Source organism: Atractosteus spatula, chromosome 9 (assembly GCF_055471065.1).
Source record: "Atractosteus spatula isolate fAtrSpa1 chromosome 9, fAtrSpa1.hap1, whole genome shotgun sequence".
Classification (NCBI taxonomy): Eukaryota; Metazoa; Chordata; class Actinopteri; order Semionotiformes; family Lepisosteidae; genus Atractosteus; species Atractosteus spatula.
Window position 1 is genome coordinate 20,033,363 of NC_142714.1, and position 55,790 is coordinate 20,089,152.

The 55,790-nt window shown below is 42.8% G+C and overlaps 3 protein-coding genes and 1 pseudogene across 17 annotated transcripts; 3 read left to right on the forward strand and 1 right to left on the reverse strand.

The window, feature by feature from the left end:
* Positions 1-911: 911 nt before the first annotated feature.
* Positions 912-11,232, forward strand: LOC148828379 (uncharacterized; annotated as a pseudogene).
* A 1,247-nt stretch (positions 11,233-12,479) lies between these two features.
* Positions 12,480-18,914, forward strand: cdca4 (cell division cycle associated 4). 11 transcript variants are annotated; one of them, XM_088925026.1, is made up of 4 exons: positions 12,480-14,826; positions 15,253-15,312; positions 16,306-16,442; positions 16,809-18,914. In XM_088925026.1, the coding sequence occupies exons 3-4, from the start codon at positions 16,390-16,392 to the stop codon at positions 17,605-17,607; spliced, it is 852 nt and encodes a 283-aa protein (XP_088781152.1). In that variant the 5' UTR covers positions 12,480-14,826; positions 15,253-15,312; positions 16,306-16,389; the 3' UTR covers positions 17,608-18,914. The 11 variants fall into 11 exon arrangements, with proteins under 11 accessions (XP_088781152.1, XP_088781148.1, XP_088781149.1 ...); XM_088925022.1 differs by having other exon boundaries at positions 15,274-15,344; XM_088925023.1 differs by having other exon boundaries at positions 15,274-15,312.
* Positions 18,915-21,395: 2,481 nt separating this feature from the next.
* LOC148828381 (SERTA domain-containing protein 2) lies at positions 21,396-42,023 on the forward strand. 5 transcript variants are annotated; one of them, XM_088925898.1, is made up of 3 exons: positions 21,396-21,783; positions 32,003-32,120; positions 37,221-42,023. In XM_088925898.1, the coding sequence occupies exon 3, from the start codon at positions 37,225-37,227 to the stop codon at positions 38,008-38,010; it is 786 nt and encodes a 261-aa protein (XP_088782024.1). In that variant the 5' UTR covers positions 21,396-21,783; positions 32,003-32,120; positions 37,221-37,224; the 3' UTR covers positions 38,011-42,023. The 5 variants fall into 5 exon arrangements, with proteins under 5 accessions (XP_088782024.1, XP_088782026.1, XP_088782025.1 ...); XM_088925899.1 differs by having other exon boundaries at positions 21,442-21,787; XM_088925900.1 differs by lacking the exon at positions 32,003-32,120 and having other exon boundaries at positions 21,396-21,787.
* A 1,245-nt stretch (positions 42,024-43,268) lies between these two features.
* LOC148828382 (uncharacterized) lies at positions 43,269-52,227 on the reverse strand. The gene is made up of 6 exons (XM_088925190.1): positions 52,096-52,227; positions 50,757-51,443; positions 50,188-50,315; positions 49,313-49,448; positions 45,479-45,562; positions 43,269-44,916 (listed from the first exon to the last, which is right to left on the reverse strand). Exons 2-6 carry the CDS (start codon positions 51,036-51,038, stop codon positions 44,791-44,793), a joined length of 756 nt encoding a protein of 251 aa, XP_088781316.1. The 5' UTR covers positions 51,039-51,443; positions 52,096-52,227; the 3' UTR covers positions 43,269-44,790.
* Positions 52,228-55,790: the final 3,563 nt, after the last annotated feature.

Consider the following 55,790-nt stretch of genomic DNA (forward strand, 5'->3'; position numbering starts at 1 on the left):
AGTCCCCACCCTTCTCAGCTACTCTATTTTCTGTTCTCGTACGCCTTCATTATTCATTACTGTCCCTCTATTCCTCACACCTGGAGAAGGATGCACAACTGAAACGTATCTCTTTTCTTTTCCTTTCAGCCTGGAATTAACCTTTACCTGTTCCTGTGCAGCCTACGAATGCTGACACAGCTCCCTACACAAATGTCTTACAGTTGCATACAGTGAACAAACAAAAGAGAAATCATAATTAAGCAATGAAAAATTACAACAGAGCAGCAGAATTCTAACACCACTCGGCACCTGCAGTCGCTTTGGCGGAAATGCAGGCCTCTTGTGAAGTCTGAGACAGCAGAGCTACTGTAACTAGTCTTCCTTTGAAAATCCAGGATAGGAAACAATGGAATTGTATCTTTAGCTTCAAAATACTGTTTCTCCACCTGTGGCAGCTAAAAAAGTGTGTTGATCGTGGAGTGAAAACATTGCATATAAAATACATACACCAAACAATGGTCATGGGAGACAGCTTAGAGCACATGTTAAAAAGAAAGCATTTATAAAGTTTTCCTCTTCAAAATGTAAAGGAAACTAACTCACGTGTGTCAGCAATAGACATTTATTTGAAGTTTTTGATGCATCAGATAGATCGGGGATGTGCCTGGTGACTTGGCAGGCATCTCAAAATCAGGAGGCATAGAAGAAGTGTGTAAAGGAAATGTAACAGAGACAGACTCCAGAGCCCTAGCAGGTCAATAACGTGAACATTAAAAGTCAGGGCAGTAGGAGAGAAAGCAACAGGCAGACAAAGAAACCGCATGGGAAACAGACTCAGAAAGTGAGACGTATCGACAAAGGAAAGCCATAGGTCAGTAACTATAGGATGGTTCTTTGATATAAACTCATAATTATAGACAAAGTTTACTATGACTATCAGAAGAGAGAACAGGGTAGACAGCACAAACTTTTCTGCTGTCAACACCACAGGAAGACCTGTACACCTATACACTGAGCACAGGAATGCTGACCACTCTGATCAAGGTAACCCCTGGAGTGAAATTTGATCTACACATGGAGCTGTGTTTGAGTTTCCTCCTTATTAAACATATTTCTATGAAGCCTTAATTTCAAATTAACACTTTTCACATATTTTGGAGAGAGAGATTTTTATGGGCACAATACGAAATGTGTGTGCAACATTGGTCTGCTAAGAAGTGAATATATGTTTAACATAGCACTTATTAAGGGTTTGTGAATACAATCTTATTGAAGGTCAAACTGAAGGGAAGAGCTAAGCTTTCCCTTTACCTGGGGCTTATTAAGATCTGTCCAGGTGAGGGTCTCCTCTGCAATCGTGGTAACAGTTGTTGTTATTTGCAGCTCTGTTGGAATGATCTCTTTAATTAAGTAACCTTTAGTTTATTAGTTTCAAATAAAACAGGTCAGGTAAAGGCAGCAACAAAGAAAAACATGAAAACAAAAAGTATTAAGGTTCCTCTTAAAAAAAAATTCTAATGAAGGATTTGGGAATTCCCATTAGTGATGTAAGGTACAGTTTGAATGGCAGCAGATGCAGTCGGCTGGTATCTTCTTCCACTGTACGCAGCGTAAATTAATAAACACCTCAATGACGATGCACAGCACTCACTGAGCACTAATAAATCATTAAGTACCAGAAGCTCACTGCAGCCTGCCATCCCTGAGGCTGCCTCTCCTCTCTCTCAGGGTTGTAGGGATGCCCATCTGCTTGCTGTGCCAAGCCTTGTCCAGGCTTTGTTTGTCAGAAACCCTTCCCTTCACGGCTTTGATGTATATGTCGCCCCCTCCAGTTTGAAAGATGAATTACACTCTGTGTCTTGACGATTGACGTTGGTGTTGCTAGAACAAATAGCAGACCGTGTCACATGTCTCAAAATGTGGTCAAGGCGGTGCGATCAGTGAGATTACCATCATGATCAACAAGTTGACGTATTAAATTCCCTCCCCACCCAGACGCACAAAAAGACAGGCATATTTGTTGGTTTCTACTATATAAAAATGCACTAAATCAGAGAGAGAAATGCAGTTCTTCAGAAAACACTACCCTTTGCCAGTATCAGGAGGGTAATCATCCATTTTGACATAAGAACTGCCATGCTGTCATGATGTTACTGTCACAGAGGAAAGAGAATGGGTGTAGGTGCAGCAGGTGTTAAGGGCTGGGTGTTGTTAAGTGGCATTTATGGGTTAGTGACACTCTAATTTTGATGCAGAGCTTTATTCTTTGCATTTCCTGTCCTGATCAAAGGCTCTCTTAGCACAGACTCCAGGCAATCATCACATCATTCGGAGGTAATAGTAGTTCAGGTAGTTACTAAACCAGCATTCCGACTCTTCACAGCAATCTGTTCCAAGACCAGGTTTTCTAACCACCTACTATTCCTTTACAGATGTCGTCGTTATAATATAATTCCTAATAGATTTCGCCTGAAATTTTACACTTCTTCTTTTGACTCTGATACCACCCAGAGTAACACTCAGAGACTTCTACAACAATTTTCTAGGAAACTAATGCTTTCTACCATTTTCTCCCTCAAACAACAGATTACCCTTTCTGACAACAACATCAAAGAATTTCCAGGAATTTTTATGGCTAACAGCTCCACATCATCTTCCCTTTATAAATAACCTCATCAGATCCCTCAATTCCCAGCTCTACCAGTTCCTGACTACAGAGAAGGATGAAAAACTCAATCATCTTCTACAGAAAAAAAAACACCAACTCCCCTACCACCTCCACCAATCCTAACCTTGTCATTACTATATCCTCTGACTTTCCCTTTCACAGGATGAGCACTCTTTGCAGCAGAGGCCTCAGTTTTGTACCAGTCCCCAAGAAGCAGGACATCCCCCAAACCCAAGTCGACCTCAACCGCTTTTACCACAGGATAAAACAATAACAAAACAATAACAACCCTGTTATTGATGTCATTTACAATATTTATCCTAAACAGAGCTGTTGGACTCCTCCCTCTGGCCGTTTTCCACCAGTCAATTACTTCAATAACCAATGCATCAATCAAGCTCCCAAGACCCCTTCTATACCCAGTAAACACAGCTCTAACCTAACCCAAGGAGAAATTCAGGCACTCCAGTCTTTCCACAATAGAGATTATATTGTCATCAAACCAGCTTACAAAGGAGGTGCTGTTGTGTTGTGGCGAAAGGACCTATATATTAATGAAGCCTCTAGACAACTAACCAACACTTCTGCCTACCTTCCTCTCCAACAGGCTCCTACCACTGACTACCAAAAGGAAGTGGTATCCAACATCTCCCTTCTTATCAGCAGCAAGGAGCTCCCCCAGGAAGCGAACCGGCTCTTTGTTGAACATCCCCAGGTATCCCAATTTTACCTCCTCCCCACAATCCACAAACCTGACACCACTGGACACCCCATCATCTCAGCATGCAACTGTCCAACCACTCAAATCTCTGCCTTTCTCGACAGGCATAAGTGACTGCTGGTTGAAGGTTTTCCTTCAGGACACCAACCATGCCCTCCAACTTTTTAATGATTTCCATTTTCAGGGCCCAGAATGTTACATTTTCACCATGGACGTCACATCTCTCTACACCATCATTCCCCAGATTGACGGTCTTACAGCCCTCAAGCACACACTGGACAAACGCACAGTGCCAGTGCCTGATCCACCCACCCACACCCTTGTACGCCTTGCAGAACTGGTCCTCACACTTACTGCATTCTCTTCCAATAACCTGCTGATAAAACAGGTGCCATGGGCACCAGAATGGGACCCAGCTATGCGAATATTTTTGTCGGCTGGGTAGAAGAACGCTTCTTCTCTTCCTACACTGGCTTTGTCCCTGACCTCTACAAGCGATACATTGATTGACTGTGTCAGTGTCACCACATGCTCTAATGACCAGCTAGAGCACTTTCTGCATCACTTCACCAACTTCCACCCATCCTTCAAATATACAGTTAACATATCCTCCGCTACTCTTACGTTTCTAGACATAAACCTATCCATTAACCATCCCTGACTCTCTACTTTGGTTTATTACAAACCCACAGATTCACACAGCTATCTTCTGTACAGCACATTTCACCCCAAACACACTAAAAACTCTCTCCCCTTTTCACAGTTCCTTTGGCTACGACGACTCTACAGTGATGAAATTCATTTCGAGAACCAAGCACTCAAAATGCACTTTTAATGACAGGGCTCTTACCAGAGCCAAAAACACCTCTTGGACTATCAACTCGATCAGGAACTCCTGATCTAACAACCGCAGTCCTTTGGTGCTTCCCTGCCACCCTAACACACTCTCTATCCCCAGCACCGTTAACAACAACTTTCCTATCCTACAGGATGATCCCTCCATTGGAGCCCTCTTTCCTGAACGCCCTATCGTGTCATATCACCGACCACCTAATCTGTGTAACCTTCTTGTTCACATCTCCCTTGACCGCCCTCAGCAATCATCAGCACCAGGCACTTTCCCTTGCAACAGAGCTCGCTGCATCACCTGCAATTAAATATCTAACACCACACTCATTCAACGACCCTCAGGACAATTCCAGATCACCCAGATGACCTCCAGCAACCTTATTTACTGTATCTCTTGCAGTAAATGCCCAGCCATCTACTGTACATTGGGGAAACAGGAAGGAGACTCAGAGACCGCTTCAGAGAACATGTTAGGGCTGTGAAGATAAAAGATTTCTTCAAGCCCATAGTTTCTCATTTAACCTCTGACAGCCATGATCACACTGATCTCTCCGTCTCCTTTCTCAAAGTAGGGTTTCTCAACTCCTATAGCAGAAAGACATCAGAAACTAAAATTATCCTGAAACTTGGTTCACACCTTCCCCCTTCTCTCAACGACAGACTCTAATTCTCTCTGTTCATTTGAAGGTTTCGTTTCACACCTCTCCTCACCTCTCTTGACCTCATACCACTTGATGAGCCACTCTGCCTCTCCCCTGCTCCCGCCTCCTCCTCTCTCCTGGCTTTTGTTTTCCCATGCTACAGTATGTTATCTTTGCTGACTGTCCTATCTTTCTTACACCCGAAGAAGGCTCCACAGCCGAAACGTTGTGTTTTCTTTCTTCTCTTTTCAGCATGGAATAAACCTATTACTTGTTCCTTAATATTACATTATTACATAAAGGTTATTTGATTTATTAGGTGTCATACTGTACATAGAAACCTTGTAGTGATTAAGATAGGTTCTGAGGTATATTTTTTATCTAAAAACTAATTAATTACCATTAAAAGGCATCACATTGGCAACTTCAATATTTTCATGATCTGTGGTTTCCTTGTAGAGATGCATAGTGACCACCAGGGGATGTCTTTGTCTAACTTAACAGCCCCACTAAACAGCTTGAAAGTCACAAGGCAAATACCATACAGTCAAGAAAGCAGGACAAGATAATCAATATCTCATTTTACTACCATTTTAACACCCTCTGAAATGTAAACAACAACATCTAACTAAAACCTATGAGATGCTATTTTACAGTTTATAGTGTGAGGAAAAAATGTAGCAGCAGGTCATGATTGTAAATTAATGATGGGATATAATGGGCAATTTTTTTCCAGTTCTGGTCTTTTGCTTCATTTCTTCTACCTCATTTCTTCTTCTTGCACATGTTTACAACATTTGTTCAAGACTCCCTGTCAGTCCACCCAGGCAGCATCTGAGATATTTTTGAGGAGACAGGATTGTAAGTAGAAATTGCCATGAGAGAAAGATTCAACTATTGGAAAATTGAATTTTGGAGCAGGAAAATTGTAACAGAGATCCCTGTTCCACAGTCCATTCTCTCTGTGTATTGAAATAAGATTTCTTGTACAATCCCCTTTCTAAAGCAAGATTTCAGTTCCAATTTCCACCACACAGAGAGTCTCTTCATGTCTAGCTGTCTGAAGAACAGCTCCCTCACTAATTACACAGATGCAGATCAGGTCAGGTCAGATCAGGTGTCTGCCACAGGGAGGTCCGGTCTGGGCCTGAATCAGACCAGGCCTCACCAGGGAGTGAGCACTGATCACTTCACCCGGGCAGCCTGGTCTCTTGTTTTACCATCAGGGCAGAGTCAGCTGGCACACTGGTGGAGAGCAACCCGGTGGCAGACGTGCTGTCAGGCATGGCCCTGGCCAGCTGTACTGGGAGGAGGTGTCTCCCCCTGCATTCAAAGCCAGAGCTCTGTCAAGGCACAGGTCATTGCAGTTAACAGCAGCTCCTTCGCCTGATGGAAGAAACACATCTGAGTTAAACTATACAAGACCTGCAAGACACCAAGGTGAAAGGTGAGGCCATTTTCGGTGTTCATACAGTTCATATGCTGTATATTGTCTTTCTGCACAAACTGGTTTTTAATTGACTTTTTTTAAATTGACTGTAACAAGACAATGGTTAAATTATCTAAAATGTTACATTTATATTATTTAATTACAATTTTCTATGGTTAAGATAAAATAGTGGAATTGATCCAGTTAAGTAGGTAATTAAGTAGATTAACTAAGAGCTCATGAGGAAGGACAGGTGGAAGACCTGGTAATCTTGGAAATCAGAGATGAAAATTTTATTTTTTTTGGTGAATTGCTGTTAAAGTACTCCAATACAATAACAGGGTATTCCCAATAATGAAGAAGTAAAACTTAATTCTGAGTTTCAGAAATAAAGGTAGTTTGTTATATAACTCATTTTTGCACATTCTACAGCCTGATAAAAGGCTGATATAAATCAGATGATTGATATCAGACTACTTAAACTTTTCACCTAAGAAATTTCTTAGGTCAAAGTGATGATTAACTGAAGGTATAAATGAAAATGTTCTATTCCTGTTTTGTAGTTTCTTGGTAAGAGCCAACGGTAGCACCTTGGTTTTTAACTCAGGGTGTTCCAAAAGTGCTGTTTTTAACTTTATAACACATAATGATCTTGTCCTGTTTACGATGCATGAACTGGGTTTTAGACCTTTAACATATGAAGAGATTGTTACTAGTGGCTAAAATTATCCATTCTTTCATTCCCAAGGGAAGAAACAGCTTCCTCCAGTCTCTGTCCCTGTGCTTGCGGGAGTAATCCCACTGTCATAAATTTAGCTCAAGTGTTTTCTGGCAGAAAGTCTCAAGGTATTGCGACATCACAGTCCCACTGCTAAACCGGAAGAACTAGTAAACCCTGCTTGTCTGGTTGTGAAAGTGTTACAGAAACCTTTAATATATGAACAAAAAAATGTCAACCCCTCTTGCTCAGTTGGTTCATAGTAGCTTAGTGACCACAGAATTCTATCTATCCCTCTCTTAAAGGATTCAACCACTTGACTGGGAAGTTGGTCCCAGACTCCCACAATCCCCTTTTTACTTCAGCCTTGGTCCTAATCTTGATTTCTACTCATACCTCCAAGTCCTTCTGCAGCCAATGATCAGGCAGGTCCCTGTGTTGCCTTGCTCTATGTCTGTCAAGGTTTTGAACACCTGAATCTGGTCCCTATACAATAGGGGGTGATTAGGATGAAAAGTTTTCCAAGTTTGTGGACAGTAACCCCAGTTTTGGGGGCCACTTCTAATCAATCGAGGCTTAAAATAACATTTAGTGTCAGAAGGCAGTGCAGTGATTAGCATGGAACTGGGTTTGATTCCAAACCTGGGATGCTATTTGTGTGGAGCTTATATGCTCTCCCTGTGTTCACATGGGCTTCCTCTGGGTGCTCTGGTTTCCTCCCACAGTCTAAAAGACTAACATATTGGTAGGTCAATAAGCTGCTGAGAAAACTGGCCCTAGGTATGAGCATGTGCCCAGACATCAAGAAAGTTCTGCTTTAGTGTGCTTGTGTCTGATTGCAGATAAGGTTTTTAATCAGGGATAATGCAGTATCATCTATGTATTTGTCAATGAAGTGCCAGCACTATACTGTATATATATATATGAAGCCAAAAATAAGTTTTTCTCTGATTGAAAGGACTATCTTGAATGTCATTATATCTCAATGTTGCTTTGTATAAATGTTTCAGAAAGGGTAAAATCATGATCATGAGTAAAAATGAGTACATTAAATCTAATAGTAACTGAAGAATTTAGACTTTCAGAGAAGGTACACTGTACGCTGGCATGACCATCAAAGGCACACAGGCAGGCATGATTTATTTGATATAAAAATAGCTTTGTCTTGTATTCAGCCTATTTTTACAATCCGGTCGTTTAATTCATTCTAATGCATTTACTGTAATAGAAAATGAAAACGTTGAAGGTGGCAGTAAGGTACTTTTTCCGTCTGAGTAGAAAATTCATTCCTATGACTTCTAAACCAGTCTAGTTGGTAGCAAAAGTTTAGGTTCAGAATGAATACTTCTGGGTTTCTTTTAGACTTCCTTTGACATTTTATAAAGTGTTTAAAGCAATAAGGTGTTTTCTGTTAGGTTATGGTGTATCAGTTTTCATGGACAGATCATTCCACAGACCTGAGGTACGAGAACAGAGAGCAGGATCTCCCACTGTTCCGAGAGCCATGCTGGGAACTGTTAGAGGACCAGAGTCCGAGCAGTGTTGACGATGTGGAGGTGTGTAGGGAGCAAACAGTTCACTGATGTAGTTGGGAGCCAAGCTGCTCAAGTACTTAGAGATGAGCAGCACTATTTTGAATCTCATTCTAAAATACCCAAGAACCCAGAGCAAGGAAACTAAAGCAGGTGATACATGCTCACAGATTTTAGTTTTAGTTAGGGTTAAAGCGATGGAGATTTGAGCACGCTGTGAGTTATTGAGAACATGCCTGGATACACCAGCAAGCGCTGTATTTCCATAATCAAGTCTGGAAACTACAAAAGCAGACATTAGCTTTCCTGCAGCAGACAGGAAGAGATATGTTAGGATCTACAACAATTTTACAAAGATGAAAAAAGATATGTCCACAATCGGGTGGATGAGATCCTCAGATCACATACCTACATGCAACCTAGCCACCATGGGCCCGATGGCCTCCTCTTGTTTAATCTATCTTAGTTACAGCCATATCACCCTGCAACTCACAATTGGCAACCCACTGAAGCTAAGCAGGTGTGAGCCTGGTCAGTACCTGGATGGGAGACCTCCTGGGAAAAACTAAGGTTGCTGCTGGAAGAGGTGTTAGTGGGGCCAGCAGGGGGCGCTCACCCTGCGGTCCATGTGGGTCCTAATGCCCCAATATAGTGACGGGGACACTATACTGTAGACAGGCGCTGTCCTTCGGATGAGATGTAAAACCGAGGTCCTGACTCTCTGTGGTCATTAAAAATCCCAGGGCGTTTCTCGAAAAAGAGTAGGGGTCCTGGCCAAATTTCCCATTGGCCTTTACCAATCATGGCCTCCTTATAATCCCCATCTATGAATTAGCTTCATCACTCTGCTCTCCTCCCCACTGATAGCTGATGTGTGGTGAGCGTTCTGGCGCACTATGGCTGCCGTCGCATCATCCAGGTGGATGCTGCACATTGGTGGTGGTGGAGGGGAGTCCCCATTACCTGTAAAGCGCTTTGAGTGGAGTGTCCAGAAAAGTGCTATATAAGTGTAAGCAATTATTATTATTATTATTGAAAGAGTATTTTTTACCTCTATGTCTCTGCTTGTTTCTTCTAAAGCTATCCCTGAGTAGTCTTAACATTTATCACTTAATAGAGAACTACCCCTGAAAATAAAAGAAATAAATTGATACAGATGCAGGTGTTGAATTGTTTTTGAAGACCTCAATAATAACTCAATGTTCTCAGTCAGTTATTAACTGAAGAGTCCACGTAACTTGAAAATGTGCTGAAGCGTTCCACCCCGGTTGTGGTTTGTCCAGTTTGACCTCTGAACTCTGACCTCTTTGAAAGGGACTCATCCCTCCTCTCGCTCTCTTTTGTGCGCCACCCCATGCTGCGGAGTGGTAGCCGTTTCTCCTCTCCGTGACTAGCACACTCCTGTAACTGAAAAGGTGATCAAGTCACAGTGAGCTGCAGTTTCCTTCTCCCGCCTCTCTTCTCACACCGCCGACTCTGCAAGGCGAACGAAGGGGGAATCGCTGCAATGGTGTCAGACGAGTAGGATTGTCATCACCTCAGGACCGGCTACAAGACGGACAAACAGCGGAGAGCATCTTTCTGGCAGCGGGTACTCTGGGACAGGCTGGGGACAGAGGCCTTCCACTGACAGGGGCACATGGTAGGACCCCGACAGTGGAGCTGGAGCAAGACCTGGAATTAAAAGCTAGAAGTGATGGTTGTCTGTCGTGTCCAATGATGACGGTTGTACTTTGTGCAGCTTATCTGTTTGGAAGATGACCTGCACGAAGAAACCGGTGTGGGAGAGCTTTTTGAAGTGGGAAAGCCATTGCACTGGGGCAGTCCCAATCTCTCAACCTCAGAAGCCTGGGTCCAGTGGTACGAGTAGTCATCACGACTGGAGACTTCCTTGGTTGCAGTGGATGGCCATGACGTTTTTCTGTGCCTTGTCATGCCCTTTGCTTCCCATGGAGCATTGCAACAGTATAGTGTCCCTGTCACTATATCGGGGCTTTAGGACCCACACAGACTACAGGTTGGCACCCCCTGCTGGTCCCACGAGCACCTCTTCCAGCAGCAACCTAAGTTTTTCCCAGGAGATCTCTCATCCAGGTACTGACCAGGCTCACACCTGCTGAGCTTCAGTGGGCTGCCAGTTGTGAGCTGCAGGGAGATATGGCTGCTGGCAAAAGTTAGACGTAGCTGAGGAGTAAAGACCAGAGTCTGTCCATCAAATCCACCAGGGGAAAGACTAGATGTCTTTGCAGCCAACCTCCATCACCTCATCCACAGAGCTTGTCTTGTTTCTCAGGGAAGCACAATAGGAGCTGCTGACCCACGAGTTTATCTACAGCCTGACCTCCAATTGTTTGAGGTGCACCTCACACCTCCAGTGGGCCTAGAGGCAGCACTTGAAAAGGCCCGGGAGGTGAAGAAGATTTTCAGTGAGCGTACTGCAGCTTCACTGGGGGCTTGTCAGTGCAAGGACCCCTGCGCTCACCAGCCTAAGCCTCCAAGTTTGGATGCGGAGGCTTTGCCCACAGCAGCAATGCAAGAGCTCACACCCGCACAGGGAAATGGCTGGGAGCCCATACTGTCCAGACGCAACCACCCTCTCCAACCAGTCCTGCCTGAACTACCGACACAACTCTGTTTGCACAACATCCACACAGCGCCTGAGCCCCAGCTCTGTTATCACCTATCTGTCTGAGGGTGAAGAAAGTCATGTCAGGCCCTTGTGGAAACGGTATCCACAGCCACTATTGAGCACCTGGACCTCCTCCCAGCAGACAGAGAGCTACAACCCACAGACCTCAAAATGACCATGGTGCCCTATAAGCATGGTGGATGTTTGCGGTTGTGGAGCTGTCCGCTGCAGTTCAGAGGCCGAGTCTGGGCTGAGAAGCTTGCATTCTGGGGTCGGCGAGGCCCAGGTGGATCTTCACCAAGGAACGTTCTCTTTCCTGGGAGGCCACACACTCCACCTTCACAGAGCAGAAACCCCGTGTCAGCGACTGCCCTACAGGAGCCGCGAAGCTCAGTCTGCCCCTCACTCTTCACCCCTTGCTGTGAAGCTTGCCTTGCCCTTCGCCACGTTCTCCATCCTCGATGCCCTGTCCATCTCTCCATAACCCCCAGAGCCCTGACGGCCCCCACCGACAGAGAATCCTGCTATCTCACCAGTGGAGGTGAGGGAGGGGGCAGTAGCTGTTACTCCTCTCCGTGACTAGCACACCCATGTAACTGAAAAGACTAACAAAGTCAGTGAGCTGCAGTGACACTCTCCCACCTCTCTTCCCACTGTAAGGGCAACTAAGGAGGAATAGCTGCAATACACAACACCATACTGCATAATATATTTCAAATTTGTGCCAATGATGATCCCAGAGCCCACACTTCCTCACACCCCACAGTGCATCTAGGCTGTCAGTCTGTCTTTGTGGATGAGTGCTGATGAAGGCAGTTAGAGAAGGTAAAGAGACCATCTCATCACAGCATTATATTGTGCTTTTGACCACTGAACTCTCAACAAATACCCTGTGCTTACTGTATGAACACTGTAGTTTGCACCTAATTCGTTTATTTCACAGTGTACAAACTATTAAACTCATATTACAGCATAAAGCATCTGACTTTTGTTCTTTCGAATGCCATGCAAAGTAAGAAGCTTTGGAGTATGTAATTTGTTATATTCCTTTAATAACTACGCATTAGAAAACTATCCATTTTTGGCTCTCTCGTATAGATAGCCTTGTTTTAATTTTGGATTGAGCGTGTTTGCAGTGGAACGTATTACTCTCCAAAAACAAATCAAGCACAGAGAGCATACTGTCTGAAACGTGGCTGGGGTTCCTTGTGTGTGCGGCTTTTGTTCCGAGTTTCTCAGTTGAAGCAATGGGGCTGTCGATCAAGAGGCAGCGTGTCCGCCCACTTCACCCTTCCTCCGCGGCAGCTGGGGATCGGCAGCCAGCTCGGGCTACACAGTGTCAGGGAAGCCCGGAGTCACAGCGCTGTGCCTTTAATTCTCCCAACTCAGAGCTTATGACCGCCGCCGGCAAAGAGTAAGATATACTTGCACGGAAAGGTAAGCTTCGAACGGCGAAACGTGATTTCCTCTGTTATTTTAACGGTCTGAAACGATCAAATTAAGAGCGTTTCAAAATCATTGCATCTGGCGGAATGAGTTAGCACAGCCTTAAAGCATTCTTATGCGGAAGTGCCCTGGCGGTACTTTTGCCTCTTTTCGCCAGTACGGCCGACCGAAAAGGTGCGGGGGGATTATTTAATACATCACAAATGTTCCGAACGTCGGCAATCGGACCGAGGGTTCGCAGAGCCGCAGCCGATGCCCCCCTTTTAGTTTAGGTACAAAAGTAACTGGACGAGAAGGAGTTAGCAAATTCAAAATGGCTGCCCTCCTTGTTGTCGCCACTGCTCTTTCAGGCGCTTTTCCGTGCCTGAACGTGGGGGACAAAGCGGACCGTCACGACGGGGTCGGGCGATCGTGAATGCGTCCTGCTCGAGAGTTTGATTACGACTTAACAATCCGTGAACCAGTACTGTAAATTTATTTTAATTATTTGCTGTTTTTTATGTTGGGGAGGGAGGGGGGGCGGGCGACGAAATTTTGTGGAATTAATGACTTTAACCGGTAGGGGAATGCCAGCGACGTCAGGGCTGTGGGGGAGGGGAACTGGAGCCGGGGTGGAGCTTGTCTGCATCTGGGAGGCGAGATGGGGGGGGGGGTCCGTGGCCTTGGTTCAGTGTGCGTGCGGCGTGTTTCAGCTGTGCCACTTTAACTCGCTCAGGGGCTGGCATTGTCAGGCGTGGGGTGGGAAATTCGAAAGTCGGGATGAAGCGGCCCCGGGGCTCTTTTTGATGTTTTCTGCCTTGTGCCTGACTTGCCTGATGTGTTTCAGATGTAAGTGCAGTTCATTCCTGTAGAGGGCGAGGGAAGGCGGCTGGAGTTGTTGTCTGAGTTGGCCGGGCTCCCAGCCGAGAATATTTATGGATGTTTGCCACGGGTACATATCTCCCGGTGGCGCAGACGGACTCTCTCATCATTCTTTTCCTTGCTCTGCCCAGTGGAAGTCGAGGCTGGTTTTCATCTCCGTTTCAAACTATTTCTCACTCGATAAGAACCACGTTCTCCGAATACAAAAAAAAACTCGATAAATGGTGCAGAAAAATGCTCCGTCGTTATTTTTTACAGTTGAGAGTGCCAGTCGATTCTCCAACGCTCAACGTCCTAAGCAAGCCACCTCAGTAAAGTTACAAACACCTTGTATGGAGTCCAGTCATTAACCAAATTATATTAAGGTTTATTAAAATTGAAAACGTGCCTGTTTTATGCTCTTATTTATAAACTGACCTTTTTGAGACCTTTTTTCAGTTTATTCAAACAATTGATTAATCTATGATTGACCTTTTTGTTCTTGTTTGCAGCCCGTCAGCTTTTTCAGTCAAAAGTGTTGTCCATCCCTGTAGCAATGTGATTACTTTGAACTTGGTCTTTTCTCTAGGTGTGCAGTTGACAACCTTATGTTGAAAAGCTGTGAATCTTCAGTAATAATCACTCCTTGATTTTTTTTGCTTTATTAAAATGACCCTTTCTTTTTGTGCGTGTGTGTCAGTACTGAAATATGGTTGCTTAGATTAGAGCTGCAGTCCCTGTGTCGGTTGGAGGCGATCTCGTACTCAGCAGGTGGAGTGCTGATCACCCCTGAATGTCTGTAGATGCAGAAATAATTCAGTGGATTCTTCCTTTTGTTCCTCCTGAGATACACAGTCTCATTTCAGTGATTCTCACCAGGACCTTTTCACTTAAGCAATCCAAAAGAATTAAATTTAACCCCAAACCCTTTTTTCAGATAACAGGGTGCTGCAGGCAAGTGAATTGTTAGGCCCTGTAGCAATATTCAAGTACCTCATCAGGACTTGGGTTTCTCTACACTATTTGATTCTACCAAGAATTTTAACTTCATTTGACAACTGTCTTTCTTTTGTTTCAGACATATTGGAGGTGTAAGTGTATATTTGTCAGAGGCAATTGTTTGGGAAGAGTAGCGGTCTTGCATAAGATCTGTGCTTTTTATTTGCCATTACTACTAATATCTGCTTTTCATTTCTGTAGCAGACCCTTAATGTTTCTAGTTTTTCAAACATCGTTAAGTGTGGCTCGGAGAGCAGATAGAAGGATAGTTGTGCTGCGTGTTGATTGCAGTTTTAGTATGACCCTGCTGCAGCAGATCAGGTGTGTTCTTATCTGCGGCTGAAAGAGTATGGATATCACGCTGTGGGTCAGGTAGGACCATCTACAATGACTTTACCTTGATCTTGCTTGTGCCCTGATTCTGTCTTGTGTTGGTATACATATATTATTTGAACTGGGTCAAATCCCACATTCCTGTATTGTGCAACCATTTCTCAAATATTTTAGCCATGAAAAGCTCAAAAAGTTTTTTTTTTTGTTTGGGAATAATTTTTATTGCTTTTAGAAATGGGGTACAGATCTGATCTTTAAGCCCAAAGGGGGAAACATCATTAAACAGAAAGTGTGCATGTAGATTGTGAATTGCCTTCATATTCAGGAATTATTCAGACTTCTGTTTTCCTTGGTCTTGCTCAGTGTAAACCAAGAAAAAGCCCCGCCTTCAACAGACATCAGAAGTGTTTCTGGATGTGATGTGCAATGAACTGCTGGTTCATGTGATTGTTCTCTTTGCTTTAGATACATGTTTATTATTTTTAGGCTCAGCAGGTCTGGCTGGCTTGTCCTGTGACAGTGGAGGCAAGTGCCCAATACTCATTTCAATACTAGATGTACGTACAGTACTGTTCAGTGATACTAGAGTGTGTTTCTGTGTTTCAGAAAATATCAGTGATGGGTAGTCGTGGGGGTTAGGGAAATGTTTTCAGGATTACAGCTTTGATTAATGTGATGAGCCAGTTTTAAGCAAGGTAGTCAAGTAGTGACTCAACTTGAGTAGTTAGATAATGCAAAAACACCAACCTAACAAGTCTTGAGTTCTGTTGGAAGTTAATTGAAATTCTTCCATTTGCTGGGAAATTATTAACCTAATCAAGTGTGAAAAACTGTGACTTGAAATTTCTTAGCTTTCTACGATGCTGGGTATAGATTATTTTTGAGCATGGTGTTTAAAATATTAAGGAAAATGGAAAACGTTAACATTTTAATGCAGTTTGTTACGCGTTGATTAGCTATCTGTAGAAATGGCTTTATTTTGGAGACCAGACCTATTTACTCATTGTGAGTTCTAGCCTTTAATTTGAAGGTGATCAATATTAAATTATGCAAAGTATTAGTTGGACTAAGATTCCAAAATTAAAAAAAAAGCAATCAAGAGTAGTTCCTTGAAAAGTTTCTACTGAGTTGAACACTTAAACTATGGCACCTTTATATCTCTTTATACAATTATTTGTCCATATTTTTCCTCTGAGCAGAATTTACTTTCAGTAATCATTTTTTGGAGGTTTTCTTAAAGTGTCATTCTGAGTTCAGAAGGATTTGTACATAGGGGAAACAAATGACTTATCTTTGATTCTTCTATGATCAAAATTGTTAGGTTTAGTGTTTCACTTTTGTTTAAAGGCTAGTGTCCTATATTTTCACTTGATTATGTGACTGTTTTCATCAGTAAAAATCAAGACAGATATTCTGTGGGATAAGGTTAACCAAGAATTAGTTGAGGATAACTAGTAACATGCTGTACTTTGCAGTGGATTAGGGGCTGTTTAAAGCTTCATTATTCCACCCACGCAGGAACCTTACTTCTGACTGGCCTAAAATGGGCAGAAAGAGAGCAGAACAAAAGCTGTTTGTCGCCAGTACAAAAGTATTGAAGCGATGCATTCAGGAAGAAAATGGTATGTTAATGCCTGTGCCTCTCAACAGGAAAGGTACAGCACTGACAACTTTCAGAACAGAAATGTACACCTTCAAATAGATTTTCTTGTTAAAATTCATATTTAAAAGAATATAGAAAATATAATTTACATTTTTAGCTTTTAGTTAAATGTGTGCTTGTAGATACAGTGTATAATAGTGATGTGTTTAGTAGTAGGCTACTGCTTGACTTGAACGTTAAGTTGATAGGATGTGTACGTTTGATAAAGTTACTGGGAAGTTAATCTACAAATAATAATGTTGGTTTTCCACAGTCAAAGTGCTTAAGACATGATTTTTTGTTTGTGTGTGTTGTGCTATTGTCTGTATCTTCTCTTTACCGTATAGTGATCAATCCCATGTTTTCATTTTGTTAACAGATTAAAAATGTTTCCTAAGGGCACAAAACGCAAATATTGTGATGGCGATGAAATCGTGGACGAGAGCCCCGCCAGTCTGAAGGTGGTGTCTTCGTATGACCTCCAGCGCCAGTCGCTGCTGGACATGTCCCTGATCAAGCTGCAGCTCTGTCACATGCTGGTGGAGCCAAACCTGTGCCGGTCCGTTCTCATCGCGAACACAGTGCGCCAGATCCAGGAGGAGATGACGCAGGACGGCAGCTGGCAGGTCATGACGGAGGCCCTGCAGGCCAGCCAGAACTCCGCGGACCGCCTGGTCGCCACGGAAATCCTCTGCCGGCCATCGCCCAAGGAGCAGGACGAGGAGAAGTCGTTCAACGTCGGCGGCTACGACGCCTGCCACACCCTGAGTGGCCACCCGGGCGAGGTGGTCGACGAGACGCTGTGCACGGTCTCCCCTGAGGCCGCCTCGGCCTACCTGCCCAGCGCCATCGCCACCTGGGAGAAAGAGGACCAGAAGGAGAACCGCCCCGAGGAGGAAGACGCCAAGCATGCGGAGCAAGTCTTCGGGAGCTTTGAGATCAAGAACCCTGCTCCCAGCCCGGACCCGGCGCTGGAGGAGCTCTTTTCCGACGTGGACACTTCCTATTACGATCTGGACACCATGCTGACAGGGATGCAGAGCTCTCCCAAAATGGGGCCCTATGACTTGCTGGAGAGCCTGTCGTCCCACAGTCCGTCTTCAATCAGCTCGAACTCCAGCTGCCGGCCAGATCTCAATGAACTAGATCACATAATGGAGATTATCGTTGGCTCCTAATCAAGACGTGTCTTACGGACTGTGTGTGTTTCTGTGTGTGTAAGGACACATGCTCACGCACTTACATGGACGGTAAGTCAAATCAGGAGCCCTGGCGTAACATGGTTTGATCGTGTTCTGCAAGGGCTGTGATTTTACGTGCCAACCATTGTCATTTTATTTGCATACTTTTTGTATGTTTTCTATATGTGGGTTATGTTTTTCAATTTTAATTTATTGTGGCATTTACTCTAGAATGATGTCATTACACTACATGATGGAGAACAGAACAAGTTATGTATCAGGAGTTCTAAAGTTACACATATTTTCTTAAAAATAATTGAAATATCTAAAATATAAATATATATTTTTTCAACACATACTGCTTGGGAAATGTTACAGTACTTGTAGATTTCTTTAACCTGAGAGAATTATGGGGGGGAAAAAGTGATAGCTCTATGTGGAAAGGTTTTATATGATGTCTTCCTTTGATTCAGTCCCTGAATGAAATATGTGCTCAAAAAGGATATAAATGTATTTTAAAATTCCAAACAGTGTACAAATGGTGACAAGCACCTTATTATATTTTAGTGCTTAGGGAAAAATGCACAGTTGCATCTGTTAGATTTGCCAAGTGGGATATGCTTAAGTCAAATGATTGCTTAATTGCTGAAATTTCAACATGATCCTGCTTTTGCTGTTAGAAGCCATATTTTCTTATTTGTATTGTTACAAATGAAGAATTATGGGTCCCACCCAGTCTTAAGTTATTAGTTTTAATTTATTTTTTTATTTATTAAACACAAGCATGTCAGATTGCGTGTAATGGAACTTTCAAAATGAAAACTTCATTTGTCTTTTTGCATTTTAAACTTCAAGCACCATTACAATGTCTCAAGGTATGGCAGATTTTCCATGTTCTATGCAGTAAGTTACCACAGACCTCAGATGTACGAACAGTATTGAAAATGGTATGGATCACCATAACAATGTTTTAAATCAAGGTATTTTTGAATTTTAAAATATGATTTATTAACCAAGTTGTGTGAGCAGCTGTCTCGTTCTAAAGAGATTACTGTTCTTTAACACAGATGAGAGATTACTCAGGCAAAATGTTAGACAACAACCAGTATTATAAACCGTATTACACACCTTCCCTCTGACCAGCGTCAGTACAGTTCAATAAAAGTGCAAATCATCCAGGATGTAAATTGAGTACACATTGACATTTAATACCTAAACCTATGGTAGGCTGTATGCATTTTTTTATATTTGAATAAAATACATTGTAGCATTTTTGTAAATACTTTTTAATAAAAGGTACAAAATATTACTCTGTGTGTGTTGTCATTTACTGCCGTCAAACATGTGGAGTAAAAAGGCTGTTTTCTTCATAGTTACATGAAAGTACTTTAAATATTTTTTACATCCTTCCATGTTCTGTTACAACACTTACAGTTCTTTCTGAAGCCTGAGCTAATCGATATTTTTATGTCATTGTCTGTCTGTTTTACTTGAATATTAATAAGAGTCTAAGCAATCGCATTTTAAGGGCATTTCAGTACACATTTTTGTTTAGCTGCAGGTCAGAATAAAGTGTAATGCCACTAGTAAAAAAAGGCTACAAAAGGGTTGTTGGTTCTCTGGATTGAGGAATGAAGGGCATCAGAGTCATAGCTAAGACATGACATGGTTAAAGGAAAAAAAAACTTGAGCCTTCAATGGAGGAGTCTGAAAGGACCTAATGCAAGTATTTTAAATCTTGGAAAGTATCGACAAGAGTCTCCCCGTGGTTTCACCTCAGAACCTGTAGTGGCAAAAGGACCTGAGGAATACCAGAGAACTTTAAGAGGCTGTGCAGTTGGAGCCAAGAACAAGAGGAACGTCTTTTCACAAAATGTTGTGGGAATATGGAGCAAACCGCCAGAGGGATCCTTTCAAGATGTTTCTGGACATAATCCTCAAATCAGGAAGCCAGACAGACACTGTGGGAAAGCAATAAAAAAAAGTAGGCATAGAGTCAGGATATATAGTAAAGAGTGCAGAATTTAAATCCATCTATTTTCTAACTGCTTCATCCAACTCAGGGTCACAGGGGAGGCAGAGCCTATCCTAGCAAGGAACAGGCACAAGGCAGGATACTTCCTGGACAGGGTGCAAGCTGCAGACACAGACACACACTCCTACCAGGGCTCATTCTCCTAGAAGCCACTTAACCCTCCAGTATGTCATTGCACTGTGAGAGGAAGCCCACATACATACAGGGAGATAATACAGTCTCCCCACAGAGTACACCAAGTCCAGAATTGAACCTAGGACCCCAGTGCTGTGAGGCAGCAATACTAACCACCACGCCAACCCACCACCCCATTTTTGCTGCTGATGCACTGGTTTATTTCAGGAAACGTGCTTACAACTGTTCTTATGTCCTTAATCTGGACAAAACTGATGGTCATGTTTTAGTGATGAGAACCTGTAAAACAGAATCCAAGGGGGAGGGGAGCAAGTATCGTGACTAACTCTACCTGAGACATTTAGTCAATATTTAGTTCCAAGACGAAGGCCATCCTCTGTGGGAGTTCAGCATTTAATAAAATAAGTGTTAACTTTGTCCAGAAGTTAAATGGTGGTTTTGGAACATGAAATGCAGGCACCGTTTCTTTGAAGTCGGTTAACCTTCGAGGCTCTTTTTAACGATGTCCGCGACACTTCGATTTTACCTTAGACTTTAACCCCTGAGGCCCGACTGCCGGCGTTCGACAGGGCTGTGAAGCAACTTCCTGTTACGTGACCCCCGTGCAAAGACTTTAAAGCAAAGTACATTGTGTATCTTCCTTCCACTCGGTTTCCAAAACTGCAAGGTTTTGAAACAATTTCATTTTTTTTGGTGCTGGGAAAGGGGACATTTTTTTTTTCGAGTTAACATTTAATGCAGGGTTATACAGAGGGTGCTGCTACACAAACCTACAGTCTCATGAAGGCTGAGTCTTGTGAAAAGTAATAGGGCGTGTCGTAGGCACTCTTCAAAACGTTCTGCAGCACACTCGATTTCAGACATTGTTCGCCAGTTGATGAACGCTGATGATCTAAAAATCGTCATATCTCATGCATTTAACCTCACTTTTGTGCAGAAGTATTTGTTATTTCTGTCGTTTTCTGAGAGCGCATTTTGGGAAATAATGTTTTTTTTTCTTTCTTATTCTTGATGATTTTTAAAAGCATAAAGTGTTGCTAATCCACACTGTGCGACCTGAGCACTGAAACACGAAGCTCTTCCGAGTGGCCGAGCAGCAGTGACCGGCACGCATCCTGCCACACTGCTGCTACGTCACTACCCGAGCCCACATCCCAGGCATACGCGCACACGCACTCGGAGCTGGCAAAGGAAAAGCGTGTTTAAATCCTCGTCAGAATAAAAAAAAGGTCCTGTTAAATCTTTTCCACCCATTGGATGTGCTTTACGTCGTGAGTCCCAATAGCAAAGCGTTTCTGGGTAAATCTGCAAGCGCGGCATGACGCAGATCTATAAGGGTTTGGGGGAATGAGCAGCAAGGCGTTGTCATTTCAGGTTTCGGCCAATGAGAGGGCGTCGCTATGCTGCGTGACGTATGCGGATATGTTTTTTTTCATGTGCGGCTTTTTTCACTCGGTCACGTTTCGGGTTGTGGGCGGCGAGTAGCCGAGAAGAAGGCGACGAGTGCGGAGAGAAAGAGGGAGGGAGGGGGAAAAAAACGAGCGAATGAGCGGTGGTTACCAGGCGGGCCCGCAGCCCAGCCACCCAACCAGAAGCTGCCCACCTGACTGCCGTCAATCAGCTGAGTGTCATCCCCAGCGCTGCTGCCTTGTCGCCGGGTTGGTGCGCCGCCTGGTCTCCAGCCTCAGACACCAGCCGGGCGGAACATGTTGGTCGCGCTGAGCGCCTCGACTCGCAAGTTTCTTCCAGCAGAAGTGGACGCTGTCCTCCTGTCTTCAGATACACCGCGCGAGAGAATGTAACATTTGATAGTTTCCCGTGTTTTTTTTTTTAATTCGTAGTTTTTGTTTTTGATGATGCTATGGGGTTAAATCATGGAGTTCTCTTGCTGCGAAGCGCCTGGAGTGTGAACGCCGATCTCTTTGCGTCGCGTGGACTGGATCCTGCCCGGCACGACCGGCGAGAAAGTTCATCAGCCCTCTGAAAGTCCTGTCCGCGTCGGGGTAGGTATGTGATTGACTACCATGTGTCAGCACAAGGACCGATCCGTGTCGTCCTTTTCTCAAAGTTTTATTTTGATGTAGGGGTAACGTTGTCTGAAATGTGTGCGTTTTGATTTGGCACGATTTATAATTAAACATTCTACTTTTTCACCAGTCTATCATCTAGTGATGTATTTTAAGCCCTCACAACTTGATATTTCGGTGCAGTCGGCTCAGGGCTAACGAGCAGCCCGCTTTGTTTTTGCGATGAGGAAGTTTCGTCTTGGAGCTGTGTAAGGTCGCTGCGTATTAACCGTGTTTTCTGGTGGCACTTTAGCCGTGCCTCTCTAGGGCGCGTTACTCTGCATTTCCAGCGGGAAACGAGCAGAGCTGGAGCTGCCTTTATTCCAGCCGGAATGATTTCGTCAGATTCAGAAAAGTTGGGATGAAACCACACCATTTGCTGAGTCACAAGCGCGGCAGCAGAGTGTTCGAGATTTTACCAGAAATGGACCCTCGCTGAACTCGCACAAGCTGCCCCCAACTAGAGATCCGAGACGCACTTTGCCATCGATGAAGTTACAGGAGGGTTTGCGATTTCCGGCAAATCTCAGACCCGTCGGGGTGCCTTCATTCTTCTTACTACCGAGTGCCCCGGAGTTCATCGTGTAGCCCGTCTTGGGATTTTGCCTCACCTGGCGAGACTGTCCGGTTTGACTTGGATCTCTTAGCGTAACGAAACTCCTTGTACAGTAGCACCGAGGCCATTCCGGGAAATCAGGAATGAAATGACTTTGTCCCTTTACCGATCGTTGATTTATTTTATTATTAAAACGCAGTAAATAACTATACAAGTGAGGTGTCTCCAACTCGATCCCTTCTTTTTTTAATGACGCATACAGAGGAGTTCGCGGGTATGAAGCAACGACCTGTAGATGACGATTTTTAATTGAGGATAAAAGAAGCTCTCAAAAGACAGGGCACCAGAATTCGAAAAGTATTAACCATACCTTTACAGTTGCACAAGTTCAATTTCAAATCAATTTTATAAGACAACACAGATCAACGGATCTGATGACAGAATAGTGTACTTTAAACTATCACAAATAATAATAATAAAAACAATTTAATCTGCACACTAGATATCTGGGACATTTCCTAGTGTGACATTCAAAAGTGTAGCGCTGTTTAAGGTGGCTTTTTTAGGCTCAAAGTTGTTTCTGCACCTTAACCATATGTCAATAGCATCTTTGGAAAGGGTCATTCATTTTTACATGCTGAAAGACTGTAGTCCTGTCCACGCTGGTCGCAATTCTTAAGGATTGAGGACAACAAGAATGCTATTCAAAACTCAGGATTTACTCTGCTCTATTACAGACAAATATCACAAGTTATATTTTATCCTACACTGGGACTCTTCAGTGAAGAGAGCATAGTTTTGTGGCCTACATAACACTGACAGTACAACAGTATTAACATCTTTAAGCCTCTCTGATGTAGAGTTCATAATTGAACATATTCTGTGCTCTTCATCTGAGGGTTGGATGGCTTTTTTTCTGAGAAGTACAAAACAGTTTAAGGTTGGGATTTCCTAACATTCGTGGTGTGGACGTAAAGTAATCACTATCTTAGAGCAGCTACAATTCTCTGATGACACTGGGTGCTTGGCTGAGAAGCCAAGGTTGTGAGTCTCCCATCTGTGGGATTATGATTGAATGCCTCCAACTCAGAATACCCCCTAAAAGCACAAATATGTTTTCTGTGTTGTAAAGTATACATATAAATAAGTGAAAAGGTGGTCTGTGAATAGTATGTTTCACCCGGACAAGCAATTCTTATTAATAATGCCTTCTGTGAACACCCATTTCTACCTGATTCTTCCAACTCAGGGTTGAGGGTGAACCAGAGTCTGTCTTGGTAAGCAACAAGCACAAGGTGGGGTACACCTTGGATGTTCTCCCCATTTGTATCACAGGGCACACACCCAGACATACACACACTTACACCAGGGCCAATTTTGTCGGAAGCCAATTAACCGGGACTGTGGAAAGAAACCAGAGCACCTGGAGAACACCCACTCGGACACAGGGAGAACATACAAACTCCACACAGATAGCACCCCCAGTCCAGAACTGAACTCAGGCTAACCACTGTGCTACTGTGCCATCCCCCTTCTGTCAACATTTTCCTAAGAGTTTTTAAAGTTACCTTCTTCCTTAACCCTGTTCTGCCTGTTGAAATGGAGCAGGATTGTGCGTCTACTCTAAACAGAAATTATTTCAGAGGCCCTGTGTTCAGATGCGGAGGTTACGTTTCTAAAGTTGTCGGTGCAGAGGTGCTGAACGCATCATATCTTCAGTTAAAGCTTTTAAGGACCAGTCAGCTGAAGCAAACAAAATGTTTGACTGTGTGCTTCTTCATTGATGTAAAAAGTTGTGGTATTAGAGGTTACTGTGAAAGGACTGCAAGGTTTTTCTGTGATGGCAGTAGCCAGTATTCCTCAGAAACGCACCCAAACATTGACTTACACAGAGTATAGCCCGCCCTTCAAAAAACGTGTAGAAGTGTGCTTCTAAATCAGCTGATTTCTTGCTGTGTCACAGACAGAAATGAGATGAGCAAAAGTGAGAGAGGCTTGCGCCACTACTCTTGATCTTAGCCTTGTAGGCAATGTTGCACTCGTGCACAGTTAGCTGTATTTGTATTTATTTTCTCTGTGGATGGACAAAAGAAGTCACAATTCTGTTGTGCTATTGAGATAGAGACCAAGAGTCTAGTTCTTTCTTCAATATATCCAAACTCTGATTACTAATACAGTATCTTTGGATCTGTGAATAGACAACCAAGTCCTCTTTAAAACTTTACTAGACTTTGTAGAGACAGTGTCTCTTGTATGTCATCTTTCTCCTAAAGCTGCAAAGGGGAGCTTCAGTGTTGCTGGCAGAGTCCACTTAATGTACTTTTTGAGGTTGTAGGGTTAGCTGAACAGATAATGCTGTGATTTCAGTTTTTTTTTTGTCAAATGCGAATACTTTAAAGTATTCCAGTTCTGCACTTAAACTATGTGAAAGTTCCCAGTTCATGAACTTTATGACATGTTTGTGACTCAAGCAGTGAGGGTGGGCCTGGGAGTACCTGGGAGTTCTGAGCTGGCACCTAAGGCCACTGGGGTCACCTCCCTGTGGGGGAGCCCCTGCAGGTGCTGACGCTGTAGGGAATGAGCCCCCTGCGCTGTGTCATCCTCAACCAGTGCAGCACAAATGATGCCGTCATCAGTGACAGAATGAGAGGCACCTCCACAGAGCTCACTCTTAATTCCAGCTCCCAAACAAATTGAAGGATGACTGTAGGTCTGGGTGACTCACTGTCAGGTACCCACACTTAACGGTTGCTTAGAAACTCAACCCTAAAGTTTGGAATCTTTCAAAGCCCCAAGGGCTTAAGACTTCAGAACTTATGGTGTGAAATACTGACACTGTAGTCTATAGTTTTAAACAGGATGAAGGGAGAAAATTAAACATTATCAGCCTAAATTAAACTTCGCTGTCTTGTGCAAGAAGGGGAGATGAGGATTATAACATCTAGGTTTAAAGACTGGAAGAGCACAGTTTCCTTGGACTTTCTGAAATATCAAGGGTAAAAGATTAAAGAGCCTTAATGACCATTAACTTAATCGGTCACAAATTGCTCTGAAGCTCAGACAATGAGCTGTGTGAACTATGTTCCTTGATACTGCTGCAAATTTAAAACCAAGAAGGAAATTAATCTGGAGAAAAAAACCCCAATGAGTTTCCATCTCCTGTTATCAACAGGTCCTGAAAATTTATTGCTGCACCAGATGAAAATTAATTAAAAACTTTAATTTTTGGCATGGTTTACATTGCATTTTCAATGGGCTCTTTTACTCTGTGGCTGAAGAAGAATGTTAAGAACATAAAATTGAAAATGATGGGTCTTTCAGCCCAAAGTGCTTGTTAGGTGGCGAAGTGAATATAAAATTTAATCTCTTTTTCTTAAAAGGCCCCAGAGTTTGGCTAGCAGGGAAGCTTGTCCCAGATACACAGAATTCTGCGTGAAGGAGCATTTCCTATTCTTTGTAAATAGATTCACAGTGGTTGGCATTGCGGCCCTAGGTTGTGGACCTGGGGTGCTATCTATGTGGAGTTTGTGTCTTCTCTCTGTATTCCTGTGGGTTTTCATCAGGTTCGTAGGTTAATTGGCTTCTATTTTGAAATTTGGTATAAGATACTGAACCCCCCCTGCCCAGCACACACAGCCTCAGATTGATTCAGACACCAGCCGTTACGAATTCTCATCTGAAAGACACTGAAAAGTTACCATTCATTTTTAAAATGCACCTTAAATGCTCACTTTTCAGTTTTACACCAATCAGAAATGTATTAGTATACTCTTAGCTTTCTTTTACTTAACACTATTCACTTTCAATGTATGACTCTTTTAAAATGAGCGCTATGTTTTAATTGAGCATTTTGATTAGGTTGCATTAACTTTTTAAACCTTTATGGCCCTTCGTTAATCGGAGCGCGCTGGGGTAATCTGAAGTTCAAGGTGTCTGAAGTTGAATGGCTTAGCAGAATGATAAGCAGGACTCCATTGTACTCCTTCAAGACGTCCCTGTGTGTGTGTGGCGGGGGGGTTGTGGGGAATTGTGCGGCGGTGGCCTTGATAGCTTCAAGCGTGGTGAAATATTGTCTAATAAGAAGCAGCTGGTTTGTTTCTAGGTGGGCTGGAATTTTCAAATGCACCTGAAAACAGGCTTAACTGTGCATTTCTCCCCTGTGACATCCTTTAATGTAAATAATACAACTTACAACCCGTAATAGTGTCCTGAATAATGGAGTAACTGGACATACGAAATCAATTGTTTTTTGGAACACTCTATAGTTATTTCATTTTGATCAGCAGGATACTTTAATATCATACAGAATAATAAAAAACTAGAGATACCTTCACACATTTCATGTTAAGAATGAACATCATTTTTAAAGAAATTGCTTGTCTGAAACGTACCTGATTTCTTTGAATGAAAATGATTTTTTTTTACATATTTGCCTGATGGCTTCTTTGAGTTAAAGGGCTTATAAAGAGATTAAAAAAAAAAGCTTTTAGTGTTATTGTGCTGAGAATAATTGAATAAGTTGTCCCAGCGGCTTTTAAACAGGTTTGTTGGGAAAATCCAGAAACCATTTTTCTCACTTTTTTTACAGCACATTCGGGTGACTCTATCACCCTGGTGGCAGAGGCAGTGCTCTCGCCTTAGTGCCACCTTAAGGGCAGCCCTTTGTTTCACTGACTCGAGCAGATTACAGGCTAATGGCAGGGGTGTCTGGCCTGAGTGGAGACCCTCTGGCTGGCTGTGGGGTACATACAGAGTACACCCATCTTTGGGTGAAAAAAAACTACAGCATGCAAGAACAACAATATTTAACACGGTTCTGCCAGATCATCTCATATCATCCTGTCCATCTGAGCGGTGGAAAAACGGACACATTGTTGTTAAGTTGCATTGTAGGGAGATGCATGAATTGTTAGACCCTTTTCTGGATTTGGCCACAAGGCAGGGTTATAAGACTCTTGCTCCTCCAATCCACTTGGGTAGCTCTCTAGTTCAAGGTCTTAGAGACGCTGTTACGCAAGATGATGAGGGTGAGATCTGACATTAAACACTGTAGGGTTGCATAAATTTTCAGATGAGGCAGGGCTGCTGAAGCTGGATAGATGACTGACTTATTATTAATTTACGTGGCTGATGCTTTTATCCACAGTGCGTTTAATTTGTACAGCAGGGGTATTTTACTGAAGCAAATACCCTTGCTGACGGGTGTAAGAGCAGTGCCCCACCTGGGTTTTACACCCAGAACCTTCCAGTTACACGTCCAGCGCCCCAACCGCTGTTCCACACGGCTGCCCACACTGTTGCCACATGGGGATGAGTCATTCATCTGAGGCTGGGTCGGCTAATATGAACCGCTCCTCTGAAATGCTTCACTGTGCAGTAATGGTAAAACAGTCCTTATAAAGACATCTGCCCGCCTGTCTTTTCTATTAGTCAGAGTACAGCCCACTCGTTAATACAGACTACGTTTCTCTCTCTCTCTCGCTATCTGTGCTGCCAACAGTCCCTCCCTCACAGGGGCCATTTCCTGCTGGCAGTGAGCTGTTCTTCTACAGCCCTGCCTCTGACTCCCGAAGTGGGTGAATAGAAAAATGCAGAGCTGGAACTCCAGAAAAAGAGGAAGAGCCTGGCTTAACATGTGACGGTGTTTGCCATTGCAGCTGTAAGACACCATAGAGGAGAGGAAAGGCGAAACAAATTCAGCTTATGTGCAGTAAATGTCTGTGGAAGAAGATCGTGCCCTAAATGCCACTAGAGTGAGAGGGAAAACGCCAGTTTCTTCACTGGGGAAAAAAATTACCAGAAGCATTTGCCACTGCCAATCGTTAACAGAGTGTAGTTCTTTAAAAGAGTCCTGACTGCGTGTGTAGAATGTGGGGATGTGCAAAGTACTGATAGATCTTGACACAGTTTCCCAGACATTCAAAGAGTTAATCTTTTGCTGTGGATGTCAGGTGGTGAAGCCCTATCCCAATCCTACAGTGGAATTGATGAAGACGGTGCTCTCCTCCAGAATGTGCAGCCATTGCTCATGCTGTGAGCCCCACAGAGCCCACGACAGAGCTCTCAGGACTTGGCCCAATGATGATGAAGCGCTGAGAGCTCTTGGGTACTAGGCAGGGCTCTGCAGCGGCTGTTTTGCACTTAGCTGAGGCTGTCCTTGTTGAACGGGTCCTCACCCTAGAGACACATGGCCAAGTGTATGCCACCAATTGGGAAATCTTATTCAAAGCAGACGAATGACGTACTGTATTCCAGATTCAACCAGCAATTTGTTAGCTGTGAAGACTAACCTGTCTCTCGAATGAGAGTCTTTTCCTGTTCAAAGTGCTGAGTGGCAGTATTTCAGATCTGATTATTGAGTATGAAATATGCACAATATTAAGCTATTTAACACAGTTAGTAGATTGGTAAGCTATTTATCACAGTTAGTAGATTGGTAGTTCATATAAACACCTTATTTATAAAACATTCCTTCAGCCCTGAATCTGATACCCTGGCTTTTTTCACAAAATAGCAGGATGAGAGCCATGGATCAGTTAGCTACTAGTCCCAGATTGAGCTTGACTGGCTAGATCACCTCTTCGTCTGAGTGACCCGTTTTCTATAAAGGTTCTCAAACATATATATGTGATTTTACAGAGTATCTACTATTTTAAGGCAACTTCTTTCTTCTTGCCAAGAAGTTTAGTGTTGGAGGGAGCAGAGGCTATAGAACTCTCAGATTTATGTTCACGTGCTTTACATGGTGACAATGAACTATTGAATTCCACACGTTGGCTAAGGCTGACTACGGCTTATTCTCAAAAAAGAGTGACCCCCGAGATGGATGACTGTAAGCTGCACCTTCTGGAAAAACAAAACTTTAATGTGTACTAGAGCTCCAAACCACCGAAGGAGACATGCGCTGTGTGTGAGACGCAGTTTAGTGTACAGCGCCAATGGAAATGAGGAGTCACAGGGAATACCTTCCTCGCTGTAAGTTAGAACAACTGCACATGCTTGTAATTAACTTATTGTGTCCTGAACCTGTAAATTCTGTGTGTGTGACTCTCCGTTCTTCTGAAAAATCAATTTCAGAACGTGCAGTGAACGTTTTCTTACCGTTGTGGACTTTATCATGCTTCAAGGGCCTTTTTTTGTCCTGACTAGCCTGGCAACGGATGGGCCCCATTCTGACCTTCAGGGAGTTCATTTGTTTGTTCCAGAGGATAAACAAGCAGAGGGCAGTCGCACTTTTGTCAGGAAGTGCAGGCTTGCGTCTTGAGTATTTTCCTTTTGTAACCTGTTGAATCCGCTCCTTGTTTTGATACACACCTCGTCACTCTCTCTGCTGTCGGTTGCTGCAGTTGCTATAGTAAAATAGGTAAGAAGCTCATCGAATGCAAGTCAGACTCTTGGAAATAGGTTGGGTGGATATGATGCGCTGCTCCTTGAAGAATTCAGTACCCGTCTGTCATCTTGAACTGGGTTTTGTCAATAGGTACAGCATCACAAATGTCAAATAAAGTAAAAATGATGAATAGTAAAAGATTGAATTACTGTTGTTTTTACAGTATGATATCTACAGGTTCTTTTATTAACATTTTATGTTAATTTGCAGTTTTAACATTTTTCTTGAAGCAGTTCAGTTCTGGAGGCAGCTGACTGTCTTTTCCGTCTGTGCTCTTTATCTGACAAGCTGATTTTGAATAACAAATCCCTTCTTGATCATGGACTGCTAAACCCCCACTTGTACCATCTTGGCGGTCTTAGTATTGGATTAAAATATTAGCTAGAGACTACATTTGTAGCATTTGACTGACTTTCAGTACTAATTTTCTTTTTATAGAGTGTTGTTTCTGGCAAGGAGCACAAAACTGCCTTCTGGATACTAAGATCTAATATTGCATTTGATTTGAAATTGTGCTATATTTGTGAAGCTTATTATATGTTTTATTAAACCTCTGTATAGGCAATATATATAGAGAGAGCTACAACAGGCACAGGGATAAGCTGAAAACGTTGTAATGTATGAACAGCACTGTATATGTGTACGTCTGTGCAGATGAGACACTGTACGGTAAATGGATCCTCGTCTGAAAGGCAACGCACACTTCTGAAGAATACAGACAGACAAAATAGGACTGTGTGGGGCTGTTTGCATGCAGGCCAGCAAAACAGTTGGCCTACAAATTGTGTGGATGGGTTCAGCAGGCTGAGCTTTGTGGGTCTGGAGCATGCGGAGCCTCTGAAGTAGATTTCTGGAGCCCATCTACGTGGACTGATGGAGGCCAATACACAGCGTCTCAGTGGGGTCCGTGTATGAGTTGTGTCCAGGCCTCCGCAGTCATGGCCAACTCTCCTTTCTGCTTTCTTTAGCACAATATTGGCATTGGGGTTAAAAAAGTCAATTTATTTTATGTAGGGGTGGGGGGGAACTTATCATAAGTCAGGCAATCACATCTTGGTTTGAACCTGGCCAGAAACTGGATATTGAAGGTATCAGTTGATAACAGGCGGCCTTGATGTATCACTATGAAAATATCCAGTAAACCAGCTTTCTCAGAATCTTTAATGTAGATCCTGTCAGGAATGGACAACAGTTCCTCACACTTCAGTTGCTGTATGAGTATGGGCAGCCCACCAAGTGTTAATCCCACGAAAACAGTGCCAGTGATGTGTATAGCACCACAATAAAGATGAGGAAAAAAATAACCACAGTACAAAACTTCTTTCTTGCACCAAATTCTACAGTCCTGGCCTGTCATCATGGACCTTGTTGAATTGGCTCACTCTTCATGCTATTACTTAATAGCACTTCTGAAAGGCTTTGATGACCTTGTTAATAAGAATTTTATGCAGAGCAAAAATATTCTACGTTTAAACATTGAACTATTCAAGGCACGACGAATAAAAAGCTTTTTTAAGTACTTGAGTCAGCCTATAATGTGATTGTGTGCATTTTTCCATATTCAGCATAATCAACTGTTAATGAGGCAAATCGAAGACTACAGTGTAAAAGAAGTTTCAAAAACAAAATTCTAAAAGTAAAAATTGTAGGAACAATCGCTGTTGGTGCTCTTTGGGCTTCGTCGTCAGTGTTGCGCAAACAAAAGGTCAAACTGCCAAATCTTTATCTCAGAATCCGAGAGCGAGGGTCAGAAAGACCCTGTTTGCAAAGAGTGGGAAAAAAAAATCGAAACTCGAGGCGTCGGCCCTTAACGAAAGTGATGCAGAGCGATTCAAAGCAACGGAGCGTGTTAGAAAGCGACAACTGCGACTTTGTCGACCGGGTGCCATAGCAGCCGCCCCCCGCCCGGAGGCTGCACACTCGCCGCCCCGTGAGCTGGATGCAGCTGTTTCCCTGGAGCGAGCGAGGCGCGGCAGCTCTCCCCGCAGCTCCGCCTCCCCCCGGTTTTTTCTCTGTACCCCAGCCCCCTCTCCTCACCGAGAGAAGCACGGCTTAGAAAGTATACGTCAGCCCTGCCTGTGCAGTTGCTTGTTTGTCAGCTGTCGGGAGTGGGAGAGTGGCGGAGGGGGGAAGGAGACCTCCGTTGTACGCCAGTTCCTAAGGTTTTTCTTTCTCCCTCTATTCTATGTGGTTCTTTCCAACCTAAACAGGCAGCATCACGGTAACGGTGCCCGTAAGGAAAAGAGCGAGGGTATTCGCCCGCGATGCTAAACATGTCCTGCAACTTTATGGTGAAGAGTTCGAATGAAGTGGCATTAAATAAAAAAGGTAAGAAACGATTGTTGAAGTCTGCGAGCTGTTCTGAACGTAAGCTGACGAGCTGGTCCGTATTTGCAAGGCTGAATTAAAAGGGGTGCGAGCAACTGAAACTTTACCGTGGATATATTTAAACAAAAAAGGCTGTTTCGTAGTTTTAGGTGTTTACATAATGCTTGCTTTGCGGGCGGTCGTTTGCTTAGAATGGGACAGAAGTTGCGAGCAAAGGTTTTGTATGTAGCTGTCATTAGTTGTGTTTAACAATCAACTTCGCTGTCGAATTGGAGCTTGGATATTCGACGTACAGTAGCTCGGCGTCATTGTGAAGTCGTTTCACTGTCCTGGTACTGCGCAGATGAGCTCCACAGCGGTTTGTTGGGTGACAAATGACCAGTGGCGGTACTAGTAAACAAGTCTTGCAGAAAAACACCGGAGAGCCAAACCACTTCGTGTGGTGTGTGTTTCTGGTGTCTACACAGTTGAACATCTGAATCGACTTTTTGTGTGAAATGAATTTTAAAAATGTCTAAAACCCACCAGTCGAATGTCTCTTCCTCCAGTTGATACAAATGGGTGAGTTAGACAGGGAGGGGTAGTTTGAGAAAGACGTAACGGCAGATGGTGGCTTCAGCAGGTGTTTTGTTTTTTTTCTCCTTTTTTGGAAGGAGTATTACACTGAGTTAAATTTATGTATGTGCATATATGTTTGATCAAAATAGTGGCACTTTTAATTCTGACCTTGCAGTGACCGAGTGTCACTGTTGAGTTTCCTGGAACAACAGGAAAATTACAAGTTATGCATGAATCTTTTGCGTACAGAGGTATATATGGATTGAATCCTGTAATTCATAAAAGCTGGAAGGGGGATAAGGCATAAATAATTGGACTTTTAAGATTTTTTTCCCATAATCCATTTTTGACCCACTTTATCCAGTAAATTAGGAGGAGCCTATCCCGGCAAGCAACAGGCACAAGGCTGGATTCACCCTCGACGGGACGCCAGCATATCACAGGGCACACAGACAGACATGCACTAGTCACGCTAGGGCCAAATTTCCCAGAAGCCAGTCATCCTGTCTTTGGACTGTGGGAGGAAAGCAGAGCACCTAGGGGAGACCCACATGAACAGGGGCAGGACCCAGAAACTCCACGCAGTTAGCAGCCCAGGAATCAAACCCAGGGCCCCAGCGTTGTGGGGCAGCATTGCTAACCACCGTGCCTCTCCCTTTTTCCCCATTTTTAAAAACAAAGCTCGCTTATTTCTGATTCACTTCAAATTAAACAAAGTGCAGCTGCTGTCTGCTTAACCAGGAAGCAGTTAACATGCAACAGTGAGGTAGAACGGTGATGTTTGTGGTAACTTTCAGAACACTTTTCGCCAGTCCAGAGTGCTATACGGTTTCCACAACACTGGACCACTTTGGGTAGCTAGACCTTAAATACAATGCTTAGTGAAAACTGCAGAACAATAGGTTCAACCGGTATCTACTGGTTACTAGTACCTTCCAGTTCTGTGTGTTTCAGTGTAGAAAAGTTTATTAAAGCATCGCTTTTAAAGAGATAGTTTACAGCCTACTGGTAGGTATTAAATTAGCTGTATAAATTGACTGGTGAGTAGTGTAAACTGGTTCAGGCTGGTAAGTATCAATTAAGACTAGTTAGTAATTTCTGCTGGAAGCAACTGCATTCCTGTTAGGGACTGGATCAGTTCGTGCTGTCTTTTCCATCATGGCAGATTTAAATACTGTCCAGTGTTAAGCGCTGTGGGGAGCTTGCCTTGTGACCTCCGCATTGTCTCTCTTTCTGGTTACTGTGGAATCACCCTTCAAATTTGTCCTTTTTCATGCCATTTGAAAAGCAAGACTTATTTAGCCATAGATGCATGTTCAGTGGTGAGAATTCTTTGCTGTGTTGGACTTTTGGGATTTTGTGCTGCATCATTACACTTAAAAAAGGTTCGGTATAACATATCTCAGAGCATTTTGCATGGATCCAGTGATGTGTGTCTTTAAGAAGATGCTGCAGCATATATTTCTATGTGACTTTAATATAACTTATGCTGACAAATCATGGGTTAATGTTAAGCAGTGGACAAACTATAGGTAATGTGAAAGCCTTTTTAGTGTCGTAGAAAAGCGTCTCATTTGTCAGATGTGGCTATAAAGTAGGCCTGTTATTATGGTGCATGAAATTAGAAATCTGTATTTATATTATCTTGTAATCTGAAGTGATTTCTATGTGTATATCCCCTTGGAAAGTATTTCAACCTGTGTACCATTGTTTCATGTGCCCTGTACTAATTTATTTAAATGTGCTTGAAATTTTGATCAAGGGGCTCCTAATCAATTCTTACAATGCTTTTGATTTAGTTGCTGGCATCGATGGATTTGATCTTGAGCACCTGTTATGCACTTCATTGAGAATATATGGATTTCTTAATGTAATTAATGTCTTGTAGCATTTTAGGAGACTCGTAAGTTGTGTGGCATTGCTACTAAACGGATATCAAGGATTTGTTAGGTCAGATAAGCATAGCACAGCTAAAAGATTATTCCTGTAATAATGTATCCTTTAATGTATCCTGCGGCCAGCGCTAGCTGCAAATTCAGGAGCCGTTAGGTTTCAGGCTGGGAGCGGCCTGTTGCGAGTTACTGAGTGATGAATGAACAGTGGACACAGTAAGTGCCTGCGGCGAATGAGGAAAGAAAGGGCTGTGATCACTCGGCTTCCTGTTCAGGGCTCCAGAATGCGCGTTAACATGCACTGATCAAGGCAACCTCTGCTAGTGCACGGTACTGCAGGGCCTTTCAGTCAGAGGCAGGACCACTGGAGCCCATTGGCGACTTTAAATTATTGAGCAGGTCTTCTGCCAGCTTGTATTAAAAAATGTCATTCTGAGCTGGTTTCATTGCAGGACTACTCTAAAGCTATTGGTCTATCCCGACGAGACAGAAAGAAATCCTCTGTTTTAGGTGTGTGAGTAGAATTGTTTTGGGGTCTTCTGGCATTTGTGAGTAAAGCAATGTGCTTGACTTGATTTTGAGAAGTCCTTCTCCGTTTTCCTGGCTTAAGAGCTCTTCCAGGGTCCGCATGGCAGCACCGTCAGCGTTTAACTTTTGTGAGCAAAAAAAGCCGCAGTGCAAGCTGGGGGATTGTGGTGCTGCTGTAAGGTGGAAGTGGTTCCTGAAAGAGTACTGCCTGACGTGGGAAATGCTGCCGAACGCTTTCTTGTGAGAAGCTTGGACAGACGGATGCAGCGAAGTGGGATCAGAAACACCTGGCGGCTCCTAATTGGAGCTGGCGGCTTTGGGAGCTGGCGGTGATCTGCTTGTCTTGTCTTCAGTCTCCGTGCACACCTCTCCTTCAGCCTGAGCTTGAGTACAGATGCACAGCCACTATAGGCTCCTCGTGCTTCTTTACATAACACAAAAATATCCTCTCCGGGCGCGTTCCTCGCTTCTTCTCCTCTCCCCCTCTCTGCTGCTGTAACAGAGGTTTCAGACAGCTTGTTCTCGCTTTGCGTGGCACAGCTGACTGGAAGAGAAGAATGCAGTTTCCCAGCAGTGGTGCAGAGGGCTACCCTGTGCCTCTCGTGTATTTCTGCTCACTTCCCTGTCCTACAACTTTTACGTTTGCTGGAAGGTGGGCTGGACTCCAGCACTGAGGCAAAGGTGGGGTGCGAGGTGCTGGCTGTTCTCCTGGCTAACTCGTGGCCCGTCTGCGCTGCCTTTGGGGACGCGCAACTTGAGAGAATTTAGCTGCGCTGTTAAAGCCTCTCAAACGCAGAAGGTTTTTCCAGAGTGGTCGTAATTCTCGACGCAACAAGGCACCAGCATCAAGCGGTGTGCGAAACCGTTTCTAAACCTGTCTGATTCCGAGATTCGGCGTGCCGTTCGCACTGCACACAGCAGCCTTGTGTGAAGTGTACAAAGAAAACCGTCAGACAGTAGAATGCGCCTCGCGAAGGAGTCTGGCTGCCTGCCTGCTTGCTTAGAGACAGGTTCTATAACTGTCATAGTGGGTAGATTGATATGAATCGCCATGGTGACCAGCGTGTTCCACTCAGAACCCATTTCTCCGGCTGGAGAGAAGCCCTTTGAGACTGTGCTGGTCAGCTGCTGCAGAGCTCCTGTACTGCTGACTAGTGCAAGAACAGACAGGTACAGAGGAAGGATGGTTATAAAATAAGAGCTCTTAAGTCTTTTCACCCATGTGGTCCTTTGCTTTCCTTCATCGGGAACATTTGCTCGGAATATGATTTCTTTACCAAGTGCCGATGTGGTTTAACTACAGCCATCTTTTTAATCAAAAGCAAGAAATCTTTAGTTCTACAGCAGTACATTATAAGAATGAATTTCATGGCGTTTTCAAATAACTGAAACACTGAACCACTGCATAGTCAAGTCTCTCCAAAGAGAAATTCTAACTGAGGCACTCTTGGCCAACAACAGCCGGTTTGTAAATCCTGTCAATCCAAATGCTGATAAAAAAGATTTTTCCCCTCTTATGTTTGCTGTCCAAGACAAGTAAGATCCTAAAAGCTAGTCTCTCGTGCACATTTTAGGTCATGATTGCCCATATAGCGAATATTTCTGAAATACCAATTGTTAGAGCAAACTAGCTCCTTTCACGTTGTCTTGTCCTACATTAATGCTGACTTTGCTATTTTGTCTGATCACACATTCACCTAATCCAAACTGTAAAATCTCGTCACTTTTAGACAAGTGATTTTAAAGCTTCCTGACCTCTCACATTAGTGCTGTAAAGCGACATGATTTCCATTAAGACAGGACTTCAGAGGGCTTGTCTGCAGCAATGATGCCCAGAGTTCTCGGTACAGCTTGCTCAACATCTTGCAAGCATGCCATCTATTGCACAAGAGATCTATCTAGAGTCTTGAGTCTCTTCCTTTTTGCCCATCAAACTGAAATCTACACCCAGCTCTCCCCGCTGGTCCAAAACAGCTCTAAATTCTATGAAGGTAAAAGAAACTCCCGCGATTTTTTCAATTACTGATGCATTTAGCGATTCCCTGTGAGACTCTGGATAGATCTCTAAGGCACGGTCGTTTCTGTTCTCTATTAGACAGTTTTTGTTTCATTTTCTCCCCAGATACATGTTGGGCAGAGGCGTGAAACGCAAGCTGAGTGACTACGAGGAGAGCATGGCTGCTGGGATCCCGGGCGTCTCTGACTCTGGCCTCACCCTGCCCTACCTGCAGCAGCGGCAGCTGGTGCTCAACATGTGTTTGAGCAAACTGCAGAGCTGCCACAGGAAGGTGGAGCCCAGCCTGCACCGCTCCGTCCTGCTGGCCAACACCCTGCGGCAGATTCAGGAGGAAATGCGCCAGGAGGGGGGCGACCCGCCGCTGACCCCCCAGTGCGGGGAGGGCGTCTGCAGCCCGGCCACGCCCATGCACACCCCCGACCTGCCCCCCGTGCCGCCGGAGAGCCCCCCCCCCTCGGAGGGCGGCAGCGTGACTGACGGCGGCGCGGCCTCGCCTGCTCCCTCCCTCCCGCCAGAGGCCGCGAGCGAGCCGCTGGCCTGCCCCCGCTGCGCCGGGAGCGGAGAGGGGCTGTGCTTCGCCCCCTCGCCGGGCCCTCCCCCCTGCGCGGCCGAGGGAGACGCCAGGTCGCCCGACTCGCTCTTCAGCTGCTTCGAGATCACCAACTCCACCAGCTACCTGACGGACCTGGCGTTCGACGATATCTTCGAGGACATTGACACTTCCATGTATGATTCGTCGGACTTCTCTTCTGTTCTGGCTTTCCCAGCGTCCTCTGCGGAAGACGGCCTCAAGTCATTCCCCACCTGCAACTCCCCCTCTGCCAGCGGCATTCAGATCTGCATTACGGACCTGAACGATCTGGATCACATCATGGAGATCCTAGTGGGTTCCTGAAAAAGGCTTGGGAGTGGGAATAATACATTTTTATTACAGTATATTTATATTTTTCTACAAATGACCTTAAGCTATTTATAAGTAAGAGACGTGATGCACATGAAATGCACCTACAGTAGATTAATTGCACGTTTTAAAGCTTGTTTGGAATTGGGTGCAAAGTTGAACTGAGCTGGAACACACACAACAACAACATAGTGTTACTTCAGACAAGTATATTTATTTTGTCAACGAATGCATTTTGTTCAATTTCATTGAAAATGCAAATGCAGCTGTGTTAAATCAGTGGTTAACTTGTGAGGCAAGAAATATCTTTTAGCTTTTTCAAAAAAGAATGATCTATTTATTTTTTTAATCAATTTTTAATATGTATTTCTACAACATGATCGTGTCTTATATCCGATTTTAAATGGTTGTGTATCAAATTGACCTAGCACACACAATGGATAAGGCTAACACTACCTCTTCAGACTTATCAATCTGCAGTGAGTGCTGTTTGTTCTGAAACTCGAGAGCTTTCTCTTTATACTGTACAAAAACGTAACATTTTTCATAACAGTTCAGTATTTGCAATGGCTGCAAATTGGCAATTGTCAAAGATTCTTTTTAAAGCAGTTGTCCATTGAAAAGCAGTATTAAACAAATGTTTTTTATATCAAGATGATTTTATAGAAAACCCAGAATAGTGAATGAGGGAGATTTATAGTCTCTATAGCAACCCAAATAAGATGTCTCAAAACAGTGCCTACTGGAGGAAAAATAGACAGCTATTGTTTAACCTTACACTGTGGATTCACAAATCCATGCACTGGCTTATAAAAGCTGCTGGTTTGCCTAATTTTCTTTGATCATATTGATTGTGACTTTTTCCTGCAAAAAGCTGTTTTACTGACATCGGCTGAGTGTTGAGACACTTTTGATCTATCTTCAAGCAACCTCCGCAAAGATAATTCCAACCCGCGTCAGTGAATCATGAAAGTAATGTAAAGCATTCTTAAGCACCATTGGAATCCTACACTTTGCCATGACCGGAAATTTTATTTTGCCGTCTTATGCTTACCTAGCTCAGTTTGTGATTTTGAAGACTTCCTAGTTGTTTAAGATCTATAGAGAGGGGCTTTCTATTTAAAGTTTGTTTTATTTCATTGTCTGATGACTTTTATTTGTACTTTCCTGTGGTTCAGTAGACAGTCTCTTGACCTGTTCATCTAGCTCACAGCCAACAGAGAACAGTGAAGCTTTCTAATTAGAGCATGATTGTCACCCAAACTGACAGATCTGTTATTGGAAGCAGCAAACGTTTCCCTGTATTCCCTGTACGTGGGCACCACATGTATGTATTTGTATGTGTTTTAATGGGTGAACAGCTGGAGGCCAGATTATTTCCTCTGTTTTGTCAGGTGAATTCAAAGGACATCGGTGCCCACTATTCGCTGAGATACAGTACTTGCATGCGCACTACATAATCCTAATAGCCAGACGATCTGCAGGCTGTTTGTGCTGAGGCAGGAGGGGGAGAGGCATTGCAGCGTCACGTGCAGAGCTGCTCGCTGAACAGGGAGGGGCTACAGCTGGTGCCTCTGCCTCACCTCTCCCTTTGCAAGGGGCTTCATATTTAATAAAGCTCCTCCGGCAGCTGCCAGCTCCACCGTGGGAGGAGCGAGCTGTGCACCCCCGTCTTTGTTAAACTCCAGACGGACGAGGGACGAAAACCGCTCTGATCTGGCCCGACACTTTTATAGCTTGATAGATCGCAGCGGTTCTGGTCCCTCATTTATTTCTGGCTTGAGAAATAGTTCTCGGCGTTATCAGAGCACTCTGCTGCCAGATATGTAGTGAGAACCATGGGAGTCCCCGATGAACAGATTTCAATGTTCAAAATTGATACCTAAGGGAATAACGTTACAATGTTCACATTTAAATTAAAAGTACAGTCATTTCAAAGAACGCTTTTAGACTCCACACACATGGGCTGCAGTGTGGAGTAAAGCTGATTACCATGTGGGCGTTATAAGGATTCCTTGTCCCCGTTGTGGTTTCAGTCACACATGGCCGTATTCCTCTGCCTCAGCCACTGACATGGCTCTGGCTGTTAGAGCACAGATTGTAGTTTACTTCTGAGTAGTACCCCTAGAAAAAAAGCAGTCGTAACTGGAAAAGAGCAAAACTGAATGTATTGTCGTGGAACGAGCACTTTTTTATCGGGCATGTCCTTCAGCCTTGGTGTGAATGGAGATGCCATTGTTTAAACACCTTAAGAGAGAAACTTCTACTCCAGAGCACTATTAGCATAACAGGCCCTCCAGTCACCTTTAATTGAGCACAAATCATGTCGTTGTGTGTCAGTACTATGTATTTGTCCCCCTGAACAGGTTTTTTTTTCTCCTTTAGTTCTGGAAATGTTTTCTCAGATTTGCAGTCTAACTTCTTTTTCCGAGAAGTGGGTAAATAGACTTGGCCACAGAATTAGATATGGAAGTTTGTAAGCTTTGTAAGCTTTTTTGTATATGCTGTATTTAAGTAATTCCTGCGTAATTATATATATATTTAATTTTTATGATCATTACAAAAGAAGGAGCTAATATATTACATTTATTTAAGAATGGTAGCGGTCCACTCTCATTGGTTTTGGCAGGTTGCACAAAATGCCGGCGCCATTAGTTCTGAAAAAATTTCCCACTCGCTTGTCATCTTCTGTTGTTTTGTTGTAACTATATAGAAATCAGTTTGTATATATTTAATTTGTTATGGCTTATGATTTGTTTTACTTTTTAATGTTATTTAATTGTCAATTGTGGTGTTCTTTCATGTAAAGCTGTGGAATATTCTATGCTATTGCTATAGCAGCACGAAATGGGAGAAAAGGGTTGTGAAATGGGCAGTTTTCAGGCATGTCTGGCAGTTTTCAAAATCGTTACTTCAGTAAAACCTTTGTAAATGCTCTAATTTGGTATCTGCTTTTGTTAAATTGATAAAGGCTTTTTAAAAGAAATCCCTTTGAATAAAATGGAGTCAGTGCTTCCAAATTTGGTGTAACTAGCTTTTGCTAAAAATATGGCACTGTTTAGAACATGAGGAATATTGTCTTGTGTTTTATTTACCAAACCAGTGTTCCCACGAAATCTTCCACTTGTTTTCCGAAAGACCTGTCTGACTCTGTTGTGGCTGAAGATTTTCACAGCCTTTTCTTTTTTCTTGGCTTGCTCTCTCAGCTCCCTGGGCCTCTCTGATTGAACCCGTGGCGCTCTATCGGTCTGGATACCGATGGCTAGGGGCTTCTCAGGGCTGGATTTTCTTCTCTGGTTCTACCATGTTTGTGCACTGCATTTTACTGGTTTTACAGTCCTCCAAGCATTTAACTTCATTTTAACTTCACTGGCAAAGTCCAGGCAATTCAATGTGTACACATACCACAATACATCAGGGGGAGCGCAGAACACCTGAACCACAGTTTAAGAGCATCGGATTTCCGGTCCTCTCTTAAAGTAACACAGGAAATAAAACAAAACAAGTTCATTCTAAAACAGTTTCTATGTTTGAATGAGGTTGATTAGCACACTGTAAGGCACTTCAAGTACTCAACTGTTGGTCCAGAGCATTGTAGAGTATCACTTTTATACATTTCCAGAATGCTGTAAAAACTGACTGCTAAGATTTCTTCACTCATGTCCTAAGTGCAATATAAACTTGTTAAACGCTAGGGAGCTGCCTCTGTGGCTTGTTACTTGCCATCATCTCTACTTCTCAGCACACTGTTATTTACTGCGTCACACTAGATGTAGGTGCTCCTTGAAAATGATAAAGGAAACATGATTGATGTGGATGTCTAACTACATGCATGAATATTTTTTTTATTCTCTTCTTTTTCAAGTTTTTGGTTTTGTTCTCTAGTAAGTATAGACCCTGAACTGTGTGTATGTGTGTTCTGTACATAATTTTACTTTTTATCTGTCACCTTTATATCCTATGCAATACTATTGTAGCAGGTCAGTAAATCTATAACTTAAAAAACACACAATCTGTGTTGAGTTTTATTGGCTTTTACACTGCCAAGATTCTTCTGTTCCTGAACTCTGACTCTATTGCTCTTAAAGAGGGTTTTGTTTTCTGATGGAGGTTTCTGTAGTGTGGTCTTAAAGATGCTGTGTTTAATGTGAATTATTTAGTTAGGAAAAGACCACATCCTTGAATAATATGATTAGTTTCCCTACCAAGGATGATCATATTTCAGACTAAGTAAGAATGAATTAAAGTAACTCTCGCAGGTATTAAATACAGAGTACTAATAGTCAACATTTGCTAGTTTTGGAAGCCAAATTAAATATTAATTACAAATGCAACCAAGCAAGTGCTAAGGTGTTAGAGATTTAATTTCAGAGGCCGTGCAAATACTTAATACGCTACTGTTTATATCCCTGCCTCTAATTTCTTTGAATCTCCATTTTTCAAATTGTAAATTGTACATAATTTTTCTTTCAAATGCAGAGCTCAAGGAAATTCATAAGATCGTGTGCTCTGGTCTTTGGCAATCTGTGGTCTAGCACTGATCTTATACTGAATCTCTCCTAGGCATCTTCCCTGGGATTCCTCTGCTACACTATACTAACTAACAGTAACTTAACTCAGTATGTTCTTTTTGGCTCCATTTACATTCCATTTATCTGGTCCACTGTAGCGTTTGGATTTATTATTTAAATGATGATAAAAAACCTACGGGGAAAAAGTTAGCCAGGATTTTTGAGGCAGCTAAGTGGATGTTAAATTGTAGAAGTATCTATTCATTCATTAGGTTTTCATAAAGACACTCCCGGTAAGGCTGTTTACTGGACTGGTACAAACTGGACACGAGTTTTGCACAGGGTCATTGCCATTTCAAGTGCTCTTATGGTTCCATCTCCTCATTAAGCCAAAACAAAAAACAAATGTGCAAAATACTGTTAAGACTACAAGGCTGATGCAGGATACTGTCTGCAAGGAGTACCTGAAACAGATCCTGAAAACAGTTGACCTTTCTGTCACCACCTACTGGAGTAAGAGAATATCTTTTGTTCTTACACCCTACTTCTGATTTCTTCAAGGATAGGCTGTGAATTGCATCACCCTGTTTTAAGCCTGATTGCTTTCATGCTGCACAGCAACAGAATACATGGCTCTAGGGCGCACAGGAAGTAGTGTGTTGCCTGCATTTATAAAGGAATGAAATTAGAGGTTTGAAAGACAGCTAAAAGCCATGGCCATATAAAACCAGTTCAAACAGATTATTTTAAGAGTTTTTTTAACGATGCCAAACATTTACAAAGTTGTCATGAGATGAGATACAATAATGACAGATTATCAAGGTTTAAAATGTTCAGATGGGTCTAAGTAATTTCACATTTTGTTCACATGCAGTTTGCAATTCATTTGATAAATAATTTGTTTTAAAATAAAACTTGTAAACATGATGAATTCTGAGTCATTCAATTACACCTTATAAAAATATTATTCAGAGATTCACACCCATTGTTCGTTTACCCTACAGAATATACAGTATATATGAACTACACCTATGAAGTGAGAACACACAAAGATAGCACCTGCAAGAAACCTGAAGACAAACCCCTGTATCTGCATGAACTACAGAAGCAGATCACTACTGGTGTCTATGCACTTCTAACAAGCTGTTGTGCACAGAACAAATTGTGTGGGACACACAAAAAACTACTAAAGTCTTATCCAATTTTTTTGCAAGCATCTTTTTCACTCAAAATATGTGCTACTGAAGTCTGTAAAGCTTCATTTCTATACAGAATACAAAAACAGTACATCCTCATTAACCAATGAAAGCTGTAAATACAGAAAGGAGCATGCACAAGTCATTTGTGCTCAACTTCACAATAGACGTACAGTAAACAAAAAGTTTAGGCTTTTGCTAAAACAATATTTTGCCCATTATCTAAGAGCCATCTTCTCTTCATCTTTATAAAGGTTTACTGCATTAGAGTTATTTCAGTTGTACTGGAAGACTCAAAGAACTCAAGGCTATTTCAAATGACTTGGAAATATATTCTGCTATATTTGAGTCTCTGTGACATAGTTTAGTAAGTTTGAGTAGGTTTTTTTTTGCTCTGCCCATGTCAGTGCTTAGTTTTCGAGGTGAGAGCCAGAATGCAGCAATAGGTAGAAATTGGCGCATGTCAGTGATGGAGCACAAGTTGAGTCTTTTTTGCAAATTCTGAAGGCTCTAGAAACTGCTTATAAAGTTTAGAATCAGAATACAGAATGAGAGTTTTTCATTGTATTTTTTGATAAGTTTGTGAAAAGTACATTTCATACACTTTTTGGTGGTAACATAAGTCACCTTTTTCTTCCAGACATCCATCCATTTTTTAATTGCTTGTTCCAGTTCAGAGCCTAACCTGGCAAACAACAGGCCCAAGGTAAGGTACACTCTGGGCAGGACACCAGACCATCGCGGGGCACACAGACACACACACGCTCACACCTAGGGACAATTTTCCCAGAAGCCAATTAAGCGACAAGTACGTCTTTGGACACCTTTTTGTTATTCCTAATTAAAATTTTCACACAGTAACATATATAGGAATATGGGCCCCACCTTCCTTTATCTATATTATTAGGCATCTTTGCAGTTGACTGAAAAATCTAACATGCATTCTGTGTTACTACAGTACCAACAACGTAAATGTGCATTCAAACAGTTTTACCACAACAGATCACAGCTCTTGACTTCAGTATTGTAAACAGCATTACAGAAATCCTTCACTCCAGGAGCTGGCTTCAGGAAAAGAAACCTCTCTTGTTGCGCTGTATATGGAGATGTTGTCCATGGCTGGAGATCCACTCCTGGGAGATCTGGTAGAGGTAGTGGGGTGCGCTCTGTGAACATTGTGCTGGCTGGAGCAGCTGTAGAGGAAGAAAAGAGGCTGTAGTCTCACCTTCACTCTCTGGCACCTTCACGTCTCACAGTTAGAAGGTGAAAGCTAGCAGGTGCAGAGGGCAGAAATACGGCATCACATCACGTTTCTCAGCCATACAATAAAAAAGAGGCTGAACCGTTACGGATGTCACTCAGTGAGAGTTTTTATAAATATGCAGTGCTTTGTATTGCAACAAGACGTGTCCATAAAAATCATTCCAAAGGGCGCAGGTTGTGTTTATACAGGACACACATCACAAGAGTGCGTCTTGAGCTGACTGTTCTCTGTGACTTCACATCCTCTGTTTTTTACAAACAGGATACGAGGCAGAGATCAGTGCGCGTTTATGGTATACTGGTCTCAAGGATATTTTAACCAGTAATATTTAGTTCTAACAAACGACCTAATGACCAAGCCTTATCATGATTGCTTTTAGACTTGCACACACACGTTTCGGATATATACCAACACTGACATTTTAATGAAGAACAAACACAGGTGGATTAGGAGGAAAATGAAAAAGGCAGTTTCTGCTCTCCTTGTCTCACCTTAGTTTGAATCAGTGCCCTAGTGCCTGAGCTTGATAATTCTTTGCAGGTCTCCTGAGATTTGGTCTTCACAAGCAGCCGACTCTACAAGGTAACAATAAGGAAATGAATCTCTGAGCTGACAGGACGAACAAGGAAGAAACCAACATGTCTGCAGGCCAGATGGAAGGCCTACAGGCTGACTCTCTGTGCCACTGAAGCTTTATACAAGAACAGGGAACAGCAGCACTGTCAAATGCTTTTACGTCTTTACACCTGTATTAAAGGAAATGCACTACAGCCTGAACCAAATCACAACTTTGACGTAGTTTTTCTGCATATACTGAATGGGATAATATACTGCCATGAAAACATTTGATGCATTAAATCTAAAAAAGGCAAATATTGGATGCTTCATATACTGCTAAAACAAAAATAATCTGAGGATTCACTACGAATAAAAACCCAAGAAGCACCAGTATAGACCACTTTAACCTGCCATGTAAAAAAAGAACATTCTAATTCATCATTTTAGCCCTCATCATGGCTCACACGGTTAACACTGTTGCCTTACAGCTCTTTGGTCCTGTGTTCAGTTCTGAACTGAGCACCTTCTGTGTGAAGTCTGCATGTTCCACCCACCGGCAGGTTATTGGTGGGTACACAAGTTTCTTCATGCAGACAGACATGCTTGCTAGTGTCACTGGTGTCTCTTTTAAATTGTGTGTGTGCAGCGATGGAATGGTGTCCTGTTTAAGTTGTAATCACTGCACTTCCAGGATAGATATAAATATTAATTATATCCATACATTAATATTATTAAATAATACGTTAGTATTGTAAATATTATACATCGGCTCTCGCTTAAAGTACTCGTAAACAGATTAAAGACAGATTTTAAAAACGTTGTCCCTTCAGCCAGAGGTATTTTAGAAATCCCTTGTTGCATCATGGAGCAAAACGGTGCTTTAAAATTCGCATCTAAACTCAAAACTAGACTTGCCAGGATATCCGGCACTGTTGGCATAGCTCTTTCAAAATGCTTTTAGGGCCTGTAGAAAGCGTAAATGTCATTCCCTTCTGAATATTTTATCAGCTTTCTGTGGTGATAGCTACTGTTGAATGTCTAGAAAAACAACAGTTGATCTCCAACGAATTGTTAGTGCTATCCTGAAGGTACTGAAGACGTCCGTATATGCGGAGTTTCTATAAGGATTATTCCGAGAGGCTACTGTATTTCCTGCTCAAGCACTGACTGCGATGGTAAAGGAAGCCTATTAGCAACCGTGTAAAAAAATACAGGAAATCTGAAAAGATCTTAACAGGCTATGAAAATGAGCAAAACGTTCATACAACACAACACGGGGCAAGAGTGGGTTACGGGACTCAATTGTGAGCATTGCTAAATGTCCAGTCATGCCAGCTCAGCACTATGCTATGGCATATAAAAAAAAATAGCAACGTATTTCTACTTTGCTAAACTTAATGCTAACCGTATCGCATTTTACTAAAATATATTCAAGATGGGAAAGTCTGATTCTACGTGTGCATTATTGTACATAAAAACGACTTTCTCGCAAAACCACTTAACATTTATTTTTTATCAATGCGTTTCAATCAGAATTTCTTTCTTGCTGGACTGCAGAAATGCTCCTTCATTCCCCCCTCCCGTTTATCGTTTATTAAAAACGAAGTTACTGCGCCATCTGTCGGTCAGAAACAAAAGCTTCGAGTTTTCCCGTAGCTGTCACTTCCGTGACCAAACGGTAACAGATTGCACAGTGCACACAAAACGCTTACATCACGTCTTTAGAAATAAACATTAATTTAACAGAGATAAACGTATAAGAATGGGGGCCATGTGGCGCAGTGGCTAACATTGCTGCCTTGCAGAGCTAGGGCCATTCCTGGTTCAGTTCCTGGGGTGCTATCTGTATGGAGTTGCTGTGTCCTTCAAGGTTTTTCTCTGGGCTTTCTCTGGGTTCTCCAATTTCCTCTCACAGTTCAAAGACATACTGGTAGGTTAACTGGCTCTGGGAAAAACGGCTCTAGTGTGAGTGCTTGTGTCTGTGTGGGTGCCCTGTGATGGACTGGCATCTCGTCCAGGGTGTGTCCTGCCTAGCACCTGCTGTTTGTTGGGACAGGCTCCAGCTCCCCCTGTACTGGATCATGTGGTTAGAAAATGGATGGATGGGAACAAGAATGGCCTATACAAAATTACAAAAAATGTGACCTTACTCTGCTTCATCAACAGATCACGCGAGCAGCCATTTCACCCAGCAACTCACAACTGGCAACCCACTGAAGCTAAGCAGGTGTGAGCCTGTGTGTGAGGTGTGAGCCTGGTCAATACCTGGATGGGAGACCTCCAGGGAAAAACTAAGGTTGCTGCTGGAAGAGGTGTTAGTGGGGCCAGCAGGGGGCGCTCACCCTGCAGTCCATGTAGGTCCTAATGCCCCAGGATAGTGATGGGGACACTATACTGTAAACAGACATAAAACTGAGGTCCTGACTCTCTGTGGTCATTAAAAATCCCAGGGCGTTTCTCGAAGAGTAGGGGTGTAACCCCGGCGTCCTGGCCAAATTTCCCATTTGGCCTTTACCAATCATGGCCTCCTAATAATCCCTCTCTATGAGCTGGCTTCATTACTCTGCTCTCCTCCCCACTGATAGCTGATGTGTGGTGAGCGTTCTGGCGCACTATGGCTGCCATCGCATCATCCAGGTGGATGCTGCACATTGGTGGTGGTGGAGGGGAGTCCCCATTACCTGTAAAGCGCTTTGAGTGGAGTGTCCAGAAAAGTGCTACATAAGTGCAAGCAATTATTAATTATTATTATTATCCTCATCTCCACCTTACCACAGTCAGCAAAGTCACAGAGCTACTCCAGACCAGGCAAATCAATAGGGATGGAGCCTCTCTCCTGCTCCTCATAGAAAGGTCAAGTCAGAAAATCCAATCATCCTATCAGCATGTTTCTGGGGGGGGGATTGGGGGGGGTAACCAGAGGACCAGGAGAAAATACGCTCAAATGTACAAAAACCATGTTGACTCCACACGGAAGGTGCCTCAAATCAAGAATTAAACTCATGACACTGCAGCTATGAGGCCATAACACTGCCTGAGATGCCACCGTGTCACTCAAAAAGTGCAGTTATTTATTTGGTCGACATGTCTATCCAAGGTATTTTTTATATAACATACATATTTTGGTGCTCATGACCTTAACCACTACTCTTACACTGCCAAATCAAATAGGATTTGACTATCAGTACTTCAACAGGGTTAAGGCTAGTATTATCCCGATGTCTAAGAAAGCATTGTGTTTGGTTTCTGCAAAACATGAACCTGAACTATTTTATGTAGGGAACCATGAGTATTCCTGTAATTACTCTTGTGTGATTGATTGAATACCATGGAAGCTGAAGAAACAGAATTCCACCACAACACACAGTGATTAATTATTGGTAAGGGACCGAACTGGAGCACGGTGCTGATATCACCAAGGTCTGTGGCCCACTTTTTGTCTGTTCCCTTTCAGACATGGTGCTGGATAGCCCATAGCAGAGGATGACTCTGGTACCTTTCCCACATGATCTAGTACAGTTACAAATACGCACATTATCCAGTGCAGAATATATGCTTTGATGCTTTCAGAGTTTAGCTCAATTAACCCACTGTTGTAATAATTCATCAAAATTCACAGTGATTCAAGGCAAACGAAGGAGTCATCAAAACCAATTTCTTATTAACTTCAACAAAGTGCTGTGATCCTACATTTTTCACAGTGGCCTTTGTTACTTATCTTGGAAGCTTTAGAAAAGATGAGGGTGACAACCTACAGATTTACATACCTCACCCACTGGGGAGATACCCAGGGAGGAAAGCAGTCCCTTCCGACTGTGGGATTGTGTCCACAGATCCACCAAGCCCAGTGTACTGTGTGCACCCTCCACTCTGCTCCACAAGGTGGCAGCATCACAGCTGAAACTTAAAAAGCAGGGACACTGAAAATATGGTGAACCATGCCTCCTACAATACAATGTCCCTGGTCAGGATATTTGGGCATTGCTATTTTTGAAAGGTGGAGGGAACAGTGTTTCTTACTGGCTGTGCCAGCAGCCATATCACTCATATTAACTCACAACTGACAACCCACTGAAGCTCAGCAGGTGAGGGCCTGGTCAGGATCTGAATGGAAGGCCTCCTGGAAAAAAAACTAATGTTGCTGTTGGAAGAGGTGTTAGTGGGGCCAGCAGGGGGCGCTCACCCTGAGGTCTGTGTGGGTCCTAGTGTGTTTCTCGAAAAGAGTAGGGGTGTTACCTCGGCATCCTGGCCACATTTCCCCCTGGCCTTTACCAGTTATGGCCTCCTAATAATCCCCATCTATGAATTGGCTTCATCACACTGATAGCTGATGTGTGGTGAGCATACTGGTGCACTATGGCTGCTGTTGCATCATCCAGGTGGGGGCTGCACATTGGTGGAGGTGGAGGGGAGTCCCCATTACCTGCAAAGTGCTTTGAGTGAAGTGTCCAGAAAAGTGCTATATAAGTGTAAGGATTATACTAAATTAAATCAACAGTCTGCAAAGAACTTTTCAGAGCAATTTCTCAGACATTACACTCATCAATGAGAGCTGAGTAAGTTACTGTCTTAATCCATTATACAAAGCCTGTATTCGGTCTGTGCATCAACTTTAACTAGGCATGAGGTGAAAATGAAGTACCCTTGTGTTTGGGGCTCAGGAGAATTTTCAAGTAATTCTGAAAGCAGTCTTGCCTCGCTGATCTCATCACCCCCTTCCACTAATGGAAAGGAATCCAGCAGAACCTGCCTGGCACACACCTGAACAATCTGAAACACAAAGCATCACGAGTGAACACAACACCAAAGGAAAATGCATATACTGCACAAGCACATGGGTATTGGATCGAGCACACTGCATACAGATTGAAATACTAATGCAAATATGCAAAAGATGAACATCTGACATGGGCCCTTTTGCACATTGCTTCTTTAAAATGCTATTCCTCAGTTACTTGTAAACCGAAACACATAAGATTATTGCTGCTTACGCCCTTGTTTCAAAAACTAAGACCGCGTAAGGAGCAACAATTAAATTGCAACAGAAGATGACGCAATTGAGCAATCTACTATATTTGCCAACTCAATGCCAGGATGACAACCCGAACCGTTTATTTAAAACATGTAAAAAGTTGCAAATGTATTTGCAATGCTTTGTAGAGGAGTTACTTTTTACGTTTTGTATATAAATATGGGGGAGTATGTTCAAACCTTTTGATGATTGGTCTCCAAGGTTTGTGTGAAGTGTGCGTTTACGTCTGAAGGTTGCCAGTGTTCCGAGTGCTTTGCAAAGCCCGCTGCACACAGGTAGTCGTCCTCAACGCTGGTGTTGTCTTGGCTGAAAGAATTCCATTCCCCAAAAGAGTTGTCCGTTATGGCATCGTTAGGCTCCTGACAATGGCCCACAATTTTAAAGCGGGGAAAACAATTCTCTTCGAAATCGCTCCAGGAATTATTTTGTTCATGAGCTCCTGACAGGTCCGTTGTTGACATGTTTGGCCCAAGGTTGAGAAATCCCACCTCCAGTCTGTTGCTCAGACTCTAGTGTTGTACAGTTCACAGCTCTGATAGTTCACTCCAATAGCTCAGAGAGACGAACATATCTTGTGCAATGGTGGAAAATCCAGAGGCATATATTCCATCGATAACATTTCACAAAACTTCAAGTATTTTGCAGCTAGAGCATTTGGTATCTCTTGTCATCTGCAGGTTCTTTACATCAGTCTATATCGGCAGTTTCTATTTTCTCTGCATGGCAAATTTGAGTCGAACCGACCGTTACAAAGTGCTGTATGCCGTTTAACGCAGAAACAACAACAGTCCAGATAGTGTACGGATATAGATTTCTTTAAATATTTTCTAATAATCTCTTTTTCGTTCATAAAACGGTCCTTCAACCTGTGAAACAAAAAGGTGTTAACATATTTCATCTCATAAAATCTCCCCAAGGCGAGAACTTAATAAGACGACTAACCAGAGTCTCTTGCATTAATACACACGGATGTAGCTATATTACACAATTTCCCCACCTCGACTTTGTGCTCTCCACATTTAAGAAGTTGCGAAATAAAAATTGTTATGTTATTGCATTACATGAATTTCATTCCTTTTGAACGAGTCTCCCGGCCGACAGCTGATTTGTATTAATTAACCATTGCTCTTATGATAAGAAGGTTTCCATTATAATAGTAATACTTAATATTAATCATATTATTGTATTGCGCTTAACAGTTGCACTTCTGTGATAGCAGATTCTTTAGGCTAAAACAAAAAATTAAATTCAAAAAGGTTCGACATCCACGTAGCCAAATTTAAGACACTAAAGTACTTGACAGGGTCAACATTGAACGTTAATACCAGTTTACAATTAATATTATTGCAGGAGTGAGTGACAAATACAGCTAGCTCCCTTACTGTAACATTGTACTACTTCCTCTTGCAGGGTAATAACACCTCGGCATGTAAGCGCAAGATATGTGATATGTGAAAAGCAGTGATTTATTTTGAGAAATGCGAATAAAACCAACGATGTACAGGAGTTATTACTTACATTACAATTGTTTTTGCATTGTTAAGCTGCGGAAATCTACAAAAAGCCGCTTAATTGAGTTTTTCGGTAACCTAACAACCAGCTTTAAATCATGAGGTAGTTCGTAAATCCTAGAAAAACAATATTTCACGGGTAATGAATGAATAACTAAATTATTAATGAATGCTAGTTTTTTTTAATCACCAAGTTCTCTGGCGCTTCCACCTGTTGTTTTATTAAGTTAAATATGATTAGACTGTCGACAAACGTCAAGACTTCCGCTCTTTTTGTTACCATACCTAACATAAAGAAAGATCCCTACCTTTCCGGTGTCGTCACCTTGTTAACAGGTGCGATCTCGCAGTAAATAAATGACAGGGCATTTCCTGCTCTCAGGATCCACCCCCCAGCTGACAGCTCGCTTCAGGTGAAACTTTCAGCTCTCTGCTGCTCTCGGTAACGCGCAGTGGAATTTTGTGTCGAGCGTGGCTGTGTGTGACATGAGGATATGGTGACATTAATCGGTTCAAATCTTCATGCTCGATTAGCCGAGAAGCTGAGATTGCAACCTGCAATCAGTGGACTGATCAAGTTTTGCTTTTAAGTTGCTAAGAAAAATAAAAACGTGCACCAGCTGTTCGAAACAGATTTCATTTAGTTTTTTATGCACCCCAAACGTGATTGATAGTAGGAACTGAGCAGCCTCCATAGAAAATAATAACAACTTGCGCCATTATGGCAGAATCATCAGTCATCAATCGTCACCATCACCACCACCACCAAGATTTATAAGATGCTACTTATAAATAAGAATGAGGTGTAGAATATGTTGATACATCATTTACATCTTCTAAATAATGTGGGGAAGCAATTCAAAAGGGAAACAAAATGTAAGTATTCATAGTTAAAAGCACAGAAATTAAGGGATATTATATTAAAAGTGCATAAAGGCAGCAGCAAGGCCTCAATATGAATATTATGTACAGTTTTGGTCATTACTTTTAAGTGAAGACACTGCTGCTCTGGAATCAGCGTAGAGAAATGAATTTAAACCCGAGAGCGTCTTTACCAGAAGAGCCCTGGGAGTGTCGAACAAGCTGCCCAGTCATGCGATTGATTATCGACACTCGGGCTTCTTTCAATAAACAATTGTGTAAGAGCCATGGATCAATCACCTGGTTACTACATGGGCTCCTCTGGATTGCACCTGTTCTACTGTTAAAAAACTGTGGCTCCCGGCTTACCGGACGATCTTTATAAATCACACGAAATGAGTCAAATAAATAACATGGCTTACTTAAACTCCGTTTCTTATCAAACTTATGTTAAGAACAGTCTAACATACTGGATATAAACTATAGGTATTATAAGAAGGAATTTATATACATCGGGTTAATCGGACAAGAATGACAAAAGAAATACAAAAATCATACATTTTAAGATCGCGTGTCTGGTGTCTGTCTCATCATTGCTGTTCCCCCTGAACGCTTCCTGAAATCCGGCAGGACTATGTACAGTAGTTTGCCATTGCAATCCTAAAGCGCTTCCAGAAATCGTGCAGGAGAGGTCGCCAGCGGTCCACGTGTACAAGTAAAATAATATTTATTTCGTGATCTTAAATAATAAAGGTATTGCAAAGTAGTTCCTGTTACTTAGCAAAGTGCAAAGGGGCACTCACAATACCAAGTCCGTTAATTGGGAAAAAAAAACTGACGATATAGCCCATACGTGAAATCGTGCACACCATTTACTACTCCTGCTTCAGTATTAAGTATTCAGTAAAATAAAAACCTTTTCCAAAATCCTTATTTTTTTCTCGATTTAACTACAATTTAGTATAACGACAGTATTGCTAAGATGTTAATTAGTGTTTGTTGTCGCATCCGAGAACGACAAAATATTACAAAGAACGCTTTGGCAAGGTTTGGCGTTGCCTCCTAATCCTCACCCACACACACACCTCTTACCGCTGTGAACTGGAGCCTAGTTTCATGTTCTGCCATGGGCTAAACATCTGTCCCCTCAGCCTCGCCCCGTGGGACTCGGCAGCCTGCAAATCTGCACAGGCTGAGCGCTGTGCTCATGGGTGTGGTAATTACTAGTGGCTGTGTTCCCTTCTTTGACAAGCAGAACAAGTAACAACGAGATTTTGTATCATCTTGGTATCTCGGTATAGTTTTTATCAACGTTTCATGGTAAGTGGTTGGCACTCTATCTTGTACAGCACGATTATACTAATCCTTGCGCTTGTGACTTTACTGTATGTGTAGTGAAATCAAGCCACAGTTTGTCTACCTGAGGTCAATGTCAAGGGCTCTGCTGCCGGATGTCAGATAGCATTGGGAATATCAGTCCTCACTCTCTTAAAGGAAGTAAGACGGACAGATTTACACCATCACGTTAAAACAGATGATAACATCACCGGTTAGCATCGGCCACATAGGTAGAGGCTGAATAAAGATTGAAGCGAGACACACAAAACGAGAACTCTTCTAGAATGCATCTTGATCATGCTGCTGTTTTTCTCAAGGCAGAATCAATGCCGATTCCAGAGCCCTTTTCCTTCAGGAGGGTTAACAAATAAATGAACAGTAAACCTCCAATTTCTCCAGACATGGAGAGAAAATTTATTTCAATCACTTAAGCAGCTTATTTGTTTAATGTAGTAATTTGAATCTTATTTGGAACAATAACATGAACACCTTACAGCCCTCAAAGACCATACTTGACTGCAATTCGAATTGGTTGCATCATTGCTTGAATAATTTGGCCTTTAAACACCTTCTGGACTGTGGGCAGAATCAGAATGGAAGTCATAGTTGTGTTCACCTCCAGCGCTTATCAAGACGGATTGTCCCTTGAGTTTTATATACGATATGTATCCCTACAAATAAAAACAGAGCAATGATAGTGATGGCCCGACGAGCTCCAGGGCACCTGCTTCAAATTCCACACGATCATTATTTGAACAAATTAAAGCACACACATGTGGAATAACTGTTTTCATCTAATTTATTTTCTCTCATTCATAACTGCATTTGTGACATAATTGCAGGGGCAACAGAAAGGCAGCTCCTCTGTTTTGTTAGGCGCTTTATTTTGTTCGCAGTGCAGGAAACGGGGATTGTACATGCCAATTACTAAAGCCTGAAATTCCCAGCAGCTTGCTTTTTGAACACTTTAATGCTGTCCTATCAATTATGCATCGAGGTGAATGATTCTGTCACTGTCTGCCAGAGCCTTGACGTGTGTGGTTTAGCTGAAGGAGCAATTTGACGTTACCTAGTAATTGTGCTGTAAAGGGTCAGGGAAGTGCACTGTCTGAAAGGCTCTGGGCTGGGGAGTCTGTCTAAGTGAGAGCTGTAATGCAGGAGTGTTCTGAGTTAAAGAATTATGGTCTGTCACGCACAGAAACGTGCACACCACAAATAGGCTGAAAGTCTAAGCATTACAGTACGTTACAGAGCTTAGAACATAAGCACAAAGTCCATCCATGCTGCATTCTGAACAACCTAAATTGGTTCACAGATAAGTAATTCTTGTTATTTACATCAATCCATTTTCTTACCATTTCTCCAGGTTGGTGGAGTACACCCTGGACAGGATGCCAGTCCATCCCAGGGAACATACAGACACAAACACAGACACACTTACGCCAGGGCCTCTTTTCCCTCTAAAAGTCAATAGGTAAGGTGTTTAGCCTACCAGTGTGGACT

Coding starts and splice junctions, on each gene's coding strand:
- cdca4 (XM_088925026.1), top strand. CDS start 16,390: ATGCATTCAGGAAGAAAATGGTATGTTAATGCCTGTGCCTCTCAACAG. Junction 16,443..16,808: donor TGTGCCTCTCAACAGGAAAG/GTACAGCACTGA, acceptor TTTTGTTAACAG/ATTAAAAATGTTTCCTAAGG.
- LOC148828381 (XM_088925902.1), top strand. CDS start 36,150: ATGGTGACCAGCGTGTTCCACTCAGAACCCATTTCTCCGGCTGGAGAG. Junction 36,269..37,220: donor ACTAGTGCAAGAACAGACAG/GTACAGAGGAAG, acceptor TTTTCTCCCCAG/ATACATGTTGGGCAGAGGCG.
- LOC148828382 (XM_088925190.1), bottom strand. CDS start 51,038: ATGTCAACAACGGACCTGTCAGGAGCTCATGAACAAAATAATTCCTGG. Junction 50,316..50,756: donor TGGAGACCAATCATCAAAAG/GTTTGAACATAC, acceptor TTTGTGTTTCAG/ATTGTTCAGGTGTGTGCCAG. Junction 44,917..45,478: donor GGGCACTGATTCAAACTAAG/GTGAGACAAGGA, acceptor CTTCCTCTACAG/CTGCTCCAGCCAGCACAATG.